Source organism: Paroedura picta, chromosome 11 (assembly GCF_049243985.1).
Source record: "Paroedura picta isolate Pp20150507F chromosome 11, Ppicta_v3.0, whole genome shotgun sequence".
In the NCBI taxonomy this organism is placed as follows: domain Eukaryota; kingdom Metazoa; phylum Chordata; class Lepidosauria; order Squamata; family Gekkonidae; genus Paroedura; species Paroedura picta.
In genome coordinates this window covers 14,080,804-14,151,701 of record NC_135379.1, presented here as the reverse complement: position 1 = coordinate 14,151,701, position 70,898 = coordinate 14,080,804, and the positions used below count along the sequence as shown (strand labels likewise).

The 70,898-nt window shown below is 45.9% G+C and overlaps 3 protein-coding genes across 5 annotated transcripts; 1 reads left to right on the top strand and 2 right to left on the bottom strand.

The window, feature by feature from the left end:
- The first annotated feature begins 14,063 nt into the window (after positions 1 to 14,063).
- LOC143820423 (mycolipanoate synthase-like) lies at positions 14,064 to 29,641 on the top strand. 3 transcript variants are annotated; one of them, XM_077303243.1, is made up of 7 exons: positions 14,064 to 14,758; positions 16,930 to 17,138; positions 17,637 to 17,790; positions 19,851 to 20,011; positions 21,112 to 21,315; positions 22,681 to 22,862; positions 23,473 to 29,641. In XM_077303243.1, the coding sequence occupies exons 2-7, from the start codon at positions 17,072 to 17,074 to the stop codon at positions 29,050 to 29,052; spliced, it is 6,348 nt and encodes a 2,115-aa protein (XP_077159358.1). In that variant the 5' UTR covers positions 14,064 to 14,758; positions 16,930 to 17,071; the 3' UTR covers positions 29,053 to 29,641. The 3 variants fall into 3 exon arrangements, with proteins under 3 accessions (XP_077159358.1, XP_077159356.1, XP_077159357.1); XM_077303241.1 differs by having other exon boundaries at positions 16,840 to 17,138; XM_077303242.1 differs by having other exon boundaries at positions 15,466 to 17,138.
- A 2,314-nt stretch (positions 29,642 to 31,955) lies between these two features.
- LOC143820424 (patched domain-containing protein 3-like) lies at positions 31,956 to 43,751 on the bottom strand. The gene is made up of 4 exons (XM_077303244.1): positions 42,583 to 43,751; positions 39,076 to 39,197; positions 37,637 to 37,782; positions 31,956 to 35,959 (listed from the first exon to the last, which is right to left on the bottom strand). The coding sequence occupies exons 1-4, from the start codon at positions 43,333 to 43,335 to the stop codon at positions 34,431 to 34,433; spliced, it is 2,550 nt and encodes an 849-aa protein (XP_077159359.1). The 5' UTR covers positions 43,336 to 43,751; the 3' UTR covers positions 31,956 to 34,430.
- Positions 43,752 to 55,628: 11,877 nt separating this feature from the next.
- Positions 55,629 to 62,274, bottom strand: LOC143820699 (patched domain-containing protein 3-like). Its single transcript, XM_077303826.1, has 4 exons — positions 61,499 to 62,274; positions 60,378 to 60,499; positions 58,793 to 58,938; positions 55,629 to 57,659 (listed from the first exon to the last, which is right to left on the bottom strand). Exons 1-4 carry the CDS (start codon positions 62,255 to 62,257, stop codon positions 56,047 to 56,049), a joined length of 2,640 nt encoding a protein of 879 aa, XP_077159941.1. The 5' UTR covers positions 62,258 to 62,274; the 3' UTR covers positions 55,629 to 56,046.
- Positions 62,275 to 70,898: the final 8,624 nt, after the last annotated feature.

Genomic DNA, 70,898 nt, shown 5'->3' with positions numbered 1-70,898 from the left:
AATGGCTAGCTCTTTGGCTTCCCCAGGCTATTAACCCAGCAGGCAGCTTTTGCCCTATGGCTAGGTGACAGCACCTGTGAAAATGCACACATCGTACATCCTGCCTGGGAACTTGGCTATGAGTACCATGAAGATGCTTTAGGATGCTTTAGGATGCTTAGGGCTGATCCTGTGTTGAGCAGGGGGTTGGACTAGATGGCCTGTATGGCCCCTTCCAACTCTATGATTCTATGATTCTAAGATAGTCTGGACATTCAGGCTGTGGAAGTAATGCCAGGTAGATGTGTGGCTCCCGCTGGGGGGCGTGATGAGGGCAATGTATATACAGCCCACTGCCCCCCCTGACCTTGGGGAAGCTCTTGAAGGAGGCACACACAGCCCAGATGGGTTCCCACTCGGCCTCTGTCGTAGGGAAGCACATATGGTCCTGCAGGTGCCCCACAATGGCAATCAAGCAGCTGTGTAGGCAATGGCTTGCTGATGACTCCAGGACACTGGCCACGACCCCTTCAAAGGACCCCAGTCTGGGAACTGGAGGCACTGCAATGGTCTTCTGCAGGATGGGGCAGGTGCCTGGACCTGCCATGCTGGCTTGAGTTCCCCACACATTGATTGGCAGATACAGATAGATGCTGTCCTAGAGTTGCAGTTGTGTCCAATCTGTGTCTGGTTTTCTGCAGCATCTTCCTGCTGGCGGGTGTCCATTCTGTGTGTATGTGTGGGGCAGGGTGCATTCCATGTCTTAGGATTCCTGTAGTCTCTGGCTCTTCTTCCTTATCCCCCTGGGTGGGGGTGGCACGCCTGCAGCAGGATCTGGCAGAAGCAATATCCGCTGACAGTTCTACTGAAAGGAGGCCCTTACCACCAGCAGAGGTAGTTTGCGTATTGTCTGCTGCTGTGCCTTCTGGTGCATGGAAGGCCATTCCTCCCTGCACATTCTAAACTACATTGTGCTTTCTGGTGCGTGGCAGCCGTTCCTTCCCACACACTTGAAACTCCATTGTGTCTTCTGGTGCGTGGGAGCTGTGCCTCCCTGCACACTCTAAACTACATTGTCCAGACTTGCCCTTGACTGACATCCATTTTATGCCACTTTGGATCAGGCAGTGCGTTGCTTTTAGCGCATAAACTTTGGTGTCATAATGGAATTTGAACTGTACTGTATTTTAACTGTTTTAAATTGTTTTTGTTTTAATGTTTGTATGTATTGAGTAATGTTGTAAACCACCCCAAGATGCCTTTCCAAGAGGGGCGGTCAGACAAATCCAATCTTAAATAAATCACATTAAATCTCAGCCGCTGCTCTTTTTGTCCTTTGCATGACATAGTCAGCCAGTGTTGAGCATCTTAAAAAAAAATAATTCTTTCGATTTTTATCCTGCCACTCCCAACAACGCCAGCCTGTGGCAGTTTATAACAGATTAAATTACAAGGTTAAAAACACTATTAAAATCTTTAAAATAACCCAACCCTCTAAAACACATCCTAGCAGCATTAATAACAATCCACAGGGAACTTGGTGTTCTTACTAACAGCAGAGGGTATTTTGATTGATTGATTGATTGATTGATTGATTGATTTATAGATTTCTATACCACTGTCCTCCAACGCGGCGGTTTCCAACATCAGTAAATGCAATAAACCCATAAAACATCCAATTAAAACAATTACAAATTATCACAATTAGACAGATGGTGAATTAATCTTATAGGTGCCCTAACCCTCACTCCCGCCCTGTTCAGCCCAAGGGGCTGTTCTCTTATAGTAGGAGCGAGGGCCATTTACTAGTTTTGAGGAGAGGCCCAAGATGACACTGAGTCACTCTCCTGGCAGGTAGGACCAGGTGTATGGAATGGGCAGTATCCAGTACCCAAATTCCTTTATTATTTAAATCAATACTTCTTCTTCTTCTTCTTCTTCTTCTTCTTCTTCTTCTTCTTCTTCTTCTTCTTCTTCTTCTTCTTCTTCTTCTTCTTCTTCTTCTTCTTCTTCTTTTGCTGACTCTTCAGGATTTGAAAGGCAGTTTCTAAATACAACCCACCAAGGATCTCTGCCCTCTTCAGAGCTATCTCCTGTTTTAGCTCTCTCTCACTAAAACATCTGTTTCATTTTCTTGGCCCCAATGGAAGTCTTTCACCTGAGAAACAGAACTGGGGGTTCCGTATAACACAGTGCAGGTGATACAGAAAACAGAGAACCAGGAAAATAAAAGGGAAAAAAAATAACTTCCTGCCCAAGTTCCATAGAACTGTTTACTTTAGCATTCTGGATAATTAGAAGTGAAAAAATATCCCTGCCTTAATTCCTTTGAACTAGTTATCTTGCTTTTCCTCTCTAAGAAATGAAAACAAACCAGCAATGACTATACAAGAAAAGATTGTCTTGGCATCCAGGCAGAATACCCTTTGTTCTTCCGCTGAATTTGACTGATTCACCCTAAGTGGCTCAAGCTTTTAACCCATTCCTTCTCAGTGAGCAGGGCTTCTGTGTGGCCAGTCTGGTATGAAGGGGCTGAGTTACCCATCCCTGCCTTGGCTGGCTTGACCAATCAGACCAAGCCATGCACTGCTGATATTTTTTTGGGGAGGGGGAGAGGGCTCCATCCCAACATACATATTTTCCTAAGCCGCCCCAGCTATGGATACTCTCCTGAGGTCCCCAGGGGTCCCCAGGGTCTGCCTCACAGGAATCACACCTCCATAGAAGAATCAGACAATAAAGTATTCCTGAGAGGAAGCAGCCCCATTGATGGTGATAGATGAAGAGAAGAATGAGGGATCACTCCCCACATTGACAGGCAGAGCCAAGAGAGATTATCTTTAATGTCCTGGACTGCATATACGGGAGTTTCTCTGGCCATTTGATTGGAATAGCACCCCCAGATATTTGTAATATTGCCCCTATTGCCAACTATTCTGGAGCAGTTGATATTACTAGCATTCCCATATTGAAAAGCCAAAGGCTGATATATATATTATTCAATAGAGGTGGAATTTCACAATTTAGGCATTCATAACATTCACATTCAAAAGACAACCATTGAGGAAGATTATTATTTGAAAACGGGACATATCTGGTTGGATCCTATACAGGAATAAACAAGAACGAAGAACCTTTTATTTCATGTATTCTGTATAATTTTACTACATCTATAGTAGCTGTCAGGATTGTAGAATCTCTGTCATAAATTAGCCTGAGTTCCTCCATGTCAGTTATATTGCTTTATTGGGCCTGGCGCCTTCTTGCCCCAGGCCTTGTAGTTTTTCTAGCTATAAAAATGAATAGTGATGTTATGCTAACCTTATCTTGTTGTGGGCTCACGGGGTTGTTGTCACCTCCTCAAGGTTGTGAGAATGAAATCCTGTTTATGTTACACATATGTCTTTTCTCTTCGGCCCCCTCCCTTGGGAACTGTCAAGTTTTGGGCGGGAGAAATGTATTGATAAGCTGGGGCAAATCTGGCCTCTGGTCAGATTTGACTTTTCAGTCTCTAGCGTATGGTACTAATCAATAAAACCCTTTATTATTAAGAAGTTTGTTGTGAGTTTCCTGTACGTTTGACATTAAGTCAAATCTCACAACTCCTTTCACCTGCCAACATGCAGGGCGAAGGAAATACTTTCACAGAACAAGGAGAGGGCCTGGATTGGGACCTCTCCCAGGGCAACGGTGCCGGTGTGGGGCCGTACAGCTCGGGCATGCTCAGGGCCGTGGAGGGAGCAACTCCTGGTCCTGAAGATTTTTTGGAAAGGCACGTCACCGAACGCAGGCGTTTATCGAAGTATGACCGACCAACAGGGGACGAGCAGTGGCCGGATCAACTTGGAATGCCTAGCTACGGGCTGGAGCCCGCCGGTGAGATGCAGGACCTGCAGTACAAGTTGGGCCGAGTGACCAATTCGCTGCAGGACCTCTCGGGTCGGTTAGATCCAGAGGAGCAACGCCAGACACAACGCCTACTGCGAGAGGTGCACGGCGGCGGTGCTCGCGAACCCAGTGGACGGAGATCGGGAGGTCTGCCCACCCTGCGGGAACGCGAGGCAGCAGCGATGCAAGCGGCTGCGGAGGCCGAGGCGGCGGCTCTGGCAAGAGCGCAGAGAGAGGGCGAAGGCGAGGATCGCGAGGGCGCCGGGGGCGGCAGAGCGGCGGACGGAGCCGGGGCGGCCGACGGCGCGGGAGCAGCGGACGGAGCAGCGGCGGCGGCAGCGGACGTTGCGGGAGCTGAAGCAGCGGCGGCGGCGGCGGCACGAGAGGCGGCGGCGGCGGCCGCGCGGGCCGCGGAAGCGGCAAGGGCTGCAGCGGAGGCGAGAGCGGCGGCAGGATGGGGGCGAGGCATCGGCCGTGGCGCGAGAATCCCGGCCCCGGCAGATTGGGGCCAGGGACGCCTGCCTCCTCACCTCCGGGGAGTGGAAATGCGGAGCACCTACAAATTCAAGGCTAAATTTTCGGGGGATCCCGCAACTTTTCCCTCGTTTTTGGTGCATCTCCAAGCCTACATGATGGACATGGGGTTCACTTTTCATGATGACGCCGAGCGCGTGCGGTTTGTGGGGGAAGCCCTGGAGGGCAAGGCAGCAAAATGGTTCCTGGACTTGTACCGTTACAACCCACGAGCCATCCGCAATTATAACCATTTTCTGCGTTCCATGCGCCAGATGTACGTGGAACCGTTTGAGAGGGAGACAGCAGAGAAAAAGCTCAAAGCTCTGAAGCAAGGAAAATTGTCGGTGGTCGAGTACGCCAGAGAATTCAAAGAGCTTTCCTCCTCGGTGCCGGACTGGACCGAGCCCCAACGCGTGCTCGCGTTCGTGGGAGGTCTCTCAGGGGACTTGTCCAGCAAATGCCTCTTTTTAGACGACCCCCTCACGGTCGACGGATGGGTCCAGCTGGCCGGAGAGATGGAGAATCGTCTGGAGAGGGCCGCAGTGTTCCAGGGCCTTGCAGGGAAGGCAGGAGCGAAAACCTCTACACCCGTGAAAGTCAAGCCGAAAGCAAAGTTGGAGCCGACTGAGCGCACTCGGTGCATGGAGAAGGGGCTGTGCCTGGGCTGTGGCCAAGCTGGTCATTTCCTCGCGCAATGCCCCTCAAAGACGGTGACCGGGGCGAGAGCGACTGGCAGCACCCCGGCGAAAGCTCAACCCACCAAGAAAGCCGTCCCGAAGAAAAGTGCCAAGTCTCTGCTGGTGCCGGCGGGCGCAGCGGCTGCCTTGGAAGACTCGGAGGAGGGCAGTGGCCCAGATGGCGAGGATCAGGCAGGGGAGCAGTCGGGAAACGAAGACGGTCTGCTGTAAAGGCGCCCCGCCAGCAGGCCGCCAACAGGGGCAAACGCGTGGTGAGTGATTCCCCCTTGATACTACTACCTGCCACCCTCTCCAATCCCAAGTCCGGGAAGACGGTGGGAGTCCGGTGCATTGTGGACTCAGGGTGCACCCAATCTCTAGTGAGCCCAGCACTGGCCGAGACTCTGGGGGTGGGCAAGGTGCCTTTGGGGGAACCCCTACCGATCACCCAACTGGATGGGAAGTGTGCTCCTGGGGGGGAAGCCACAGTAAAGACGCGCCCTATGGACTTGGACGTTAAGAAACATTGGGAGCAGATCCAACCCCTGGTAGCACCCCACTCAGCATTCCCATGTGTCTTGGGGCTGGATTGGTTGAGGGAGCATGATCCCACGGTAAAGTGGAAAGAGGGGACCGTGGAATTTACCTCCCCTGGTTGCAAGCAACACGCTCGGCCTCAACCCTCCCTAGACCATGGGGTCGTGGCAGCGTTGGGATCCGCGGGGGATGGGACTCTCCCTCCGGAGTACCGGGACTTTGCAGACGTGTTTGCAGAATCTGAGTGCAACCAGCTTCCCCCTCACCGTAAGACTGACTGTGCCATCGAATTAAAGAAGGGGGAGTCCCTCCCAAAAGCCAAGCTTTACTCGATGAGCGCGAGGGAGATGGCTGAGCTCAGGGAGTTCTTGGATAAAAACCTTGCCAGGGGGTTCATCAGACCCGCTACATCACCCCTGGCGGCCCCGGTTCTTTTCGTGAAAAAGAAAGACGGGTCGTTACACCTCTGCACGGACTACCGTGGTCTGAATGCTGTTTCTACGTGTAATGCCTATCCACTGCCTTTGATAAAAGACTTGCTTGGTCACTTGGGGAAGGCGCGGATTTTCACAAAACTTGACTTGAGGGAAGCCTACTACCGGGTCCGGATAAAAAAGGGGCATGAATATTTGACTGCCTTTAACACACCCCTGGGTCAATTTGAATACACGGTAATGCCGTTCGGCCTCGCCGGCGCTCCGGGCGTGTTCATGAATATGATTAATGAAATTATGCACGATTTATTGTATCAGGGGGTGTTGGTGTACATTGATGATATTTTGGTGTATTCTGAGAATGTTGAGAAGCATGCTGAATTGGTCCGCGAAGTGCTCCACCGCCTGCGGAAGCACCAATTGTTTGCCAAACCTTCAAAGTGTGAGTTCCACCGAGATGCGGTGGAGTTTCTGGGCTTCCGGGTTTCCCAAGCAGGGATTGAGATGGACCCAGGCAAAGTGCGGGATTTGTTGGCTTGGGAACCTCCTTGCACAAGGAGGCAGTTGCAAAGTTTCTTAGGATTTGCAAACTTTTACAGAACGTTCATCCCCAGTTTCGCCAAGGTGGCATTGCCTCTCACTGACTTGTTAAAGACAAAACAGGGAGGGAAGGCAGCAAGCCGCCCTGGGGCGCCGCTCCAGTGGACCTCCCAATGTCAGGTCGCTTTTGAGAGGCTGAAACTATTGTTTACCTCTGAACCGGTGCTGGCCCATGCCGACCCCACTAAGCAATTCACCGTGCAAGTAGATTCTTCGGATGTGGCAATGGGGGCCGTGATCCTACAAGAGGGGGAGGATGGGAGGTTGCACCCGCTGGCCTATTTGTCTAAAAAATTTTCCGGGGCCGAAAGAAACTGGGCGATTTGGGAAAAAGAGGCGGCTGCAGTGAAATTAGCTTTATCTACCTGGAGGCATTGGTTGGAAGGGTCCGCAGTCCCCTTCATAGTATGGACAGACCATAAAAACCTCCAGGCGCTCAAGCAGCCCCGCTCGCTCTCAGCGAAGCAGATGAGGTGGGCGGAGTTTTTCGCTCGGTTCAACTTCTCCCTCAAGCATCTGCCGGGCAAAATGAACTTTTTGGCGGACGCCCTGTCGCGCTTGCCCCAGTACAATAGCAAGCGCGACCCATTGGTGGATACAGTTTTTACCCCCGCCCAGCTGGGGATGGCCGCAGTGACGCGCAGCCAAACGAAGCAAGGAGCGTCCATCCCGGGGGGCTGGGTTCAGAAGGAGATGTCACAGGACTCTGAATTCCACTCCCTCCGCCCAGACCTAACTGAGAAAGGGGGGTTGTTTTTCAAAGGCGAGCGGCTCTATGTCCCAGGAGCGGCGCGCGGAGACGTTTTGAAACTCTGTCACGATGCAAAAACCGCTGGACATTTTGGGTTTGTGAAAACTCTGCACCTGATCAGGAGACATTACTGGTGGCCAACTCTGCGTAAGGACGTGGAAAAATACGTGCAGGGGTGCCCTACTTGCATCGTCTCGAAACCAGCTGGTGGGAAGAAAAAGGGGTTGTTGCAGCCCCAGCCCACTCCCTCCCGTCCGTGGTCTGATGTCACAATGGACTTTATCACTGACCTGCCTCCCAGCCAGGGGAAAACCGTCATTTGGGTGGTAGTGGACGCATTTTCCAAGCAAGCCCATTTTATCCCTTGTGCTGGCCTGCCTTCGGCGGCCAAATTGGCCTCGATGTTCGTGACCCACATAATACGCCTGCATGGGATCCCGGGGCGTCTGCTTACGGATCGGGGCCCCCAGTTCGTTGCCAAGTTCTGGCGGGAGCTCTTGAGACTGTTGGGTGTGGAGCAAGCCCTAACTTCGGGCTATCACCCGGAGTCGAATGGCCAGACTGAAAGGGTGAATCAAATTCTTGAACAATACTTGCGCTGCTTTATCAACCACCAGCAGGATGACTGGGTTGCCCTGTTGCCACTGGCTGAGTTTGCCTACAATAATGGGGCCCATGCCTCCACGGGTGTGTCCCCCTTTAAGGTAGTGTACGGTACTGATTTAGTGGCTGCTCCCACCTGGGAGCTGAATTCCTCCGAAGCTCCTGAGGTCAATAAGTGGGCAGAGACTATTAGTGCAGGGTGGCCAGCAATAGTTACAAGCCTCAAAGATGCAAAACAGGCTTACAAAACCCAGGCAGACAAGAAACGGGCACCTGCGCCCGCATGGAAAGTGGGAGACTTGGCCTATTTGTCCACAAAGAACTTGCGTTGCCAACAAAAATCAAAGAAACTTGGTCCCAAATATGTGGGGCCCTTCAAGGTTGTGAAACTGATTAATGCTGTAACTGTGGAACTAGCTTTGCCAAAAACTTACAGGAATGTGCATCCGGTTTTTCATTCCAGCCTGCTGCGGAGAGCCCCTACCCCGGATGGGTGGCACCCCCCTCCAGCTACACCGGTGCCAATTTACATCGATAAAGACACCCACTATGAGGTCAACCGGATTTTGGACTCTCGTGTGCACAAGGGTCGTCTCCAATACTTGGTTGATTGGAAGGATTTCCCCTCAGGAGATAAGGAGTGGGTTGAGGCTGTGAACGTGAAGGCGCCCCGCCTTCTCTGGGCTTTCCATCGGGCTTTCCCCGACTGTCCTCGCCCTGTCGATGCGGGCTAGGAGAGGGAGGGGAGTTTGTTTTAGTGCGGAGGGATGTCAGGATTGTAGAATCTCTGTCATAAATTAGCCTGAGTTCCTCCATGTCAGTTATATTGCTTTATTGGGCCTGGCGCCTTCTTGCCCCAGGCCTTGTAGTTTTTCTAGCTATAAAAATGAATAGTGATGTTATGCTAACCTTATCTTGTTGTGGGCTCACGGGGTTGTTGTCACCTCCTCAAGGTTGTGAGAATGAAATCCTGTTTATGTTACACATATGTCTTTTCTCTTCGGCCCCCTCCCTTGGGAACTGTCAAGTTTTGGGAGGGAGAAATGTATTGATAAGCTGGGGCAAATCTGGCCTCTGGTCAGATTTGACTTTTCAGTCTCTAGCGTATGGTACTAATCAATAAAACCCTTTATTATTAAGAAGTTTGTTGTGAGTTTCCTGTACGTTTGACAGTAGCCTTGGGATAGGTTTTTTCTCTTGTATTGCCTTTTATGTATGAGGCAATAATTTCCACCTCTAAACCCCTAAGAATTCTGCCCATTTGATCTATTATTGTGAATCAATTGGCCAATACTGGAGCCCAGTATTCCATATTTTTCTTAATTAGATTTGAGGGGAATCAAATCAAACCTGCTGCCCTTCCATACTTCAATGTACCTATAAAGATTTTAATCTTTGAAAGTTGAACAGGACACCATAAGAGAAAAATATCCAGACGTTCCGAGTTTCCCTGTGACGCTTCAGAAATGTCCAGGGCCACATAATGTCGGGAAGCAATGAGGAAGAATGACACGGAGAAGGATTTCCTGCGAAAGACCTCTCGAACAGAGGGGAATCCTTTATTTATACATACACGTAAATCATTTCAAATAATCCCGCGAGGTAGCGTGGAGCAAACTGATAGGCTTCAAGTAATCCTGCGAGGTAGCGTGGAGCAAACTGATAGGCTTCAAGTAATCCTTTTTACATATAAGGCAATTGTTGTGCTGTAGTATCCTGATTGGTCTAGGTTAGATGCAGAGGTGCAGCCTCAGAGAGCGTGGTTTGCCAACGCCCTCAGGCCGGATCTCTACAACATAAAGTTCTGAGAAATGTTTTCCTCAAATCTCTGGCAATATAGCTGAACTCGAATGAGACTTACTTGTACAGCCAGAGACCAGTCTCCAAAACTGGGGTAAGTTATTTAGCTAGACTGCTTGCCTTAGTTGGTCCCAGGCCCTGTAAGTATTATCCAGCATTTGCATTTGATTAAAGCTTTATAATGAGATTTCTTTGTAATGAGATTTGCTTTTTCTTTTCCATGAGCTTTGAGTTGGATTGCATCTAGGTTCTCTGTATCTGGCTCTTCGAATTCTCTTCCACTACCTACATTCCCTGTCATACCAAGGTTTGGTTAGATTACTTGCTACCTGCTTCTGGTTTGCATTCACTCTTTTAAGGCCAGCTGCACTTCTCCTACCCACTGTTCAAAAACGTTTATGCTGGTGTCTAGCTGTTCACAGTTTAAGAATCTTTGTGATGCATCACTAAAAACATGAGACTTAAGCAAATGTGCCATGGTCTTATTTATACTGGCATTCCAGCTGACTGGGCCTAGCTTGATTTTAGGTCTGTGGGTCTGCTGATCCTTTACTTTAACCATGGGCTGACTGAAGGAGGACCGAATACCATAATTAAAAACAAATGGACATTATCATTAAAAAGACGATATCTTAAATGATCTAATAAGCAGTACATTTTTTTCAATGCAATAATATAATCTATTACAATTCTTCTGTCCCTGACCCAATAAGTTAATTCAGCCAGATAATCCCCTTTTACTGATCCATTTGGATCAGCATTTGAGTCAAAGGAAAACTTGCATGATTATATTTAAGATCCTTGGAATGTCTTGTTTAAGGCAACACCATATATTCATGGTCAGGTTTGTGGACTTTATAATTAGCCTGTAACTTGTTACCATCTGGACTAGTTGACCAATTAAATGCACTCACCTTGGATGGGTATACTACATATGCACTCGTAGCTTTGCCTCCACTTATGGCAGAGCAAAAGAGGGGGGGAAGGTTTGGGTATTTTGGTTGCCACAACATTGAATGTAGACGTTTATTGAACTTCCCTCCTATTCTCATTTGGCTATGGCAATTGACTTTTATTTGCCAGCAAATCTCGATTCTGGTTGTAAACGTTTATATGCCTCCTGAAAAAATAATGCTCAGTTGGGTATATAAATATATCTGCAGACCCTCCCAGTCTTTATCCAATTGATCATTCGTTCCAGACCCTCCCAGTCCTTATCGAATTGAGCATTCATTTTTCCGGGAGGCATATAAACATTTACAACCAGAATTGAGATTTGCCGGCAATAAATGTCAATTGTAGTAGCCAAATGAGAATAGGAGTGAAGTTCAATTGCTTCTACATTCAGTGTTGTGGCTACCCAGATATCCAACCATCCCTTTCCTTCATCATGCGTTGATTGGAATAGCACTCCCAGATGTATTTGTAATATTGCACCTGTTCTATGCGTGATAAATTGAGGTGCCATACGTATGCTTTAGAATAATAGAATCATAGAATCATAGAGTTAGAAGGGGCCATACAGGCCACCAATAGCTTTACTAAAATCCAAGTAAACGACATCAACCAAATTTCCACGATCCAGCAAACCTGTCATTTGGTCAAAAAAGGAAACCAAGTTGGTCTGACAGGACCTGTTGGAGACAAGTCCATGCTGACTTCCTTGGATCACCAAATTGTCCTCCAGATGTTTGCAGATTGCTCCCTTTAATAGCTGCTCCATTATCTTACCCACAACAGAGGTCAGACTCACTGGTCTATAGTTTCCGGGTCATCCTTCCTCCCTTTTTTGAAGATCGGAATAACGTTTGCTCTCTTCCAGGAAAGACCATTATCTTTGTTTCTGAATGGTTGACCTCTAACTGGCCCTTTCGGCAGTACGTGGCCAGTGAAAGGAAGGTCCTCTGCATTCTGTTAGGGGTTCTTGATAATAGAATAGCATCATCTGCATGTAGCAGTAATGAAATATACTTATTAGCTAATATGAGAGTCTGTAAATCCATATTCAGATGGTTGTCTTTTGAATGTGAATGTTATGAATGCCCAAATTGGAAAATTCAACCTCTATTGAATAATATATATATCAGCCTTTGGCTCTTCAATATGGGGATGCTAGTAATACCAACTATTCTGGAGCAGTTGATATTACTAGCATTCCCATATTGAAAAGCCAAAGGCTGATATATATATTATTCAATAGAGGTGGAATTTCACAATTTAGGCATTCATAACATTCACATTCAAAAGACAACCATTGAGGAAGATTATTATTTGAAAACGGGACATATCTAGATACCGTTCTGGTTGGATCCTATACAGGAATAAACAAGAACGAAGAACCTTTTATTTCATGTATTCTGTATAATTTTACTACATCTATAGTAGCCTTGGGATAGGTTTTTTCTCTTGTATTGCCTTTTATGTATGAGGCAATAATTTCCACCTCTCAACCCCTAAGAATTCTGCCCATTTGATCTATTATTGTGAATCAATTGGCCAATACTGGAGCCCAGTATTCCATATTTTTCTTAATTAGATTTGAGGGGAATCAAATCAAACCTGCTGCCCTTCCATACTTCAATGTACCTATAAAGATTTTAATCTTTGAAAGTTGAACAGGACACCATAAGAGAAAAATATCCAGACGTTCCGAGTTTCCCTGTGACGCTTCAGAAATGTCCAGGGCCACATAATGTCGGGAAGCAATGAGGAAGAATGACACGGAGAAGGATTTCCTGCGAAAGACCTCTCGAACAGAGGGGAATCCTTTATTTATACATACACGTAAATCATTTCAAATAATCCCGCGAGGTAGCGTGGAGCAAACTGATAGGCTTCAAGTAATCCTGCGAGGTAGCGTGGAGCAAACTGATAGGCTTCAAGTAATCCTTTTTACATATAAGGCAATTGTTGTGCTGTAGAATCCTGATTGGTCTAGGTTAGATGCAGAGGTGCAGCCTCAGAGAGCGTGGTTTGCCAACGCCCTCAGGCCGAATCTCTACAACATAATGTTCTGAGAAATGTTTTCCTCAAATCTCTGGCAATATAGCTGAACTCGAATGAGACTTACTTGTACAGCCAGAGACCAGTCTCCAAAACTGGGGTAAGTTATTTAGCTAGACTGCTTGCCTTAGTTGGTCCCAGGCCCTGTAAGTATTATCCAGCATTTGCATTTGATTAAAGCTTTATAATGAGATTTCTTTGTAATGAGATTTGCTTTTTCTTTTCCATGAGCTTTGAGTTGGATTGCATCTAGGTTCTCTGTATCTGGCTCTTCGAATTCTCTTCCACTACCTACATTCCCTGTCATACCAAGGTTTGGTTAGATTACTTGCTACCTGCTTCTGGTTTGCATTCACTCTTTTAAGGACAGCTGCACTTCTCCTAACCACTGTTCAAAAACGTTTATGCTGGTGTCTAGCTGTTCACAGTTTAAGAATCTTTGTGATGCATCACTAAAAACATGAGACTTAAGCAAATGTGCCATGGTCTTATTTATACTGGCATTCCAGCTGACTGGGCCTAGCTTGATTTTAGGTCTGTGGGTCTGCTGATCCTTTACTTTAACCATGGGTTGACTGAAGGAGGACCGAATACCATAATTAAAAACAAATGGACATTATCATTAAAAAGACGATATCTTAAATGATCTAATAAGCAGTACATTTTTTTCAATGCAATAATATAATCTATTACAATTCTTCTGTCCCTGACCCAATAAGTTAATTCAGCCAGATAATCCCCTTTTACTGATCCATTTGGATCAGCATTTGAGTCAAAGGAAAACTTGCATGATTATATTTAAGATCCTTGGAATGTCTTGTATAAGGCAACACCATATATTCATGGTCAGGTTTGTGGACCATGCATGGTGGAGGAAAGGGAGGGTTGGATATTTGGGTAGCCACAACACTGAATGTAGAAGTAATTCAACTTCACTCCTATTCTCATTTGGCTACTACAATTGACTTTTATTTGCCAGCAAATCTCGATTCTGGTTGTAAATGTTTATATGCCTCCTGAAAAAAATAATGCTCAGTTGGGTATATAAATATATCTGCAGACCCTCCCAGTCTTTATCCAATTGATCATTCGTTCCAGACCCTCCCAGTCCTTATCGAATTGAGCATTCATTTTTCCGGGAGGCATATAAACATTTACAACCAGAATTGAGATTTGCCGGCAATAAATGTCAATTGTAGTAGCCAAATGAGAATAGGAGTGAAGTTGAATTACTTCTACATTCAGTGTTGTGGCTACCCAAATATCCAACCCTCCCTTTCCTCCACCATGCATGGAGGCCAAAGCCACCAGTGCATACGTAGCATGACCATCCAAGGTGAACGCATTTAATAGCCAGGACTTCAGTACCATCATTATGTCGAGGCTGGAAAGGTATTTATAAGCGGTTCAGTCCAGCACAAAAAGAGGAGATTGTTCAGTAAGAAGCTGCGATTCCCTCGCCAACCTCACCCATGATTTTTTTTGGTTTATTGCCCACTCCGCTATGGTTGCACCTTTCTTCTTCTGTAGAGGGGATTATTTCCTTTGATACACTGGGCAGTGTAGAGACAGCAGCAGTGACCAATGACTGAATAGGATCTGTTGGCACTGAGAGGTCCACTCATTTGTGCTTAAGAGCTTGTTCCTAAGGATTTCCAATTTGTCTGCGATAGCCTTTTGCTCCTCCATAGGGAATGATGCAAAGGACTGGATCAAGTCCTCCTCAATTGAGTTATCCAGATTGTTGTATTTCATCGGGAATGTTAGAGGCTGTTCAGCCCACTTTATTAAATCATCATTGACCTTTATTATTGTTTCCTTTTCATCTGTTGTTTTCCTTTTTTCCACCGCCCATTTCTTTGAGGGAATACATATGAACAGTGGCTGAATCGTGGTGTTATGTAAAACCTTTCGGGGCCGGTCTCTGTTTTTGACTTGCAAGCAAAGATGGGATCTTATTGGTCTTAAAAGTAAGCACCTTCTTTTGAATCTGATTGGGGGTGTTAAGTTGTTCTATAAGCTGTGAGATCTACGAAGATATTACTTCTCCCAAACGGGTTCCTCGGATATTTTATAACCTCCTTCTTGAGTATTCCAAAGGGACGTCTGGCCTCTAAACAAACTGTCAAGCTGAACTTATTAGCTTTTGACTCAGACCGTTTATGCACTGGGAACTTCACTGCCCCAGCTGCCGTGCAGGAGCGCAAATCAGGGGGGGGGGATAAGGTGCACCGGTGCAAATGCTCCCCTGCATGCGTACAGGAAGAAGTGGGGCAACCTGCCGCGAGTAAAATTCCAGCCTGCAGCCCGGCATGAAACCTCCAGTGCATAAACGGTCTTAGGGGCTTCTTCACAGCTTCCACAAGAGATTCCTTTAGAGAAACATGATCCGACACTGAGGCAAAACATGTGTCCGTGAGAGAGTTACAGTTAACAGTTCTTAGCTGTTTGCCTTCTCCCAAATGCAGCACCGTCTGAGTCAATCTACCCATCTCCTAATCTAATCCTTTTAAAGTAGAGAATATTAAGGAGACCATTCGGGCAGTCAGTTCTGTAAGTTCTATCGCAGCATCTTGGTTACTCTTCGCTTTGTTATGTTTCATGTTCAGGATTTTTTTACCCATTTCCTGACGTCCCCTTCATCTCTCTTCTTCCTTTTCTGTCCCTGTTTCCGCAGCATAATTTTCAGGTAAAGAGACCAGCGGGGCATAGCGGTTGGAAATCAGGACAGCATACTCCCCTTGGCTATGTGAGCTGGAATAGTCAACAGTTCTTGATTGCTTACTAGCTGACAAACAACGGCTAGCTAAAAAACTATTCAATCTTTCCCACCTCTGATAAATGATAAGTGAGCTTAGAGGCGGGATTAAAAGAAATAAATTTGTGGAGTGTCATCGTGTTCTTGTGCAGCCGCAGTCCACCACATAACCAGAACAAGAACCAGCTAGGCCAGTCTGGTCAGATCTCAGAAGCGCAGTATGGTTGTCCTGGGCTAGTATTTTGATGGGAGACCTCCAAGGAATAATCTAGGGCAGGGGTAGTCAAACTGCGGCCCTCCAGATGTCCATGGACTACAATCCCCAGGAGCCCCTGTCAGGAGCCCCTTGGGTCTTTGATGCAGAGGCAGGCAATGATAAACGACCTCTGAACCTGTCTTGCATGCCAAACTCTATGGGGGTCACCATCAGTCAGCTGTGACTTGACAGCAAAGAAAGAAAAATGAAAAAGCTTTTTAACTAGAGCCTGTTTTAAGCAATAAGGCACAGCTCCATGGTCTAATGAATAAAGTCAGCATAAGTGTGCACTGCCTAAAGACGCTGCTTTTATATACGACTAGAGCACCTCTTGTGCCTCTTAAGAGCCTCTTGTGGCGCAGAGTGGTAAGGCAGCAGACATGCAGTCTGAAGCTCTGCCCATGAGGCTGGGAGTTCAATCCCAGCAGCTGGCTCAAGATTGACTCAGCCTTCTATCCTTCTGAGGTCGGTAAAATAGTACCCAGCTTGCTGGGGGGTAAAACGGTAATGACTGGGGAAGGCACTGGCAAACCACCCCGTATTGAGTCTGCCATGAAAACGCTGGAGGGCGTCACCCCAAGGGTCAGACATGACTCGGTGCTTGCACAGGGGATACCTTTACCTTTTTTTTTAGAGCACCTCCGAAATGGACTAGTGTGAAAACCATATATTTAATATTTAGAACAGCATCATCCAGCCACAGGTGTTTTTCTAAGGTCATTGACATCATTGAATACTGCTTAGGGTTGCCTTGCAAATCGCAAACAATACAATAACATTTAAGTAAAACAAACCATAACCAGCTATATTTTGGACCTTGTGATTCCAACAAGGCAGCCGGTTGAAGGCCACAAACTATAGGCCACGAGTCCTTTGGCTCTTGGTGTCCAGCTCTTGCCCAAGGGCATGCACCTTTCGTCACTACTTTTTACCTGGACCCAAGAGGAGGAAATAAAAATCCAGTTTAAATGTCACACCTTCCAGCAATGTCCCTCCCAAATTGCTTATAACTTAGTATTCTTCCTGTATCACTCAAGGCTGAAAGAACTATAAAAGCAAAAAGTCAAAGTCCAGGGTAGCTGGATTCCAGTCACTTGAGGCTGAACTCCTGGCATCTCCATTTAAAGATTTCGTGCAGCAAGAATCGGGAAATCTCCTGCCAGTCAGAGGAGAAGATACTGAGCTAGAGGGACCAGTCATCTGACAGTATAAGAGAGCTTCTTATGCTGCCCTGCAATTCAGTGGAAATCTTTTTTGAGTTCACAATAGATGAGTGAAATGATGGAGACTACAGATGAAATTGCCATTGTGGGCATTGGGTGCAATTTTCCTGGAGGTAAGCACCATGCACTTATATAACTAAAATATTGCAGACTACAAATTTAGGGGTGTTTTTTTAATTTAAAAAGAATATCTGTTATATAATGATCAGGAACTAATCATTTTTGTCAAGTGTATATAGAAGGAAGAAATTGTGCTCTCGGGATATCTCCAGAAAACTCTGACTCCTAAACATATCATGATCCAGAAACAGCAAACTTGAAAGAATATGCACAATTCTTTCTCTAAAAACAGATGAGACTATGGGGTTGGAAGGTATAGAAAGGAAAACATGGTGCTGACTGGGGGGGGGGCAGGGGGGGTTGGAATGAAGCCCAGAGCATTATGAACCGAAAGGATTTGAAAGGACGCCCATTATAGAATGATTTTTCTTTTATTAGAACTGTTACTTATTGTAAGTACTAAATTAATTGCATCATAATAAGCTAGATTTCTGCTTCAGTTAAGAAATCTGTTTTGTTAAAAATCATATTTTAACAACTTTTAACTACAGGTGAAGGAACAGAGAATTTCTGGCAAGTGCTAGTAGAAGGTAGAAATTGTACAGTAGAAATACCTCCAGAGAGATTTGATTCCGTGGACTGGTACGATCCAGACAGCAGCAAACCAGGAAAAACAAGCACAAAGCATGCAGCCTTAATTGACGAGTAAGTCAAACATTATTTATGCTGCTGGAGCAAACGATAACACTTCTATAATGTTGTCCAGTGAGCAGAAAATCAACTTGTTTATTAGTATTTATTGCTTTCTAATTTTATATATATATATATGCTTAGTGTGCATAAAATTTAGCCAAACAGTGTTGTGGTATTATGTGGCCTCAGACTGCAGTAGCCTCCCAAGTATACTTCAGCAGGATATCACTTTTCTAGGATCCTCCTTGGCCACCATACCCTTCTATGAACCTAATGCAGCTAAAGACTCTAGCACTGTGGCACAACTTGAACACAACCTGTGCTCACCCCATTATGAGCTCCTTAATATCCAGCCAGCATCCATTGCAGTAGATGCCTGCTAGGCAGGCTCTTCCAGGATCTCCCAGGGCCACGCTTCCTCATCTCCCCCCCTCCCGTAGGTGAGTCTCTCCTTTAAAGACCCTAGCCCATAATCAAAGTCCATCTTTTCAACACCATTATGTCACCTCTTCCAACTTGGCCATGATCTCTTCTGGTTGGGCCATCAGAGGGTCCTGCCCACTGCCTAGGCCTTGTGGGCCCCTGGTCCTGGCTGTTAGTGTATAACATTCAGTACACAATACAATAGCTCTCCAGAACTCTTCCTCAAGCCAGATGTAAGGGGGGAAATTAATTGAGGGAAAAAGCTTTTAAGACCATGTCAATATTTGAGCATGTCAATGTTTTTTCATATGTGATGACATTGTTTGTTCCTTCTTCCGAGAATCAACGTTCTGTAATTGGACACCAGTAGTAATGGTGTCACGAGCCTAGCAACACCTAAAACAAATTATAATTTCCCAAAACCCAGAATTGTCAGGATCACTGGGACTTTGCCAGACTCTATTTTTTATATGAAAGAACTCTATTGTTAGCTCTTTTCCCCACAATCAAAGTTCCATAATTGTCCACCAGCAGTACTAAAATCACATGCCTGGCAACATCTAACAACAAATGATATATAGCACTACATTTAACCTTATGCATCGTGTTGTTTTCACCCCATATTCAATTAGTTTAAACTGTTATGATCTTTCCCACATTTGAATTAAATTAGAAACACTAGAACTTAAATAGAACCCTACTGGATCAGTCCAATGGTCCATCTAGTCCAGCATCTTGTCACATACAGTGGACAACCAGTTCATTTGGAAGGCCAACAACAAGGCATAGAGGCTGAGGCCTTCATAGAAACATAAGAAGAGCCTGTTGGATCAGGGCAATGGTCCATCTAGTCCAGGATCCTGTCTTGCAGAATGGCAAACCAACGTCTCTGGAGGGTCATCAACAGGACGTAGAGGTAGAGGCCTTCATAGGAACATAAGAAGAGCCTGTTGGATCAAGGCAATGGTCAACAACAGCATAGAGGCTGAGGCCTTCCTCTGATGTTGCCTTCTGGCTCTGGGATTCAGATATTGATTCCTTAGTCACAGTGGCTAGTAGCCACTGATAAGTATAACTTCACACATCTTTTAAGCATCTTTTAGCATAATTTCACACACCCTTCCCCCATGAATATTTCTATTTTATTGTATTCTCATGTCTGTGGTTTTAAGAGGAATTTTATTGGGGGTTTTATACAGACTTTGTAACCCGCCACGAGCCTTTGGGAGTGGCAGGTAAGAAATCTAAATAATAATAATAATAATAATAATAATAATAATAATAATAATAATAATAATAATAATAATGAATCTATCTATTAAACCTGTTTATTCCTGTGGCTATTACTATGTCATCTGGCAGTGAATCCTACATTTAATCACTCTCGGTGTATTTTTGAGCAATTGTTCACATTTCTGAATGGGTTGACATTGACTTCTGTTAGGCAGAAGGGATGTTAGGCATCCTTTACAGATGAGACTTAAATTTCCTAGCTAATTTTGCCTTCTTGTCAGCACTAAAAACATGGGTAAATATCTTTACTTAAAATTATTACCCAGGGTACTTTTTAATCCAAAACTTTTGATTGCAATAACAAATGAATGTGCATTTTCTTTCCATTTTTACAATCATTTTATCTCTTTTGCCAGGTTTAACACATTTGATCATTTGCTTTTTGGCATTAACGGAATGGAAGCAGGGCGCATGGATCCCCAGCAGAAGCTGCTTTTAGAATGCACATACAGAGCACTGGAAGATGCAGGACTTACTCGAGAAAACATTAGCAACACGAAAACAGGAGTTTTTGTTGGTGAGGCCAGTAGCCGATGCTAAAAACAATCTAACTTTGAAGGGCCTTGACTAGAGAACAAAGGGCTGAGTCAGACAAGTTTTTTTTGGACTTTATTCAAGTAATTAAGAATTCTTTTTTCCAATTATTTGTCTGTCTGTTAAACGGTCCAGAGGCCATCTAAAAGACTCACCTGGCCCTGCCCACTTTCCAAAAACACTTGGCAGGGGCCAAAATAAAAGATGGCAGCACTGTGGCACTACACTGGGGAGTCCTGAAGTAGAGGTTCCCCTCCCCCCCCCCCCCCCGCTCTTAGGCATGCAGAGTATTTGAATGACTAACTCCAAATTAATGACTTCCCCATTGCTGCTGCATTTGTGGCAAACATAACTTCTCAGTCCACTTGTCCAAGTCTTATCATCTACGGATTCAGATGGGCTTTAAAGGAACAAAAATGTTAAAATATTTGAGCAATGTTTCCTAATGAAGTCAACTCCAGTTTGGTGTAGCCAATTTGGTGTAGTGGTTAGGAGTGCGGACTTCTAATCTGGCATGCCGGGTTCGATTCTGCGCTCCCCCACATGCAACCAGCTGGGTGACCTTGGGCTCGCCACAGCACTGATAAAGCTGTTCTGACCGAGCAGCGATATCAGGGCTCTCTCAGCCTCACCCACCCCACAGGGTGTCTGTTGTGGGGAGAGGAATGGGAAGGCGAATGTAAGCCCCTTTGAGCCTCCTTTGGGTAGGGAAAAGCGGCATATAAGAACCAACTCTTCTTCTTCTTCTTCTTCTTCTTCTTCTTCTTCTTCTTCTTCTTCCATGAAGGCCCTCAACTTAATCTTTATAACAATAGCTGCCCTGATTGGAGGAGGGGCAACATTACAGCAGCAATCACCATCAGGTTTCTCTAGGGCAGGGGTAGTCAAACTGCGGCCCTCCAGATGTCCATGGACTACAATTCCCAGAAGCCCCTGCCAGCATTCGCTGGCAGGGGCTCCTGGGAACTGTAGTCCATGGACATCTGGAGGGCCGCAGTTTGACTACCCCTGCTCTAGAGGAATATTTTACATGCTCTCCTATGTAATAGGTTACTAATTGAAGGCTATTTCCTTTTCTTACAGGCGTGATGAACCGAGACTATGAGCTGGTAAGCAGGAAGGCCACGACTGAAATAAACCATTATGATGGGACAGGGGCAGCAATGAGCATAACTGCGAATCGGATTTCATACACTTTTAATCTGACTGGGCCATCCATTGCTATCGACACCGCCTGTTCCTCCTTCCACCATGCGTTGCATTTTGCCACCCATGCCATTAAGCAAGGTATAGAGATGGCGTCTTACAATGTTTGCTGTTTAGCAGGATAAATTGCTGCTTAGGGAATGTCTTGGAATATGTTTCTGGCATGGCCCAAAGAAGCCATGTAGCCCAGGTCTCTGGGCAATATTACACATGGTAATTTTCAGCTGCCAGGGATTTGGGGGGTGACCCTGGATGCTTCACTTTCTGTGTAGGCCAAGGTCACTAGAGTAGCCCAGCTGGCATTTTTCCATCTTCGCCAGGCAAGGCTACTAGCAGCCTACCTGTCCCAGGAGCACCTAGTCATAATGATCCATGCAATGGTCATCTCCAAGCTACATTTCTGTAACGTGCTCGATGCGGGCCTTCCCTTGTCCTTGACCCGGAAATTACAGCTGGTCCAAAATGCAGCTGCTAGGGCTCTCGCTAGGACACCTTGGAGAGCCCATATCCAGCCAGTGTTGAGGCAGATGCATTGGCTGTCAGTTGAATACCAGATCAAGTTCAAGGTTTTGGCCTTTAGTGCCATTTGCAGTCTGGGCCCAGTGTACTTGAAAAACTGCCTAACTCCCTGTGCCCCACACAAGGCCTTGTACTCTGCGACTGCTAAAAGGTTGGAAATCCATGGTCCATGAGACATTAGCCTGGTCTCGACCACAGCCTGGTGGCCTGAGCTCCCAGGAGAGCTGAGTGCTCTGATGGAGCTAGTAAAGTCCCACGGGGCCTGAAAGACAGAGTTCTTCCTCCAGGTGTTTGGTTCAGGCCAGGCAGAAGAAGGAAGATCTTGCTTCTCCTCTGAGTGCCCAACTGGAACATCACCTCTGGAGAGATGGGAATCAGGGGGTTGGGGTTGGGGTTTTTGTTGTTATAAAGCCCCCGTGAGCTGGCAGACCTGGGAGCGGCAGGCTAGAAATCAAACAACAACAAAAGTAAATGTATTGTGTCTGGTATCCCCGGTCTGACTGGTCTCTGTCAGTCACAGGAGAAAATAGGAGAAAATATTGGTGCTTGTAGGGAAAGAATCTTTAATATTTGTGAAACCTTGAAGCGTTCTGCTTCAAGCTTCTTCAGGGGAAATTCACTGTAATGATATATGAATAAAAACAGTATTCAGTATATAATTGTATAAAATCAAAAGACATTTTAACTTCATACACTATATAAAATTATATATATTCTGATATATAAATTCTGTGTTCGTGCATTAGTTGAAAGGATATATATATATATATATACAGAGAGAGAGAGATACATATGAATATACATATGTATATATATTAGTTTATACTAGAAGTGACTGTGAAGCTGTTAAATAAGAGTGGAATTCTCACTGTTTTAAATGTATTTTGGAAAAGCTAAACCAAACTACTTTTTTTTTTAATGACACAGGGGACTGTGAAGTGGCTCTCTGTGCAGGAGTCAACTGCATCATAGATCCTCGGACTTTTATATCTCTTACCAAAGCAAAAATGATCTCCTGTGATGGAATCAGCAAGCCCTTTTCAACAAAGGCAGATGGCTATGGAAGAGGAGAAGGCTGTGGTGTTCTTTTGCTCAAATCATTGCAGAAGGTACTGCCACTGGTTTACCATATCAAAATGCCATAGTCTTAAACATTGTTCCAGTCTTGGGTTTACATGACACGCCAATGCCCAATTTTATCCCAGTTGAAACTAGGCTTGACTGCTTCAGCGTACTTCAGCTGCTTTGGTAGCCATTCCAGCCCGAAGCGGCTAGCACCATGCCATGAGGAGGAGGGAGAAGCCGGCACACCAGTTGGCGCATGCATGCAGGCGCAGAGCTCTCCTCCCCGCGGTGCTAGCCGCTTCAGGCTGGAATAGCCGCCAAGACATGCCAAAATGCTCAAGCCTAGTTGCAACCATCGTATTTATTTATTTATTGAATTTCTAGACCAGGCCAGAACAGCTTGTGGAGGTTTACAATAATAGAAATATAAAAACCATTAAAACCCCCAATGCAGTTGGGGGCAATACAATTCAGTACAGTCCAAGGCGAGTGGTATGAATTAAACTCTTGGGAATAAAATATGGAAAATACAAAAACTTTGTAACTTCAGTTGCAGTTAGGCTCACAGATTCATAGAGTTGGAAGGAACTGGGCATTCGATCTCTACCTTTTCAGCTAGAAGGAACACTATGTATTTTTTTCTTTCTTCAACAGGCACAAAAAGATTTCAGCAAAATATGGGGCGTCATCAGCATCAGCGCGGTCAACCAGAACGGAAGGTCTGTCACTCCAATCACCAGACCATCTCAGCAGGAACAGGAAAACTTGCTAGGCAGCATTTATCCGTCTCGCGTCGACCCATCCCTGCTGCAGTACATTGAGGCCCACGGCACAGGAACCCCTGCGGGAGATCCCACCGAGGCGGAGAGCATAGGCAACGTCATTGGTAAGAAGAGGTCTCCTCACCTGCCCGCCCTCAAGATGGGCTCTGTCAAAGGGAACATTGGCCACACAGAGTCGGCTGCCGGGGCTGCAGGCCTAATCAAGGTCCTGCTCATGATGCACCATGGAAAGATCGTTCCCTCCTTGCACTTTTCCGAGAGCACGAGCAGCATCGATACACGGAAGTTAAATCTCTCCATTCCAACCCGTGTGGAGAACTGGGAGGAGTCCAGTGAATTTGGCAGGGTGGCTGCGGTCAACTGTTTTGGATTTGGGGGCACGAATGCCCATGTTGTTGTCAGGCAGGTCAAAGAAACCCAAATTCTTTCCCCAGTCAAACGGCCTGTTGAACTGTTTGTAATTTCTGCAGCTTCGGGCCACTCTCTCAAGCTGTCCCTGGAAGACACCGCTAGACATGTCAACACAAGTGGACTGATAAGGCTCCCAAATCTGGCCTATACATCTGCATGCCGAAGAAGCCACCTAAACTTCAAGTACAGGAAAGCATTTGTGGTGTCTTCCCTGCAGGACTTGGAGAAGCAGCTTCTGTCTGCAGCTGAAATGGAATTGGTCCCATCCAAGAAAGCTCCACAAGTGATCTTTGTCTTCTCTGGTAACGGCCTGAATTTGAAAGGAATATTCAAGACTCTGTTGAGATCAGAACCTGTGTTCCGAGACAAATGTCAAGAAATCGAGGGATTATTTCAGCAGTGGATATCCCTGAGTATCCTGGAATTGACGGAAAATGGCCATGGTGATTTGACGAGGCCCGAAATAGCCCAGCCCGTGCTCTTCATCCTGCAGGTGGCCTTGGTCGCGCTCCTGCAGCACTGGGGGCTGAAGCCAAGTGCTGTGCTTGGCCACTCAGTTGGCGAGGTTGCTGCTGCCCATTGTGCCGGCTTCATTTCCCTGGAAGATGCTGTCAAGGTCATCTATCACAGGAGCAGGTTACAGGCGAAGGTCACGGGAGGCAGGATGCTGGTGGTTGGTAACATCCCCGTCCAAGAGGTGTCGGAAGCCATTGGCCTATATTCTGGGAAGGTGTGCATTGCGGCATTTAACAGCCCTCAGTCTTGTACCTTGTCAGGAGATGCAGATTCCATCCATGCTGTTCAGAAACATCTGGCGGGATGCTTTGGTGGAAGAGATGCATTCCTTCACCTTTTAAACATACCAGCTGCATATCACAGCCACATGATGGATCCAGTTCTGGAAGAGATCGCCGGAAGCCTTTCCAAGTTAGGGAAACAGAAGCCTGAACTGGAGGTGATCTCCACAGTGACTGGGAAAGCTGCCTCAGAAGATGACATTGTGTCAGGCAAGTACTGGGCCAGGCAAGTTCGGGACCCCGTTGTGTTTGCCCAGGCCCTTATGACTTCGGTGAAAGAGAAGCAGAATGTCGTATTTGTTGAAATCGGTCCCCACAGAGCCCTGCAGAGGAACATTACTGAAACATTAGGGAAGCAAACTCAAGTTTTTCCCTCCTTGCAAGCTGGCAAAGAATATGAGGTACTTTTTACACTCCTAAAAGGCCTGTTCGAACTGGGGTTCAATCCAGATTGGCCACAAATCTATGATGGATATCAAAGTGTCCCAGCAACATATCCCAGGTACCAATTTGATCATAAGAAGCTGAACTCCCAAATAAATGTGCTGCAACAACCAATTCACCAAGCTTCAAACTTAAACCACCCTTTAATCCACAGTTTCAGCAATGACAATACAGAATTCAAATGTTCCATCTCTCAAGCGCAGACACCATACATCTATGAGCACAAACACAATGGAGTCACTCTAGTTCCCGGTGCCTTTTTTGTCGAACTTGCTTTAGCAGCTGGGATGACAAGCGCAAGGCCTAAAGTTCCGTTACATTTCTGTCAGGTGATGATAAGGTTTACATCACCATGCGTTTTAGGTGAAGGCTCCTATGATCTGAAGGTAAAAATGGAACAGCAAAAAACAGTGAAAGAATTCAGAATAGTGTCTTCATCAGACACAAGTTATGCATCAGGACAAGTCACACACAATCCAGAGATATCCGTTCAAGAAAAGAACATTTCATACCCTGATGTTTTCCAACGGTGTAAATCTTTTGTAAGCACAGATGAGATATATGAAGCCTTATCTTCATTTGGATTTCAATATGGTTCAGTATTTAAGCAGCTAAGTAATGTATTTTATTGTAACGAACTGAAGGAAGGTATAGCCATCCTTAAGGTTAACCAAGAGACTGTCGAAGAGATGCATGATTATTTTATCCATCCGGTACTCTTGGACTGTTTTCTACAAATGACAGGAGTGATGATTATGAAAAGTTTCGGAAATTATATTGCATTTCCTTCTGCTATAGGCAGCCTTGTAATTACTAGACCTTTGGAAGAGGAAATGATGATATATATGAAAATGAGCAATTCTATGGAGAACTACGTAGATTTTTGTGGATGCTTCACAGATAAACATGGATGTGTTTTGGCAGAGATGAAACATGTCAGAATCACTCTTATGAAGGAAACTTTAAGAAATGAAACTGATTTTTTGTACGAAAATAAATGGAAGGAAATAACTCATTCTCAAATAATCCCAAACATGGGGAAAACCTTCAGAGTGGCAGTGTTTGCTGACAAGATGGGGATAGCTCAGCAGCTCAAAAAATTCTTACATAAAGATTCTAAGTTTTTGATGTACGATGACTGGGAAAAATGGCTGGAAGTCAGAAGCTTCCAATCGCTTGCACAGGAAAAAATTAACCTGGAGTTGCGGAATTACAGCGATGTTTGGTTTATGTGGGGAATCCAACGATTAAACGAAGAAAATCCAGACTCGGTAGTTGCAAATTTATCGAAATGTTGTGCGGTTTTCCAGCAAATTATCGTTGCACTGAGAGCAAAAGATATTCCTTGTTCCATCAAGACCATCACATTTAGGGCTACAGAGAAGTCTGTTGATCACATGAATCCTGGCTTTGCTTTGTATGGCATGGTGAGAAGCTGTATGGTGGAAGTTCCTGAAATGACATTTCAGATGATTGATATGAGCTCCACAAGCACAATGGACATCTCAGTCTTAGCAGACGTTTTACTGGCCTATGAAGCACAGAATTATCCTGAAGTTTGGATTAACCAGGGAAGAGTTTACAGTTCTGAAATCAGACGGAGTCAAGTTCATGAGACAGCATACCACCTTCCTTCCCAGTCTCTAAAAAATGCTGACAGTTTCACCCTTTTCACTTGTGACCCTTATGAAGTGAGGGACTTATGTGCTAAACTGGAGGATACCACGGATCTCCCTCTTGATGATCACTGCGTGGAAGTTCAGATTGAAAGAATAAGTCTCCATTCTGAGGACTACTTCCCTGTGAGCGTTTCCAGTAGTCATTTTGGAAACACACTCTACTGGCATGCACAGACAGTGGAGAAACACAAGCTCTTGGCTTTGGACTGCCGTGGGAAAGTGGTTGCAATCGGCAGCAAAACGAAAAAAATCAGAGTAGGAGACCACATTGTTTCCTGTTACCCCGTTATGGCATCTTCCAGGATCAGGATCCCGGAGGTGGTTTGCTTGAATACTCAGAAATTCCCATGCTTTGAAACCGTGCCCTGTGTATCCTTCTTTAGAATCGCATGGGAAGTTTTGCATCAGACATTGCCAGCCATGAAGCAGAAGGGATCCTTAGGCATTGTTTCTACTGAACCAGAGTCAGTTTTGTGCAGAGTGCTGCATCTGTCGGCTCAGGAAGCAGGATGGAAAACCATCTGCACAAGACCTGACAGCAACCTGGAGTTCCGCGTCAGTCAATGCAATGCCCTTGTTTTCCTCACTCCTCTAGAAAGGCTGCCCAAAGATCTTTTAGCTCATCTTTCATGCCTACGTCATGTGGTTGTAGTGTGCGGCAACCTCCCATCAGACAGTCTGAGATCTCTCATTGGAAGCAGTCACGGGGACTTTCAAGTTCATGTTCTCATTCTGGCTAGCATTTTCCAGAAAGCATCTCTGAAGCAATCTCAGAAAAGTTTCACCAGCTGGATGAAATCCATGCAACTGAAACAATTTAAGGACTTACCGTGTTCCGTTTTTCAACATGCAAACAATTATGAGACGGTAGAGTCCGCATTGTCGTATTTTGCAAGCAAATCTATCCATCTTGCTGTCCTGAAAAGTGGTGTGCATAACAGCCTTGTTTCAGACATACCTGTGTATGAAGCCAAGGAGAAAATATTTAAGCTGGATGCCGTTTACATTGTCATAGGGGGACTCACTGGGCTTGGCTTTGAAACAGTGAGATTCATTGCTGAAAACGGAGGAGGGGGCATTGTGATTCTTTCGCGGAGAAACCCAAGTGTTGAGAAGCAGAAAGAAATAAGTGACATGCAGCAGCAGAATAAAAGGAGCAGAATAATCACTCTGCAATGCAATGTGGTCCTCAGGTCTGATGTTGAGAAAGCTATCGGTTCAATTAGCAAAATCTTTCCCAAGTGCCCGATCAAAGGGGTATTTCACAGTGCTGTGGTTTTACATGATGGATCCATTGAAACGTTGACCATATCTGACTTTGAGGAAGTCTTGAGTCCTAAGGTTGCAGGAGCCATGAATCTTCACCATGCAACTCAAGGGCAGGAACTTGACTATTTTGTGTGTTATTCTTCAGTTGCTTCATTTCTTGGGAATTCATTGCAAGTAAACTATGCTGCGGCCAATTCCTTCCTGGACCTTTTCTGCCATTACAGGAGAAACTGTGGACTTGCAGGCCAGTCCATTAACTGGGGTGCCTTGAATCTTGGGTTACTGCAAAATCAAAACGAAATTCAAAATTTATTGGAATCCAAAGGTATAGAGATTCTGCAAGTGAACGAGTTTTACGATTATCTTAAAAGAAGCTTAATTCTGAACAATCCTCAGCAAGCTGTTCTAAAGATGAACTTCAAAACTTTGTACAATCATTTTACTGCCCGAAATCCAGCATTCAGAAGTCGCATGCATACACTGATTACAGAAAGACTCAATACTTCTGAGCTTTCGGAAGAAACAACATCCAAAACTGTAGCTCCGGTAAAATCAGAAGATTATATAATGTCATTGTTAAATCAGGTCACTAGTGCCGATCTAAGTGACATCACCATGGATACATCGCTGTTATCCCTTGGCATAGATTCTATGTTAGCCATGACTCTGCAGAATCGCATTTTCCAGGAACAACAAGTAGATATAACACTTGTAAAATTACTTGATCCCAATGCAACAGTTCGCTCTTTAGCGCTGATGTTGGAAGAAAAAATTGAGGAAAGCAAAAAACGCGGGACACAGCTCCACGTGGAACAGGATCCTAAAGAAGAAAGCTGGACGACTTCTTTGTAACTACAGTGTTAGTACTCTTGTGATTCTCACAACTCTGAAACTAATTACTCGTCTTCAACAATGCAATAATACGTACACTTAGAAAACCGAAATTGTTATGTTTGAATTCTTTATTCATCAAAACTGGTTTGTCACAAGGAACTTTAATGGAAAACTGTGTTTATTTAACTCTGTTGATAATCATAACTTTGTGATGCTGAAATCTGTTTGTACACTAGGCTTAGCGTTTCTATTTATGGATGTTTCTGGAAAGCTTATTTTCACTATTACCCAAATGCTTGTTGTTTGTTATAGTGGAAACATTTTGTCTTAAATATTTTTACATTATGTTATGTAGCAATGGAACTTCAATCTACACAGTTTTGGTACCGACATGCTTTGCTGTTATTACTGCATGCCTAAAACAGAAAGGTTGGCTTGCTAATTCAATGACATGTTTGTACAGGGTCACGTTTGTACAGGGTCGGTGTTTACCAAACAAAATCTGAGTCTTTTGATCAACTGAGAGAAGGTGGTTAAATATATATGAGCAGTATTGTATTCCGTCAATCTGTTATTCACATAAACGTGCTGAAATTAAAAACCATGCACCGCACTTTTGTTTCCTTTGTCAATGCATTACACAAGAATGTACTACAGGTAGTTACAGACAATGCTATCTCCCTGTATTATCTCAATGTGGGAGGAATGATATCCCTTCAATTTCACAAAGTAGGGAATATAGATATGGGACTGGCTCACTCACAGATCTATAAAAATTGAAGCCATTCATATCACAGGAATAAGAATGTATTAGCAGACCACTGAGCAGGACACCTGTAGGGTGTCAACATCGTCTTATTCCAAGCAACCAGTACATCTATTTGCAATGGGACTCAATAACAACTGCAATAACTGTTTTTGAGAGGAACAGCATTCAAACTGTTCATTTGCCAAAAAACCTGAAGTTCCTACTGGACTCCTTGACTAACTTACCCGAATATCTCCTAATTTCTCTCCCCCCAACACCTTCCACCCATGAGGTTAAACCTTGAACTGTTTGTTTTCTCCTCTTTTAACATTCAAATCTTGCGCCTTCTCCTTTTAAAGTGGATTAGCTGTAGCCAGTGAAGGTACACTCTCTTTGATCATCACACACTCTGGTTCAGCCGTAGGCTCTGGGGTGGAGGATTTATTTTATTTATAGTTTAGATTTTTACACCACCCACCCCAACAAGGTGGTCTCAGGGCAGCTTACAAAGTATTAAAACCCATATTCAAACCATAAATACAATACATACAATCAAAAGGACCACCTGTTGCCCTATGTGCCCCGCAGGGCTCTACGCTCTGCGGGAGAAAACCTACTGATCGTTCCCGGCCCCAGAGAAGCACGCCTAGCCTCAACCAGGGCCAGGGCTTTCTCTGTCCTGGCCCCCACCTGGTGGAATGAGCTCCCGGGTGAGTTGCGGGCCCTGCGGGAGCTGTCAGCATAAAGGTCAAAAACAAAACGAACATACTCCAGACCTACACTGGTAACCAGTGTAACCGACAGAGCACTGGTTGGATGTGTGTGCGGCAAGCTGCCCTGGTCACTTATCTGGAGTGTGAGATATTTGAGTCGCCAAGAAGATTGGGAACTGGGCTGGATGGCCCTTTGTGGTCTCTCCCAGCTCTGTGTGATTCTGATTCAGAATCAGGGTTTTGGGGCTTGCACATCAAAGAAGGCTCTTGGAAATGTCTTAACTGCATGGCCAAGTGGGAGGCTAAAGCAGAGAAGGGAAAATATATGATCAGAGGCTGGAGCCTCCTTCAGGTTCCCAGCTGGAAGTGGGATTTGGGCCTCCAGATTCCTTAGGCTGCAGATGTGATGGGGTGGGAGGTGGTCCTCACCTAATCTTCCTCCTCATCCTGCTGATGCTAGGGTGCTCCGGGCATGTCTCTTTTGACCAACTCTGACACAGAAGCAGTCCCAACCACCTCCTCCTTGGCATGAGCCTGAAGGGGTTTAAATAAGCTCTTACAGCCTCTATATCAGGGGTAGTCAAACTGCGGCCTTCCAGATGTCCATGGACTACAATTCCCAGGAGCCCCCTGCCAGCGAACGCATCAACCAGCTACTAGTCATGGTGCACAAAGGGAAATTCCATATACAGTGAACCTCTGAACCCACAGAAGTTATAACCAGTGTCCTGCCTTCTATGCTACTCATTGGCTGCAGTGAGAAACCCAGATGCTTGACTAGGGCAGAGTCTGCACTTACTTTCTTTATTCCATTGTCAATCCTGTTGAATTCAGTTTGCTTTGAACTCGGGTCTTCCTCTCCCCCTCCCTCCCCATTGAAACAGGAAAGTCTTCTGCATGTGGTTATGGTAGTTCAGAAGAGGGGGGGGGGGAGCCAAGCCTCTTTCTTTCTTTTCTTGAGGGGGGGGGAGAGGAGCCAGGCAGGGAGCCTCTTTCTTTTCTTGGAGGGGGGGGGGAGAGAAGATCAAAACAGGCAGAGGAGGAAAGAAAAATCCAGGACCGACAGAAGTTGAGAGAAATTAGGGGCTTCTCCTTTAAGGCAAGCGTGTCACATGACCAGGTGTGGCCTATCAGAGGTTCTCTACCACGGAGCTTGGTTTCCCAATCCAGATTTTAAACTATATTGAGCATTAAAAGCACTCCAAGATATTGCACAATAAAGGTAGGGTCACTCCGGATCAATCCTTCTTGCTGCAGAAGGAAAATTTAAATCGCCCCAAATCCAAATGGAAATTGTATTCTGTGTAGAGGGCAGGGACTGAATCGACCTGGGGTTGGAATAAAAGCTCCGTGCAGTTTACACCTAGATAGACCATTGGTCTGATCCAGGTGGGCTCGTATTATATTTTGTTTGACAAAAAATAACTGTTTCGTAAAAGAAAACCACCAGAACACCATAATTTATGAAAATAAAGCATTTGCATTTTTATTTTTTTGAAGAAATTTAAACGCATTTTGGTGTGATCAATACAACTCAGTTTATCTAATAAGGCATTAATTTACGTAACAATCATATTCAACAATTTTACAGCCTTGTGTATATGGTAAAGAAGTATAATAACAGTAACTGATACATTTACAAATGTTAAAAATCAGTGATGGAAATGAAAGAACAAAACAATTATTTAAGAGTAAAGTTTTCTTAGATGCGGCACTGATTTTCCTACCATCAAGAGCTAAAATAATAATTTTCTTCCGTCTCCTACTCTTGAGCACCCCACATAACTATGTGCAAAGCCCATGTGCAAAGCAAGACTTTCCCAGATCAATGACTGTCCTTGAGCTTGATTTTTTGCTCACTGCAAAACTCAGTTGAATGAGAAGGCTGCCTGTATTACAGGAACTCTTGCAATAAATTCATCCTGGTGGGCTGCATGGCCTGTAAGGTTGATAAAGTAGTTTAAAAGCAGCTTCACCACCATTCTGCTTTCACTGCATAGTCTTGATGCATCCAGATTTCACAAACATACAATGGGCACACTCATTTTCAGCTTCTATATATGTTGTGGTATTCCTGTTGGTTTCAAAGAGTTCAAACATGCAGTTGGATACAGTCTGGTTATCATCCATCATTATATCCACCAACTTGTATTCTTTTGCCATTCCTGATCTTTTTTTTTCCTGAGAGCTCTCTATTAATCATATGCACAGCATCATTTCTAGCTGATAAAATGACCTTTTCATATAGCTTCATTGGGTTCATATAGTGCTATGTCACATTTAGAGGTGAGGGGTAGATAAATAAAGGGAACTGGGCAACTCTGTGTGGAGACATCTCTGGAAAAGAGGAGGGAGAAGGCCCAAAGTCTGGAAAGAAGTCAGGGGTATCTATTAAAGCCTGATATGGTAACAAAACTGTGGATCAACTGGTGCTGATGAAGAAGATCTGGTTTTTATACTCCACTTGAGACTACTTCAGGTAGTGAAGTCTCAAGGCAGCTTACAATCACTTTCCCTTCCTCTCCCCACAACAGACAAACTGTGAGGTGGCTGAGGCTGAGAAAGCTCTCACAGAACTACTCTACAAGAACAGTTCTAAAAGAACTGTGACTATCCCAAGGTCACCCAGCTGGCTGCATGTGGAAGAATAGGGAATCATACCCAGTTCTCCAGACTAGAGGCCCCTGTTCTTAACCATGACACCAAACTGGAGACATTGAGGAGAGTGCCATGAAGAAAAAAATATCTCCTCAGAAAAAGTACACTAAATAAAGTGAACAACATAAAGAAACTAGTCTTACAAAACACTGTTTTGGTAAGCATTACAATTAATAACAAGACAACATGTAAGTCTAGTCTGTAGGATCCTTTTGGCCTTTAGACTACATCTATAGGAAAATGTCTATGCTAGGCTGAGTTCCTTCTTTCCCGCCATTTTCTCCGTCTGTGTAGCTGCAGCTGAGGCTTCTATTCAGCTTGCAGGGACATTTCAGTCACAGCAGACGTCTGTGGAAACAGATGCCTCAAAGAACATTAGTGCTTGTCAGGACATGATTAAGAACATACACCGTTATAGAGAAAGGATAGGTTTTTGAAGCATAACTCAGCAAAGTTGTTGAGCTCTCTTTGTTTAGTAAAGGAAAGGATATTCCTCACCATCCCTGGCTCTGCTACCTTCACCTTCTTGGCTTCTAATGACTAAACGATCACTTCCATTGCAAATAGCACCGGGATGTTTTGGAGAAAATCTGATCTACAATGTTCAGATTCACCTCCCTTTTTTTGGCACTGCAACTCCCATGATCCTGCAGAAGCTGGTGGCCAACTTTTAAGCTCTGAGATTTATTTTATCATGAGTTATGCTTGCCACAACCAAACAGTCATATAACCTTTTACTTTTGCAAATTCCAACTGATCATCTGTATTCTTTCCACTTTTACAATCCTGCACATCATCACCTGTGAAATTGGACACTCCAGGGGAAACTATTTGTATCCTTACCTAAGTAATCTGTAAGTTAGTTATTGCTAGCAAGGTCATCGCAAAACTTATTGAAAGAGGAATGTTTCATCAGGAAAGGAAGGGTGATTTTTTTTTAAAGCAGGAAAATATGTAACTGATCATAAAGACTAGCTATTTGATCTTCATTCAGCATATAAGCATCTCATTCTAGCTGAACTAGACTAAGACACCATTTCTAGCAGAACAGAATATTTGCGCAAATTGTTAAGAACTTTGTTTTCATTGGTTGATGATCAGTGCCGCCAAATGTAAAAACCTCAGCAATCTAATGTTGCTTGCTATATAATGCTCAAAGATGCTTGGTAAACCTAGCTGGATTGTCTTTAAATAAAGTTGCTTATAGTAGGCATTTTTATAGCATCTGCAACACGAGCAGAATTTTTATACTGTTGCCCACTAATTTGCCGCTGCCTTTAAAGTTTTCCACAAAAGCCAAAGAAGGTTAGAAACACAGGGATAAAAATGAGACCGTGAGCAGCTCCAAACAAAATAACCAAGAACATAATCTTGAAAAATGTTCTAAAAATGTAAGTCGCTGCCCCAGACAGCACCACAACTCCCACAATAGTGGAAACGGCTCCCTGGACCACAGGGAAGCCAAGGTGGTACAGAGCATCCACGGCCTTGTCATTCATGCTGAGTTTGTCGCTGCTAACAAAGGCATACGAAATGTGAGCCGAAAAGTCCACAGAAAACCCTATGCAAATTACAAGGTTGATCATGGAAATGGAGTCAAGGTTGACATCCCAAAAGGCCATGAAGCCAGTCACGCCGACAATAACCGACGCAATAGTGAAAGTTACCCACAGAGAGCACAAAGGATTGGGGATCAGCAGCAAGGAAATAAGCAACATGGCTCCAGTAGCAATCACAATGTTTTGAATGGTGTTCTGAGCAATCACAAGGTACTGATCAAAGTATATAAAAGCTGGATGATAAACTATTAGTGGTATTTTACAGTCTGCTGCAAGGCCTCTCAGCTGTTCTAGAAGTTTCCGCTCATCGATTGCACTGGTGACATTGACTGTCTGGATGAAAAATCGTGAAGCTGAAATGTTCCGATCAATTAAATTAACATTCCACTGAAACTCTGGATACATCTGGTATAGGGTAGTTAAATTACCAATGAAAGAGTTTTGATCATCTATATTGAGAGACATGTTTTTAGCAATCGTTACATATGTTCTCAACCACGACTCTGATAAATACTTATCTACATAGGTTGAATTTTCTAGAACCTTCATACAGTGGTCAAGTTCTGCACGAACCGTTGAATTCCAATAAGGTATGCTTTTAGTAACAATTACCATAACCCTTGGACCATACTCTTTAAAATACTCATCTTCCCAGTTATAATATTGAACAACATAAGAATGATCACTGGCTAGATTTCGAAGATCTATACCTTCTTTGACCTGAAAGCACCCATATATACTACTACCTAGATACACAAGATACAGGACTACCACAAACACCTTGGTCCAGGAATATACCAGAAAAGGACCAAAATGCTTTCTGAAAAAGTCATTCATGGGATGCTCAAACTCTGCCCCAGTGGTCTCATCGTAAGATCCTCCTACACAGCATGTGTTGTATGCAGAACCACAAGAATCCTGAATTTCACTTGGCACTTTCATGAATGTGAGCCAATGTCTGTTGCTTTCTTCTCTTCTACCATTTAGCGCAAGGACTGCTCCAAAGAAGGTCAAATTGTAAATGTAGCAGAAGACGAAGGCTGTTCCTGTGTAGATGCAAAAGGACTGAATCGATGGGAAGGACGTCGCAATGCCAATGTAGAAGGCCAAAACATCGGTAAGCGTTGTGATGGTAACAGACACAGCTGCCTCTGCATAGGTGTCCGCCATCCGATCCCTGACTCTGTCCTTGACCTGAGTCTTTTGCCAGCAGGACACCATGATGAACATGTCATCCACTCCGACCCCTGAAGAAAGACAAATATTCTTATAATCTCCCACATACTGTCCAAAGAGATGATCTATACATGAGAGGAATGCCTTGTAGTAAATATTGTCATATGGATAATGAAAATGCATACAAAATTTTGCATAATTTTTTTTCTTCCAAATTCTTCACTGAGCCATAGGGACAAAATCAACAGAGGCTCTGATCATGCTTGTCACCATTATTGCATTAAAACAAACAACACCAATTTTAGCTAGGCATAGGGATGAATGGTTGAAAGAGGAAGAAAGGCGCACTGAGCTAGCACAAATACTAATTAATAGTAGAAACTTTCATGCTTGCTGGGATTTCAGCTTCACTCTATGTCTTGTTTCACATCACTCCATCAAAATGTTCAATGTCACATCTGTAAGAAGGCTGCACGCACCCATATACCACCAAATTCTGTCATCATGTATTTTGAGGGAGTGTGGTGAAAAATGTATGTTTTCTTTCTATAACACAGTGAGTTTGTGTGTATTTTATGATTGACTTATATGGACTTGTGTAAAAGAGGACAAGTGAAAAGTCAGCCTTAGGAGTAGTTTGGTGTATGAACTAATTTCAGTGTAATCTGTCACAAGGACCCCAAAATTTCAGTGTGATCTGTTACAGGGACCACCATTCTGGACCACAAAATGCTGTACAATGAGAAAGCATCCAGTTTGACTGAAAAAAACAACGGAAAGAAATTTAAAACAGAAATTTAAAGAAATTTAAAACAGCTGATCCTGTGAAGTTTCAAAGGGGTGGCAGGTTACAGTAGATGAGTGATAGGGTTCTGAGTGTCTAGCACAGTGCAGGAGGGTGGACTAGATCAGTGGTCCCCAACCTTTTTATCACCGGGGACCACTCACCGGGGACCACTCAACGCTTTTTACTGAGGCCCGGGGGGGGGGTAGTTTACAACTCTACTCTCAACCACTGCCCTAACACTCTCTGATCACTATGGTAATGTTTAAACATCCCTTCAAAATAAGATGAAGACACGCCACAACAATGAACATAAGGAACATTTTATTTTCATGGAAATTTTAACTCATGACAATGACAAATCAATGGGAACCCTGAGCTTGTTTCTCTGCAATGAGATAGTCCCATCTGGGAGTGATGGGGGACAATGACACCGGAAGTGTGTTGTAAAGGGCCGGGGGGTGATGAAGTAAAGGGCTGGGGGGGGGGAGAGAAGGCGTCCTTCACGGCCCACCTCCAATTAGTCGAAGGACCACATGTGGTCTATGGCCCACAGGTTGGGGATCGCTAGACTAGATGACCCAGCAGGCCTCTTCCAACACTATGATTCTATGAAATTTAAGGTGACAGGGGAATTAAAAGAGTTGCGGGCTAAAATTAGAACCAAGGAACACCGGAAAAGTCATCTTTTCAGCAGACTGCTGATAAACAGGGTGCGGGGAAGAAATCATTCTGATTTGTGATCCATGTTCATGTTTGGAGGAGAAGTAACACTACGAAGGCAAAGTAACACCAAGGAGGCAAAATGTGATTCTGTGGTTCTGTAAAGTTACCTAGCAAAGCAAAAATCTCATATATTTGTCAGGATGAAGGAGACCAATGTACATAAATGTTCTCTAATATCAGATACAACCGTCCAAAGCCACAGTGATATAGGCAGTGCTGGAAACAGAGTTTCGCTTACCGAGTATAAGAAATGGGGCATTTGCAGCTGTAACGACAAAGGGCACCCCGCAGAAGAGCAACAATCCAAAGCTGCTGAGAACAGCCAGACCCGAAGACAGAACCCCAAATGCTGCAGCCCACACTTTTGTTCGTACACAGTCGAGCCTGTAAAACAGGTAAACACACTGACTGCCTTTTTGAACAAGGCTAGAGTAAGGCAGTTGTAGAGCAAAGACACTCCACAACCACAAGAAATTGAAATTGTATTAATCTTATTGATTGATGGAACCTCATAGTTGAATAAAGTGATGAGGTTGCTTTAGATCGCAAAAACATGGCCTCTTGAGACATGTGTTGGTTTTTAATCATTTAATATTATTTCTGGGTTTGTTATTATTATGAATTTCAAGCATATATACATACTAACAAAAGTATTCCCATATCCTCTATGATTGCTTAGCTACTTAACTATTCTGCAGCCCTACTTCAACTCCATCTAATGAGTTATGCTTATTCGAATATTGAACAGGGAGTAATTCTTAGTAAATGGTAGCAAATTAATTTTCTTCCTTTCTCACATGTACTTTACAGTGGGTTTTTAACCATTAAGATCGTATTCTCTGTAACCATTCCTGATATAACGTTTTGTTTCGAGATCTGTGTTATTTTCTTTCTTGCTGCAATTATTAAATACTTTACCAAACGTTTATAATCCTTTTTATTACGGTATTTCCAAAAGATCATCTAATAAATAAATCATCAGGGAATAGTTACATTTCTGATTTATAATTTCTTCAGTGTTTCTATGTGGAATACACCATAATTTCCTCACCATAGCTTATCTATTGCTTTCCACCTGTTTAGCTATCATCAAGGCTCGTAAAGATCCAGAGAAAGAATGTGCCCCAATATTGCAGTAGGCTGGTTAAAACCCCAGTGGATATTTTACTGTAAAAATAATTTGTCTTTTGACTTCCAACTAAAGTGTCATGATAATCAGGCATATCCCTAATTAATTTGCCATTTTACAGTACTTCTGGCCATATTGTATTCTAAATTTGCTTACTGTTACATATTGTAATTCTGGCTTGAGAGGGAAATAACGTATCCTAATTGTAAAGCTCTACAAATCTAAATAACATCATAGTTTAACAGCTGTGTAAATGAAATGATATCAAATTTGCCCTTTATCAGCCATGTGTAAGAACTGCCTGTGATTTTGATATAATAGCTGCTCCTAAGTGTCAACTGTATTTGTGTACAATTAACTTTGCCGTCTTCAATGAATATTTTAGCCAATTTCTTTATTTTGTCTCTGTGCACTGCATGCATAACTGATTTTAAGAGATATACACTTGTGAGATTTTTATAAGTTTAGTGAATGAACGAAAACGAGACGGAATCGTACTATTACTAGAATCTTTCACTTTCCCTATCCCTGCTAGAAAAAGAAATTACCTTGTGCATGATATAACGGAAAAGAATATTGTTAAAAAATACGTGATAGAAAACAGAGGGATCACATCCAAGGCATTCTTTTCAAATTCTTCCTGTCTGGATATGGAGGTAAAATAGGCCACCTGCCGTGAAGGTAAAAAAGAAGGACGATCACTAGTTAAATATTGTTTCTCTTTAAATAGATCTCCGAGAAAGTAACAGCAATTATAATGAAATCAAATATCAGTTATTTGTTAACTTGCTTTGGGGGAAAGGCATGAGAGAGCGGTTAATAATCTTTAAGATTCTGAATCATCTGGCCTCGATCCCTACAGTCAGGGCACAGAATCACTCAATCTTCGGGACAAACCACATGATATACGAGTGGTGGGAAATGACTGAAACACCAGATCCCTTTTTTTTTTTGATAGCTCTCTTTGAGGACTTGACAATGTCAGGAGTTTCTATCACATAGGTTGGCCCTCAGAATCAGGAGAAAATGGATCCATAAATCGAAGAAATTATCCCAGAGATCTAAGTTTTTCATAAATTTTGAAACCATGGGGGAAAAATTGAGGAAGAATTTTTAAAAATACACCCATTCTTCTAAAACATAAACTTATTGGACAACATAAAACACAACATTCATAGTTTACTTAGCACAAAAATTTGTAAAATTTGGCATATTTATGAAATGCTGTAGATTTTTACAGGCAAAATTTTAAGCATACCAGATACTAAAGAGAGAGACAACACTGTGTCTTCAGAATTATTATTCAGAAAATGAAGGAAGAGTTACCACAGGGAAGAATGTTTCAAAATTAATTGTTTTAACACCCATGGACCCATTACTAAATTAAACGATAAATTCAAATGGGTAGCTGTGTTGGTCTGAAGTAGCACAATAAACTCAGAGTCCAGTGGCACCTTTAAGACCAAAAAAGATTTATTCAGGGCGTGAGCTTTCGAGTGCAAGCACTCTTCCTCAGACTATGAATTCTTTACATGACAGGGAATATATAGCGAAAATTAATTCACCAGCGAGACAAGAACAGTTTTTGGAGCCATATTTATTTATTTTCTCCCCACAGGATCAGCTGCTTGGTGGGCTCTGTTGGGCAGTCCGGTTTAAATGGGCTGCCCAGGAGAGCCCCAGCCTGGCCTGTGGGAAGAGTCTCCCCATGGGATCAACTGCTTGGCAAGCTCTTTTGGGCAGTCCACTTTAAAAGCACTGCCCAAGAGAGCCCCAGCTGAACTGCCTTTCTGCAGCTTTGCTGCTCCCCTCCCCCCTCAATGTTTTTCAGTTCAGGTCTATTGGACTTGAACAAATTTGAGATTTCTGAAAAATCCAGGATCTGAATACTTTCTTGGTACTGGGATCCAGGGTTTTGTTGAGAATTCCATTTTTTCCAGCTCTAATGGGTCCAAACTGAAAAATGCTGAGCAAACGCCCTCCCCACACACACCCCTAATGAGGAACTGTGCTTCAGAACTATGGTTTTGTATCATCACAGCCCATGAAGTGACAGGCATGGTTTTTGATGCTGCTTTTAGATGAGCAAAGGGGGTGCTTTTGCCCCCTGGGGGGGGCAGGTGGAATTATTGAGGGGAGTGCTAAGAAGCAAAGGTGTGGCAGGGGGCATTTGAGATGAGCTCCTTGAATCATGTTGTTCTCGTATTTACAATTGACCAGGCTAGAGCCTAGATAGCGATAGCATTGAAATCGGTTTTTTCCAGTAAATATGCCAGCAGAGTCATACCAGTGCCTCACATTTTGAAAAACTGTCATCACCATGTGTGCTTTCTCTCTTCATTATTTTTAAAGCTTTTGCTGGTAAGATTTAACTTAATCGTTTTGAGCAGGGGTAGTCAAACTGCGGCCCTCCAGATGTCCATGGACTACAATTCCCAGAAGCCCCTGCCAGCGAATGCTGGCAGGGGCTCCTGGGAATTGTAGTCCATGGACATCTGGAGGGCCGCAGTTTGACTACCCCTGGTTTTGAGTATGGCATTTAATAAAATTAAAGCCCATAGTCTCAATGACTGACTATTCTGGGAGCTCGTTGGTGAGAACGGTGAAGATTTTGAACATTTGCTGCCTCCTATGGAAGTTTGTGAGAAATCAAATGACCACTGAATTAGATGTTTTTGTTACCTGTCTTTGAAGACAGGCATGATGAACTCAAATAGATCAGGAAAGACTCCGCTTATTTATTTACCAGAACTATTTCCAAAGTTCAGTGAACGGAATTTGCAGTTCCAAGGAAATGAGGTTAATCTTATGAAAGCCCAATTTGTCACACTGTACATTTATTTCAAAGTATTCAAAAACCAAACAGACCTTTGCAATACCAGTTTCTGGACCTTTCTGTGCTAACAGACAAAGGTGCAGTACAAGATCCTGATCTACCCAGATTCCCACCACTTCCTGGGAGCCTGACCCCGAAGAGGGGGCAGAGAGGGAAACTGGGGTCAGCTCATCCCCAGGAAATTCTTTATCAGACCAGCCAGGGTGGATGAGAGCAATCCCAAAAAGCCACAGGAGAGGCAACTGGTAGGAGAAACAGTGGGATCAGGGTGAAGGCAATGGGTACTGTTATTTATTTACCAGAACTATAACCTGACGTTACTTGTCAGGTTAGCTGGAAGCATACTGATTCCCCGGGTCATGTCTGACCCTTGGGGTGATGCCCCCCAGCGTTTTCATGGCAGACTCAATACGGGGTGGTTTGCCAGTGCCTTCCCCAGTCATTACCGTTTACCCCCCAGCAAGCTGGGTGCTCATTTTACCGACCTCGGAAGGATGGAAGGCTGAGTCGACTTTGAGCCGGCTGCTGGGATCGAACTCCCAGCCTCATGGGCAGAGCTTTCAGACTGCATGTCTGCTGCCTTACCACTCTGCGCCACACTGAGGCCATGGTGATGTCTAAAATAGATTACTATAACGTGCTCTATGGGAGGCCACAAGAGGCTAAAGCACATCCCTAAATACTGAAATAAACGTGATATGATATTGCACAGTTTGGTACTAGTTGTGTTGCGCCTCACCTAATTATTATTGCAACAGTTAGTTCGTGTTGCTAGCAAGAAGAGCTACATTGGCATTTCACAGGGGCTTATTTTTCTTTCTTAATTACATACATGTTATTTTTATTCAGTTTATGTCCTATGTGAACCTCCCTGAGCCGTGGGGGAGGGTGGTATACAAATGAGATAGATAGATAGATAGATAGATAGATAGATAGATAGATAGATAGATAGATAGATAGATAGATAGATAGATAGATAGATAGATAGATAGATAGATAGATAGATAGATAGATAGATAGATAGATAGATAGACTTTTAATCCAGTACATGTGTGGGGAGGAGAAACATTGGGAAAGGACAGTACAGGAAGCAAACCTGCTTATCCAAGCAAATCCTCAAACTGTCTAGTCACACGTAAGTCTCATGCAGTCACTGGACTTACTCCCCTAAAAGTGTCCTGCGGCCTCAGTCTGTAACCTGTGAAATGGTCAAGCTTACCTGCAAGGAAGTGAGTTTCAAGGCGGCCAGCTCGTCGGGGATCCGCTCCAGGAAGGTCTTCAGCCAGGCCACGCTGGCCTCTCGCTGCTTCGGATCGTCTTCTTGCAAGTAATAGAAGAGGCGCAGCGCCCTGGCGGCCCGGACTCTGATCGTCCCCGGGTCCACCGTGACGCCCCCCAAAAAGACTCCCAGGAAGACATGCGTCTGCCAGACCGGAAAGGTGAGGTTGGGCAGCAGCGCCTCGATGCGCGCCGGGTCGCCGCCGACGGCGCTGAGCAGCGGGTTGGGGCTGCTGCAGTTGTTTTCGCTGCGGGCGCACAGCTGCTCGTAGGATCGCCCGTTCTCCCGGAGCCCCCGCACGGCGGCGTCCAGCGCCAGCAGCTCGGCGAAGGCGGCCCGCGTGAGCAGCGTGTGGTCGGGCTGGGCGGCCACCACCACGAAGGAGGCGAAGGTGCCCTCGGTGCTCAGCCTGGCCGCCGAGAAGCGCTCCGAGTCGCGCGTGGCGAAGCGCTCCTGCACCAGTTCGCGCTCGGCCTTGGCCGGCCCGCCGCGGGGCGTGAACTGCTCCTCGATGTCGTTCGCCTTGCGGCTCTCCAGTGTGCTGAAGCCGGCGCCCAGCGCGGCCGAGAGCGCCATGGGCAGCAGCAGGAAGGGCCACGGGTGGGCGCCCACCAGGCCCCCCAGGCTCCGCAGCGCGCGGGACAGCGGCCGCTCCACGCAGTCCGTCCGGCAGCCTCGGCCCCCGGCGCCCATGGCGAGACGGCTCCCCTTGTCGCGCTCGAGTCCCGCGTAGAGGCGCGCTGCGTCCTCTGGAGGAAGCGCCCGGAGAGTCTCGCTGCGGCTCAGGGGAGGCTCCCGGTCCTCCCTGCTGCGCGGCTGGGCGATGCCTCCGGCCTGTGGCGTCGTCACCTGTTATATCCCCAGCAGGAGAAGTCCCGATCCAGGAAGCGCTCTGAATTCCTCTTGCCAACCCGCTGCGCCGTGACTATTATGGAATGGTCTCCCGGTGAGAACCCCCAGTGTTTGTTCCTGCGCAGTTTTGGAAGATGGATGCACTCTCACTCCCCAGTGCTGCTTGTTGACCGGTTGGTTGAAAACCACCCCAGGTTTACTCAGCAAGGGTCTTTTGGCATCCCTCCTGCCATTATAGGATTCGGTGGCCTCCTCACTTCCTCTAACTCTTCAATGGCCACTCCCAGTGCTAGCACTGAAGTCACCTAACGATATTAATTAGGCTTTGGGATAGTTAACCTCCGGTTTATAGTTGCAGTTTCCCAGATCTGACCAACAATGCTGGGGATGAAAGGCCAAGGAGAGTCAGGAGGGATATATACAATGGCAGCCAACCTTAAAAGGTAAAAGGTATAGGTATCCCCTGTGCAAGCACCAGGTCATGTCTGACCCTTGGGATGATGCCCTTTAGCGTTTTCATGGCAGACTCAATACAGGGGTGGGTTGCCAGTGCCTTCCCCAGTCATTACCGTTTTACCCCCCAGCAAGCTGGGTACTATTTTACCGACCTCGGAAGGATGGAAGGCTGAGTCAACCTTGAGCCGGCTGCTGGGATTGAACTCCCAGCCTCATGGGCAGAGCTTTCAGACTGCATGTCTGCTGCCTTACCACTCTGCGCCACAAGAGGCTCATCAGCCAACCTTACCTCATCTTTAAAAGTCAGGACAGGAGACAGGCCCTGGCTGAAGTTATCAAAGGAGGAAGCCTTGCTATAACCCAGGGGTAGTCAACCAGTGGTCCTCGAGATGTTCATGGACTACAATTCCCATGAGCCCCTGCCAGCATTTGCTGGCAGGGGCTCATGGGAATTATAGTCCATGAACATCTCGAGGACCACAGATTGACTACCCCTGATGAAGTAGAAATCAAACCTGACAGCTCCCTGTTAGAGTGTCCTTTGGTAGTTGGGGGAGATATCATTGAGTGTGGAAGTGAGGAATCTTTTTAATATCAAGTCTAGGTTTTATTGAACCAGCCCTCCGCATTCCATGAGCTCCCTCTCAGATAATTCTCACTCTGTGTGAGATTCTTCAAGAGACAAGAGAAAAGCAAACTTTCTTTGAGATAAATTTCAACTCTTTAGCTAGCAAGTATATTCAATGCAGTCATTGATAGAACTAAGGTTTGATCGACAAGGCAAAGCATATAATCCCCTTGGTGATGCCCCCCCCATGGGGCCCTTTACCTTATGACAGGCATTTTTACAGCCATAACAATAAGCTATAACACCAGGAAGTAAAAAACCAGGGAGGACTAGATGGTGGAAAAAGGGAGGAGAAAGGTTTGGAAGGGTTGGAATGTGGAGGAAGAGATATTACAAGAAACCAATCTAGTATGCTGATTACAACAAGGTCAGGCTAAACCTACAGCTTCAAACAGTTGCATCAATCTTGGCAGAAACAAGGGGAGGGATGTTCTGACATTCTGGATCTCTGGATGCCAATTTAGTTTCTTGGCTTTGTTGGAGTTCCCATTAGGATTTGCCAAAATGGATCCATTTTTTGAGATGACCTGTGGAACCAAATTAGAAGATTCCCTTTTTGGGTCCTACTGAGTGAAGTTCCACTGGATTAGCTTCGTGGACCTCTAAATAGCAATTGGACAATCCATCCATAGAGGGACCAGAGTTTAGTTTTGTGTTTTGGTTTTTTGAGGTTGAACGCTAGCATTTCCCAATTTTTTAGATTTGAGGTGGGTTTTTAGAAATTCTCATGATTATAAGACATTCTGGGGGGGGGGTTCCGTTCTGGGGGGATATACTGATTCTCAGCAACATCAACTAATGGAAGGATCTGGAACCTCTGAGACGGATAGTCAAACTGTGGCCCTCCAATGTCCATGGACTACAATTCTCATGAGCCCCGCTGACAGGGGCTCATGAGAATTATAGTCCATGGACATCTGGAGGGCTGCAGTTTGACTACCCCTGCTCTGAGAGAAGGGGGAGGAAAGGAATTTCGGAAGCAGAAAAAGGCTGGCAGCCCCTCAGGTCGGACTCGGGAAGAGAAGAGATGAAGAAGATCTCTACGAAGCTAGGAAAGGGTAGGTTAAAGTATCCTGAATCAGGGAAGGTAGGCTGTCCCAGGGAGCTAAGCTTTAGGGATTCAATCAGGGAAGTCCTCTGGTAAATAGGAATGGAGAAGGGTGAGGACTACACAGGTAAAGTCCACACTTCTGACGTTCATCTTAAGGGTTAAAGTCAACAGGAAAAGGAACAGATATTATTGAGCTTTAAGAGCAACCTCCTGTCTCACCAGGGCAAGGTGACCAGCCCTTTGAGAGAGTGTCCAGGAATACCGTTTGTCAGTCTATAAAGCTCTGAACGAAACTGCCATCCACTTTAAGTTGTAAATATTTGAGGCGTATTTGAGTTATAATATCTACCAACAAAAATAAGCTCATTGTTGTGTTAAATGAAAAGGGCCTATGTGAGTCACCAGGAGGAAGGAAGAATAATTTAATTTGCCTCAAGAACCAGCTGTTGCTCTTCCTTGATAAACAATTTACCTCAGCACACCGCATAATCCTCATAATCCTCATCATCAGTAGATATAATTGACCATTTTTGTTTTAAATGTACTAACATTTGGGGGTAGAAAGACTCTTGTAAGACTCTTGGAAAGTCCCCACTAAGAGACCTTTCATGGGGTGGTTGTTGGTTTGATGTTTGTGTGTACTTGTGAGCAACAAGTTTAGTTTAGCTTCATGGAGGAGCCCTGAGATAGGGAAAGAGCAAGAGTAATTGGTTGGGGGGAATAGGAGGGCTACACTATTCCCCCAGGCTATCAGAATCACATAGAAGAAGAAGAAGAAGAAGAAGAAGAAGAAGAAGAAGAAGAAGAAGAAGAAGAAGAAGAAGAAGAAGAAGAAGAAGAAGAAGAAGAAGAAGAAGAAGAAGAAGAAGAAGAAGAAGAAGAAGAAGAAGAAGAAGAAGAAGAAGAAGGAGTTGGTTCTTATATGCCGCTTTTCTCTACCCGAAGGAGGCTCAAAGCGGCTTACAGTCGCCTTCCCATTCCTCTCCCCACAACAGACACCCTGTGGGGTAGGTGAGGCTGAGAGAGCCCTGATATCACTGCTCGATCAGAACAGTTTTATCAGTGCCGTGGTGAGCCCAAGGTCACCCAGCTGGTTGCATGTGGGGGAGTGCAGAATCGAACCTGGCATGCCAGATTAGAAGTCCGCACTCCTAACCACTACACCAAACTGGCTCTCTGCTGTTGAGCCTGCTGTTGAGGTGTGAGTTTGATTTTTTTTTCCTCAGCAGCAACAAGATCAGGGGTGAAATTTGGGGAAGAGACTCACTGAGACGGCTGCAGGAATTCTAGGTGTGTCTGACACTGGCTCCTCTTCACTGTTTCCTAGGCAGTCTGGAAGTCCTTATTTATTTATGTATTTATTGATTGATTTTTATACCGCCGCTCTCGTAAAGTCTCACGGCGTTTTACAGGAGAAACAGGTGTCTGAGAAAGTGACTGAGCAGCAGCTGCCATCCATTCCCAATGCCTTCTCCCTCAAGCATCTTTCCCTGCTGTTTCTCCCCCAGTTTCTGTCCTTCCACAAAAGAAGATCTTGAACCCGTGGCTTTCAGTCTATGGGAGCTCCATGCACTCCATTGTCGGGAAATATTGCCAGATGATGGGAGATCCCTAGTATATCTAGTTCCAGTTGTGTAGCACAAAGGGTTAATCATGGGAGAGACCTTGCTTATCTTACTATATCCACACTCAGGAGCCATTAGAAGATATCTCATCAAGGTGTGCTTTTTCAGGGGGAGATGTGCTGCTGAAATGGTCATGCAGCTAGCAGTGATGGCCCGGTGGTAAAGAAAATGACTGCAACTTTCTGATTGATCATACAGTTATTAGGGATTGACTATACTGCTACAGAAGAGCCTCTTGTGGCGCAGAGTAGTAAGTGGCAGAAATGCTGTCTGAAGCTGTCTGCCCATGAGGCTGGGAGTTCGATCCCAGCAGCCGGCTCAAGGTTGACTCAGCTTTCCATCCTTCCGAGGTTGGTAAAATGAGTACCCAGCTTGCTGGGGGGTAAACAGTAATGACTGGGGAAGGCACTGGCAAACCACCCCGTATTGAGTCTGCCATGAAAACGCTGGAGGGCGTCACCTCAAGGGTCAGACATGACTCCGTGCTTGCACAGGGGATACCTTTACCTTTTACCTATACTTCTACATCCTGGACTGTCCTGGTTCAAGTCTTTGGTTCTTACCAGGCAGAGAAAATGGCCTGCAAGCAGCCTTTGGGACCTGTCAGCAGTTCCTGGAAGACTTGCGTAAGGGCAGGAGCGTGATCCTGGGAGGTAGAGACCCCAGGCCCTGCAAGGGCATCATCTTTCACTGTAGCTGGCAATGAATTGATTATCTCCATGTTCTTTGTCTTAGTCTGAATTAGTTCAGTCTCTTTTTAAATCTGTTCCTCATAAACATTACTTTTCTCTACCATTGATAACCCGCCTGGATGAGAAGTTGTAAGTGGTCCCACAAACGGAGTACGAGGCCAGATTCAGAACGTCCTTTAATGCGGGTTCAAAATAACATAAGAGTGCAGCCAAGGTCTGACTATGTGGTTGATGTTTTATAAGTGGCCAGCTTGATCGTGGAGCCCCATCTAGTGTTAAAACTGGGAGAGGACTTAAAATGTAGAAGCAGAAGCCCCTTTCAGGTTTGTTCAGGAAACAGATGTCCTTAGTATTATAGATGCAAAACTTCAGGAAATTTTAAAGCTATGGTGCAAAATATGGAGGGGAGTGGAAATATTGGGTAAACTGGAATATAGACAATAATTTCCCCCCTATCAAATCAAAGGCTTGTTTTTATTGCTTTAACATATATGTACAATTTAACTTAGTTCACATATAAAATTGAATTAATTGACCTATGTATGGAATTTAAAATTACAGATGCCTTCGTTTTCTAAACATAAAACTCTAAATATACCCAATACTGCCCACGAAGGTGGAGGTTTCCTTTAATCACCATGACTCGTAGCTACTTATAGACCTGACCTCCATAAATCTAATTCCCTTTTAGAGCTTTCTGTACTTCCGTGACCACCAAGATGAAGAAGAGGAGTTGGTTCTTATATTCCGCTTTTCCCTACCCAAAGGAGTCTCAAAGCGGCTTACAGTCACCTTCCCTTTCTTCTCCCCACAACAGAAACCCTGTGGGGTGGGTGAGGCTGAGAGAGCCCTGATATTACTACTCGGTCACAGCAGCTTTATTAGTGCTGTGGCGAGCCCAAGGTCACCCAGCATGTGGAGGAGCGCAGAATCGAACCCAGCTCGCCAGATTAGAAGTCCGCACTCCTAACCACTGCATCAAACTGGCTCTCTGGCATTGCAGTCCGCATTTTAATCACTCCTGGTGTAAACTTCTTTGGTCCATTCTGAACTGACTGCCCATCTCGAGGAAGCCATAGATACAGTGGCTTGTCCATTGAACAGGACCAGGGCTGAGAAGCTGCCCTGAGGTTAGAAGTCTTTGCTCGTCCCTGTTGCCATGCGCATGTTGGCAGCACCAAACAAAATAACAAGGTGATGTCACTATAGTTTCAACTATAACTTCTGTTTAACTTTCCTTAAACATGAAGGGTAGCGCCTCATTTCTTCTGAATAAGGCAGAAACATTTGCCTAAGAATTTCAGATGACTTTTGGTTCCTCGGAACGGGTTGCAGAAACATTGCTGTGTGGCATCACTACAGAGAAATCACTAAAGTTGGTTAATATAAAACCTTTGGCTAGGAATAAGATGAGAAAGCATTCTTGCAGAAACTCCTGGAGTGGGAATGGAGAATGAGTCACATGAAGACAGCTATTACAAAGAAGTGGTGGAACATGATCTAGGGAAACCAACTTCAGGAAGCCTAAATAAGTAAACGAATTGGCATCTTAAACAGGAGAGCAGATAAGCCTCTATGTTCTTTAGAAATGTTGTGGTTTTAAAGCTCTAAAACTCGTTTTAAAGTTAATACAAGTCTGAATCTGGATTATTATTCATTTGAGAAACACTGAATCATACCCTAATACTATAAGTCACTGAAACGCGCTGAAGGAAGAAAGCTAGCTGTTATATGTTAATATTTTTGGCAGGTGTATATTAACAATGCAACAAGAACAAGGAAGCATTTAACAACACAGAGAAACTGCCCTGGGAAAAACAAACCACATACAGAAAGCTATTTCAAAGAAGATTAATGTTTTAAAGCTTCTCTATTCCTTTATCAGGTGATTGCCCTGCTCAGCTGTTAGGTTTCAACGGCACAAGGCCCCGAAATGGACAAAAGTCTGGGAAACGTTTGGGGAAGGTGTCTTTGCCAAACATGAGTTCAGGGGGCACAAACTGGGCGAAATTAATGACAGATTTTGGCTCATGACAGATTTTGGCCCATCCCTACTCAGAGTAACACCTAATACAAGAGGAATTATCATATGCTTTTGATACAATTATGGATGTAATTAAGAAAGGCCCTGCTCCGGCCTGTATGACTGAGACCAGCCAAATCCTGTCAGCTCTTGGAAGCTAAGCCAGGTCAACCTTGGTTAATATTTAGATAGATCACCAAGAAGAGGAAGAAGAGTTGGTTCTTATATGCCGCTTTTCTCTACCCAAAGGAGACTCAAAGCGGCTTACATTCACCTTCCCTTTCCTCTCCCCACAACAGACACCCTGTGAGATGGGTGAGGCTGAGAGAGCCCTGATATTACTGAAGAAAAATAAGAGTTGGTTCTTATATGCCGCTTTTCTCTACCCGAAGGAGACTCAAAGCGGCTTACAGTCACCTTCCCTTTCCTCTCCCCACAACAGACACCCTGTGAGGGAGGTGAGGCTGAGAGAGCCCTGATATTACTGTACAGTTAGAGCAGATTTATCAGTGCTGTGGCAAGCCCAAGGTCACCCAGCTGGCTGCATGTGGGGGAGCACAGAATTGAACCCGGCCTGCCAGATTAGAAGTCCACACTCCTAAGTCCTAACTATTACACCAAACTGGCAAGGATTGCTATGTAAAGGCAGACAACGGCAAACCACCTTGTCTTGTCTCTTGACCCTGGGGTCAGTTGTGATTTGATGAATCTTTCCACCACCAAGAATGTCCCTTGGCACCAATAGCTGTTATGAGGCATTGCTGAGTCCAAGTACAAAATAAAAGACGCTGGGAGCAACAATGAGCAGATGAAAGGGGTCCTGTGACACCTGGCTTTTGTCTAGAATTGCCACAAGGATCCTAAGTCTTCCACCAACGGCCGCTTTTTATTAAAGGACCTTGAAGGCTTTCAGTTCAATAGTGACAAGAAAGGCTAACAAATACACTACTGAGCTTGTTTCTATTTTGCAAAATCTCTTGCTCCTGGAGAATCAGTCACAAGAAGTTCACACACTGAAGAAGGAATGTAATGTCACTTTGGCCTACATCCTTTAGTGCAGGTGTCTCCAGCCCTTTTGAGGCTATGAGTATCTTTGGAATTCTGATATGGTGTGGTGAGCAGAACCACAAAATGGCCGCCATAAGATGGCTGACACAGGAGGCAGATTCAGCTATTAAGTGGCTGTTTATTTAAATAAATCAAGGAGGATTACATAATAACACTCCATAAAATCCCCTTTAAAACCTTGAAACTATAAAAGTTTTTTAAAAATATGCACTGCCAATCACATTTCAAATGGCCAATCAGAATTCTAGCTGGGAAAAAGCCTAGCACCCTGGTGGGGACCCGGGTTTCAATGAAAAGGAGTGTGGCACAAATAGTTCTCAATTAGATTTTCCTCAGCTTAAAATGGGATGTGTAAGCAGTGCAGAGAATGGCAGTAAGGCTGAAGGTGCCATGATTATTCCACCGAAAGAAGTTAAGCACTGCCAGTTTCCTAAAAATAATGTATCCAGTGGTCATTTTCAGCATCCATTCTTTCCCCTTAAATGTAAACGAAAGGGAAGTATATGCTATTGGCTTTACATTTTATGAAAAATAATTTCCACATAAATCTTCTACTGTAACTGGATGTAAACTCTATAGTGTGCTTAATTTGATTTTCCCAATCAAATATTTCAATTCAAGTACTTTGTGACTATAGGGAAAACGTTGGATATCGCATATCCAATTGATGTGGGTTGTGACTTTAGTCCTGCTTACTAAATATGAGATATTTTGTGTGCCTGTTGAGGGAGAATGTGCATTGGGGAGTACATAAATAAGTCAAAGAAATCTGCCAAATCAAATTGTACGACTTAGACCTCCAGAAAGTTTTCCGGTTCAAATTTCTCTAGAAAACCAACATCAGTGAACAGAATCCGAACAGGCGGAAATGGGCAGCTAAAGCTTTCCATGGTCAATGGCATCTCACAAAGCCTTTACAAAAGGGACAAGATGTTCTTCAGGCAGCTGACAAACCTAGGAGTGCATGACTGGAACTTGCTGTAGCATTTACTTTTTATTCTGTGTTTGCTGAGAGCATTCAGACTGCCACTAGACCAGTGGTTCTCAACCTTCCTAATGGCGTGACCCTTTAATACAGTTCCTCATGTTGTGGTGCCCCCAACCATAAAATTATGCAAGTGTTCATTCCCAGAAATTAAACCGAAACTGACCAATGGCGCGAAGATCCATTGTTCATAAAGGTAAAGGTATCCCCTGTGCAAGCACTGAGTCATGTCTGACCCTCTAGCATTTTCATGGCAGACTCAATATGGGGTGGTTTGCCAGTGCCTTCCCCAGTCATTACCGTTTACCCCCCAGCAAGCTGGGTACTCATTTTACCGTCCTCGGAAGGATGGAAGGCTGAGTCGACCTTGAGCCGGCTGCTGGGATCGAACTCCCAGCCTCATGGGCAGAGCTTTCAGACTGCATGTCTGCTGCCTTACCACTCTGCGCCACAAGAGGCTCCATTGTTCATGATTGTATATTATTATTATTATTATTATTTATTTGATTTGTATGACCGCCGCTCTCGGAAACCGGCTCGCGGCGGTTCACAACATTTTGATACAAATACAATATATTAACCATTAAAATTCCCCATTAAAACCCCATTAAAACCCCATTAAAACAATGACTAAGTCACAATGATGGCGATTAAAACTATTCCCGTACAGGCCCACTGGATGAGCAGAAGGGAACGGAGGATAATTGGGCATAGGATTGAACACTCTGGGGAACCAGGTCAGTTTAGTACTGGCCTCCCCCCTCCGGGGAGAGGGGTCCGATCTTAGCCCCGGGCCATCACCCGGCCTTAGACAAACGCCTGGCGGAAGAGCTCCGTTTTGCAGGCTCTGCGGAACTCAGAGAGCTCCGACAGGGCCCGCAGCTCTTCAGGGAGCTCATTCCACCAGGTAGGGGCCAGGACCGAAAAGGCCCTGGCCCTTGTCGAGGCCAGGCGTGCCTCCCGGGGTCCTGGGATCATCAGCAGATTCTTACCCGCAGAGCGAAGTGCCCTGCGGGGGGCATAAGGAGATAGGCGGTCCCTCAAGTATGCAGGACCCAAGCCGCGTATAGTCTTAAAGGTTAGTACCAAAACCTTGAACCTGATCCGGAAACAAACTGGCAACCAGTGCAGCTGCTTCAGCAGAGGCTGAACATGGGACCTCCAAGATGATTTAGTGAGGACCCGTGCAGCTGCATTCTGTACCAGCTGTAACTTCCGGGTTAGAGACAAGGGTAGGCCCGCGTAGAGCGAGTTACAGAAGTCTAATCTAGAAGTAACCGTTGCATGGATCACAGTGGCCAGGTGTTCCGGGGGCAGGTAGGGCGCTAGTAGCCGAGCTTGGCGTAGATGGAGAAACGCCGTCCGGGCTACCTTAGTGACCTGGGCCTCCATGGAAAGTGAGGCATCCAGAATCACTCCCAAATTCCTGGCTTGGGGCACAGATGACAATTGTACCCCGTCCAGGCAGGGAAGACGCGCTTCCTGTTCCTGCTCCCTTCGGCCTAGCCAAAGGACCTCCGTCTTAGAGGGGTTGAGTCTCAGGCGGCTCTTCCTGATCCATCCAGCCACTGCTTCCAAACAACTGGCGAATTTTTCTGGGGGGAGATCTGGCCGGCCATCCATCAAGAGATAGAGCTGGGTATCATCAGCGTACTGGTGACACCCAAGCCCATAACTCCGTACCAGCTGAGCCAGGGGACGCATATAGATGTTAAATAACGTGGGGGAGAGCACCGCTCCCTGTGGCACCCCACATGGGAGTGCAAAGGAGTCGGATAACTCCTCCCCCACAGCGACCCTCTGTGATCTGTTCTCTAGAAAGGAGGATAGCCATTTAAGAGCCACCCTTCCAATCCCAGTATCAGCGAGGCGGTGAACCAAGAGCTCGTGGTCAACCACATCAAATGCGGCTGACAGGTCTAATAGCACGAGAATGGCCGACCCGCCCCGGTCCAGCTGGCGCCGGAGATCATCTGTCAGGGCGACCAGCACAGTCTCCACCCCATGGCCAGGACGGAAGCCAGACTGGTATGGATCAAGGGCCGAAGTTTCCTCCAAAAATGCTAGGAGCTGGTCCGCGGCGGCCCTCTCAACCACCTTGCCCAGGAATGCAAGATGCGATACCGGGCGGTAGCTGGCGGGGTCCCGCGGATTCAGCGATGGTTTTTTCAGAAGAGGGCGAACCACTGCCTCCTTGAGCCGCTGAGGGAATTCTCCCGATGTAAGGGAGAGGTTTATAATCTCCCTCAGGGGAACACCTATCCGTGGGTCGCTGATCTTAAGCAACCACGACGGACAGGGATCAAGGGGGCAAGTGGTCGCCCTCACCGACCCTAGCAATTTGTCCACTTCGGATAAAGAGAGCCGCCTGAAGCCATCAAACCTGATCCCCCGTAACGGCCACGGAGCTTCTAGTTCACGAACTGTATCAACTGTGGCAGTAAGGTCACGACGGAGCGACAAGATCTTATCCGCAAAATAGCTCGCAAAAGCCTCGCAGCCTAGTTCCAATTGACTACTATTTTGATGCCCTCCTTCGAGGGCAGTAAGGGTCCGAACTATCCTAAATAATTGGGCTGGGCGAGAGCTAGCGGACGCGATTTCCGCAGCAAAGTAGTCACACTTTGCCGCTTTCACCGCCATCTCATACGCCCTCATAAGCGTGCGATGAGATGTTCTTGTAGCTTCGTCGCGGGTCTTCCGCCACACTCGCTCTAGCCGTCTCACCTCCCTCTTATCGTATATGATCGTATATAAATTGTTCCCCCTCCAGACAAATGTTCTATCTCAATCCACTCTGGCCAAGCTGCTCGCCCTGCCCTGACCCCTGTGAAAGGGTCATTCGCCCCCCCAAAGGGGTCCTGACCCCCAGGTTGAGAACCACTGCACTAGACTGACCACCATTGCTAACATTATACTGGAGTTGCCATGGTTGGGAAGACTCAGGGCACCGACTGAGCTCTGCTCCTCCCTGACAGTGCCCATTTCTATCTGGCCTCAGTGTGACATCATTGTCAGCATAATGCCAAAACATGCTTTTCCTTACATGGGTCCATCTAGCCATTATCCCAAGATTTTCAGAAGGTCAGCACACCAATATGCCTACCAGGAAATAAGTACAAAATTCCTGTCCCTTTAATATTGGAGAGCCAGCGTGGTATAGTGGTTAAGAGCAGGGGCTTCTAATTTGGCGAGCCGGGTTTGATTCCCCACTCCTCCACGTGTAGCCTTGGGCTCATCAGAGCCTTGATAGTGCCGTTCTCAAAAAGCAGTCTTATTAGAGCTCTCTCAGCCTCCCCTATCTCACCGAGTGTCTGTTGTGGGGAGAGGAAGGGAAGGCAATTGGAAGCCATTTTAAGATTCCTTTGGGCAGTGAAAAGCGGGGGTATAAAAGCCAACTCTTCTTCTTAATAGAGGTTTGACCTTTGGAAATAGGTAGCTGAAGCTTTTCAGGGCCAGGATGTAAATAACACCTGGGAAATAGGAATCTGTTAAAGGCGCAGGACGTTTTGTTTCCTCCAGCCACCTGGCAACCCCATCAGAGGGGCGGAGGTTAGGATGGGCCCTTAATAATAAAGGAACATCTTCATTGTAAAAAAGGCACGATAATTTATTTGATCGTATAAAATAATCATTAAGACCCATTCCACCTTAAAGCAACTGGTTCCAACTAAATATGAGTCAGCCAAGGAGACAGGACACAAAAAGATTTTGTCCTACTATCACCATCAGGAACTCTGCTCTGATCGGTTGATGATCCCTGCAGCTATAAGAAGGCTTCTAAAAGACCTTAAACAGCTTATTACAAATACTGCGTATCGAACCACTTTCCCACATTGTAGAATGAATCATGGCCAGTTGGCTCGCAGCACAATCCAACGCAAGTTCACAGCGTCCTGTGTCCATCGGGGCTTACCTCTACGGCAAGCATGTCTAGGACTGCAACATAAGGCACATCAGGTGGCCAATGCACATAATCCTTCTGGATGGCTTGCCAAATGATGCATCAGCATGCCCGTAAAGCCTAGGTGTTTATAACAGGCAGTTGCGTAATGCTACATTCGATGCTGGCGGCTTTTTCGGTGAACTGGCAGTCAATCCGGTGCTGCGTGGGTGACATCCTCCCAAAAAAGCCGAAGAAGGTTAAAAACACAGGAATGAAAAAGAGACCGTGAGAGGTTCCAAACGAAATAACCAGAAATATAATCTTAAAAAATGCTCTGAAGACATAGGTATCCGTCATGGAGAGCGCCAACACCCCCACAATGGTGGAAACACCTCCCTGGACCATGGGGTAGCCAAGGCGGTAGAGAGCATCCACGGCCTTGTCATTCAGGCTGGCTTTCTTGCTGCTAACAAAGGCATACGAAACGTGAGCAGAGCAGTCAACGGAAAACCCTATGCACATGATCAGATTGATCATGGATATGGAGTCAAGATTGACATTCCAGTAGGCCATGTAGCCCGTCACGCCGATGATAACAGACGAGATAGCAAAGGTTACCCACAGAGAGCACAGAGGATTGGGAATCAGCAGCAAGGAGATAATTAACATGGCCCCAGAAGCTATCACAACGTTTTGAATGGTGTTCTGAGCAATCACGATTAAGTGATCATAGAATATAAAAGCTGGGTGATACACTATGAGCGGTAACTCACAGTCTGCTGCACGCGCTCTCATCTGATGTAAAAGTTTCTGCTCGTCCAATGAAGTAGTAACATTGACGGTCTGTATGAAAAAACGTGAAGCCGATATTTCCAGATCAGTAAAATTAACATCCCAACGAGACTGCGAATGTTCTCTGAACACGATGGGTAAATTGCCAATGAACGAACTACGGTCGCCTATATTTAGAGACATTCTTTCGGCTGCCACTTCATAGATTCTCAGCCATGACTCTGACAATTTCTTGTCCACGTAGGTTGAGTTTTCTAGCACTTGCATGCAGTGCTCCAGCTCGGCACGAATAGTTGAATTCCAATACGGTAGGCTTTCGGTGATAACGGCCATAACTCTTGGACCGTACTCTTTAAAATACTGTTCTTCGAAATCATAATAATTAACGACGTAAGAATGGTCTTGGACCAGGTTTCGAAGATCTATACCCTCATTAACCTGGGTGCAGCCATAGATACTACTACATATGTATATGAGATACAGGATTACGACAGCCACTTTGGTCCCGTTACGCATAAGAAAAGGACCAAAATAATTTTTGAAAAACCCATTCATGGGATGCTCAATCTCACTTCCGGTGGCCGTATCATAAAATCCTCCCACACAGCACCAGTTGTACCAAAAGCTATGCTGAGCTTCGTTGGTCACTTTCATGAACGTGAGCCAATGTCTGTTGCTTTCTTCTCTTCTTCCGTTTAGAGCGAGGACTGCTCCAAGGAAGGTCAAGTTGTAAATGTAGCAGAAGACGAAGGCCGTTCCCGTGTAGATGCAAAAGGACTGAACCGATGGGAAGGACGTCGCAATGCCAATGTAGAAGGCCAAAACATCGGTGAGCGTTGTGATGGTAACAGACACAGCTGCCTCTTCGTAGGTGTCCGCCATCCGATCCCTGACTCTGTCCTTGACCTGAGTCTTTTGCCAGCAGGACACCATGATGAACATGTCATCAACACCGACACCTGAAGAAAGACGAAGGATATTATTAGTCTCCATATAGGCTGGTACGCAAGACGCAAAATTTACAAAAAACGAGTGTGCCTAGCTAATCTGAACATATTTTTCTTCCAGATAGTCTACAGAGTCATAGAGACTAATGATTCTGAACCTTTATATTTGAAAGAAACAAAAGTAGTGGACAAATATGAGCACCAAGCTTATTTTGGGGCTGTGGCCCATGCCTGTTACTGTGGAGAATAACACACAATTGATTTTTGGGAGGTGGGAAATTGCATCTCCTGCAGCAAAAATCAATGTCGAGAGAGGCAAGCTAACACTTTGACCAATCTCCTGTGAAGCGTAGACCGCCTACATGAATGGAAACTTTGATTTTGAACCCAGAGTCATTTCATAGAGAGGAAAATCCCACATTCTTTAGGAGCACCATGATTCAAACAAGGGTAGATGCTTGTCATTTCTACTTTGCTGCATTCCGAATTCACATGTGAAGGGTGCATAAAAGCACTTTTCTCCATGTTCTGCTTTAAAATTCAGAGAAACAGCTATCTCAAGACTGAAGAATGGTAAAAAATGGTAAATGGTAAAAAAATGGTTAAAAAGTTGAGAAAGGCTACTCTAGAGCAGTGGTCCCCAACCTTTTTATCACTGGGAACCGGACAACACTTGACAATTTTACTGAGGCCCGGGAGGGGGGTAGTCTTTTGCCGAGGGATGTCGCCACCACCACCTGAGCCCCTGCTCCGCTTGCTTTCCCGCTGGTGCCCCTGACTTCCTGCCACCCACTGGGGGGCGCTACCAGCAGCAGCTGCGCAGTGCCACGCCGAGGGGGAGCCCCAGCCATGGTGGCCGTCAGAGAGCACCAAAGGTGAGCCGGCGGCCGAGTGGCAGGGCAGCCCCCGAGGCAGCAGCCAGGAAGGAGTACAAGGAGGAGCTGCGGCCTGGTATCGACTGATCTACGGACCGGGACCAGTCACCGGACCGGGGGTTAGGGACAGCTGCTCTAGAGCATGATTATGTGTTTATGTGTGCGTATAAATTCCCTCCAACTCTTGTTCAGATATATCCATCTGAAGCCTTGGTGAGACTTATAGGAAGCATCTCTCACTTACCAAGACTTATAGCATCTCTCACTTACCAAGTGTAAGAAATGGTCCACTTGCGGCTGTGATAACAAAAGGCACCCCACAAAAGAGCAATAATCCAAAACTACTGATAACTGCTAAACCGGACGACAACACTCCAAATGCTGCAACCCACACTTTTGTTCGTACACAGTCGAGCCTGCAAAACATCAAATACATCTTACGATTGGACTCAAAGTTTCATGTTACACATGCAGATTCAATGCTTTCTTAAACAAAACTAATGCGGGCAGCTGTTGCATTTAAGAACTTTGTAGAGCCACAAGAATGAGAAACAGTTCCCATTTCTTTTGAAAATATGACAATATTATAATAAGGAGGGCTTGAGGGAGGATAGATGAATTTAGAGGAGTAACATTTTTAGAAGTTTGGAAGCAATTGGGGAAAGGGGATCTTTTTGAAAAACAAAGACATTTTTTGGGGAAGATATGAAATATAGGGAACACTTTTCTATCAAACTTAAAATTATTTTGCTATTATATCAACATAAGATTGTACTAACAGTGTATTCATGGAATTAGAAGGATGAATGGCTCACAGTGCAGATGTACTCAGAAGTCTATTCAGTGGAGCTTACTCCCAGGAAAGTGTTTTTAGGATTGCGCTATTAGTTTTCTAGAAGCAGAACTGCAGCTATGCCCCAGTGAGACAGCAGGCTTTCTCAACCCGGGTTCTGTGAAACCCTGGAGCAAAGGTAGTCAAACTGCGACCCTCTAGATGTCCATGGACATCTGGAGGGCTGCAGTTTGACTACCCCTGCCCTGGAGTTTCTTGACAGCCCTGGAAGGGTTTCCTAAATGGGTGGGAGTTAATTTATTATATATATTTGAAATTTGTTAAACATTTATTGGGTGATATGACCAAACTGACCTCCCTGAAGGTGATAGGAAGGGAAGGGACTCCAGGTGGGCATGTACACAGCTATGCTTCCCAATCATATTCTGAGCGATTGTGCCATTACTGGGATTTCTCAGAACCTCAAGAATGTTTCAGGAGTTTCTCAACAGTAAAAGGGCCGCAGTTTGACTACCCTGAATGTTTCAGGAGGGCATTTCTACAGGATTGGAGACTGTTCCACTGGTCAAAGTATTTATTAACTTACTGCTTTGTCTTCCATTCCTGGAATCCACTTTTTTTTTTTTGGCCAATGTTTATAAGACTAATTTTTGATGGCACTGTTTTCCAATTTTGTAATTCTAGTTCTGTTGCATAGTTTATTGGGTGTCCCTGTCTGACTCTGTGTTAGTATATTTTGTAATCTGCCCTGAGATGCCTCTAAATAAACAGAATAACTAAAATAAGGGATCAAGCAATTAAATTAACTTCTCATGTCTCAAAACTTTCCCTTATTAGTTACTTCCTTGCACTACCAATAAATGGGTACTATTTGCCAGTTTCTTAGACCTTTTTTGAATGAATTTTAAAGCTCATTGAGCATATACTAATTCTTATTGACAAAACTGTACTTGTGGACTTTCTTACTTTATTTAACTAAGAACAGATAATGACACAATGAGACAACACTGCTTCCTCTCTCCTGCCCAAACCAAGAACTGAGGTGGGGTGGGGGAATGTTACCTTAAACATGATAAAATCGTAAAGCATATTGTTAAGAAATAGGTGACAATAAACAAAGGAATCACTCTCTCATTGTTTTTTTCTAATTCTTCCTGTCTGGATACTGAGGAAAAATAGGCCACCTGCAAGGATGAAAAAGAGAGAGAGAGAGGTTTCTCTATTAAATGTTATTTCACTTATTCTGCAAAGACACTACAATGTCACCCATCTTATTTGGTTACAAAAAGCGCTTTGTGTAAAAGGTGAGTCAGGGCTACAACACCAGAAAAGGGGGGACAATTTCCTTAACTGAAAATGCTCTCCCTAGGCACAAAGGAACCGTTTCCGCACAAGAGCAACCCCCTGCACTGGTGTTCTTAAAATATCGAGCAATGCAAAAACGTCTCACAAAATTTGCCTCCCCAGCAGTAGATCTGAATTTTGCATCTTCTTTTTTTGCATTTCAAGATCCTCCCTTACAGTGATCTTCCTCCCTTTGGATCTTGACCATCTTGACCATGCTAGAAGCTCTCTCAGCCTCACCTACCTCTCAGGGTGTCTGTTGTGGGGAGAGGAAGGGAGGGCAACTGTAAGCTGCTTTGAGACTCCTTTGGGCACTGAAAAGAAGGGTACAAAAAACAACTCTTCTTCTTCTTATAGTGACCCTGTGAGATTTTCAAGGCAAGAGACATTCAGCACAGGTATGCCACGGTCTGCTTCCCCACCCTGACCAAGGTATTCCTTGGGATGCTCTTCCAAATACAGTGCAGGGCTGACCCTGCTTAGATCACCTAGCTTGAGTCAAGGCGCAAGTGTGTGTACACAGGTCAACACATGTTTACCGTGTGTCTCCGGTAGTTTTTGTGGGAACCACCTGGCAACTGCACATAACACCATGACCACCTGGGGCAGGGGGAGTCAAACCGCGGCCCTCCAGATCTCCATGGACTACAATTTCCATGAGCCCCTGCTGGCAGGGGCTCATGGGAATTGTAGTCCATGGAGATCTGGAGGACCGCAGTTTGACTACCCCTGAGTGTACCTGGCAGGCATCCTGCCGCAAAAGTCGTGCTGGAAGCGGGGCTCCCCAGCCAAGGCAGGCGGGTGCCGGAAAGACCCAAGGCCTGGCCTGCCGCGCTCACCCGCACCGAAGCCAGGTTCAGCTTGCTCAGCACGCCGCGCATCTTCTGCAGGAAGGTCTTGAGCCAGCGCAGGCTGGCCTCTCGCTGCGCCGGATCGTCCTCCCGCAGGTGGTAGAAGAGGCGCAGCGCCCTGGCGGCCCGGACGGGGCGGCTGCGGCCTTCCTCGGGCCCGGGCCCCACGGAGACGCCGCCCAAGTAGAAGCCCAGGATGACGCCCCCTCGCCAGAGCGGGAAGGTGAGGTTGGGCAGCAGCGCCTCGATGCGCGCCGGGTCGCCGCCGACGGCGCTGAGCAGCGGGTTGGGGCTCCGGCAGGCGCCTTCGCGGCGGGCGCACAGCTGCTCGTAGGATCGCCCGTTCTCCCGGAGCCCCCGCACGGCGGCGTCCAGCGCCAGCAGCTCGGCGAAGGCGGCCCGCGTGAGCAGCGTGTGGTCGGGCTGGGCGGCCACCGCCACGAAGGAGGCGAAGGTGCCCTCGGTGGTCATGCGCTGCGCCGAGAAGCGCTCCGAGTCGCGCGTGGGGAAGCGCTCCTGCACCACTCGCCGCTCGGCCTTGGCCGGCCCGTTGCGCGGCGTGAACTGCGACTCGATGTCGTTCGACTGGCGGCTGGGCAGCCGTATGAAGCCGGCGCCCAGCGCGGCCGAGAGCGCCATGGGCAGCAGCAGGAAGGGCCACGGGTGGGCGCCCACCAGGCCCCCCAGGCTCCGCAGCGCACGGGACAGCGGCCGCTCCACGCAGTCCGTCCGGCACAGGCCGCGCATCCCGCATTCCCGAGCCGCCGCCGAGGCCCCCCCCCGCCCCCGACGGGCCCCGCGGGCGTTCTGGGCACGTTGGACGGAACCGGCGCGCCCGGCCGCTCGGGGGCCGCTGCTAGGCGATGCCATTGTGGCGCAGGCGGCGGGATCGCGCGCGGGAATGCGCTCCTGGTCATAAACCGCCGGCGCGAAAGTGTTGCTCGTCTCGGGATCAAGGGCTAAGCCAGGGGTAGTCAAACTGGGGCCCTCCAGATGTCCACGGACTACAATTCCTATGAGCCCCTGCCAGCGGCTGGGGCTCATGGGAATTGTAGTCCGTGGACATCTGGAGGGCCCCAGTTTGAGTACCCCTGGGCTAAGCGGATCCGTTTCTCACAACCGGAAACCGCCGACTTGTTTGAAATCTGTCCCTGGGCCCTGATGTTTGGACGGTCACGATCTGTTCATTCCAAGGCGGCGGGAGGTCGTGGGCGAATCCGTGGAAAGGGCTTCCGATTTGAAAAGGGAATGATTTGGTTTCAACGGATGTCCTTAGAAAAGTGTGGGTGGCTAAGGAACGAGGAGATAAATCTATGCGTGGCTGGGGTCTCGCTCTTGCGGGGTCTGCTTAAACCAACAGGGACTTTCCCTTTCCAACAGGGACTTGGTGAGCCAGAAACTGGTGTGACAGGATGAGCGAAGCCTCTTGATGTTGCAATGACACTCTGCAATCCTATGCAGAGTTAACCCAACCCATTCAAATGGGTGGAAGTAGATTGGGCATACCTTGTATAGGGTTGTGTTGCGCAGGGATTGGCATGTAAAGTTAGGATGCAGCCTAACACATCCCTTGTAGGTAGAGGTAAAACGTTTGTTGTTGTTGTTAGGTGCAAAGTCGTGTCCGACCCATCGTGACCCCATGGACAATGATTCTCCAGGCCAAGGGTAGTCCAACTGTGGCCCTCCAGATGTCCATGGACTACAATTCCCATGAGCCCCTGCCAGCAAATGCTGGCAGGGGCTCATGGGAATTGTAGTCCATGGACATCTGGAGGGCCGCAGTTGGACTTCCCCCTGCTCCCGGCCGTCCTGTCGTCTACCATTCCCCTGAGTCCAATTAAGCTTGCACTGACTGCTTCAGTGACTCCATCCAGCCACCTCATTCTCTGTCGTCCCCTTCTTCTGTTGCCCTCAATCGCTCCCACCAATAGGTTCTTTTCCAGGGAGTCCTTCCTTCTTCTGAGGTGGCCAAAGTATACAAATCCTCATTGATCCCCTTTTCGGTGATAGAGAGGACCCAGATAACAGACCATCAGATTGCAGGTCAACTCCAAGTTGTGACACCAAACCCTGAATTCTTCTGAGTGTGTGTTGTGGCAATGAAGTAATGACCACCAAAAAAGCCTATTGCTAACAACTATTCTTGGATCTTGGAAACGGAAGGCCACAGTTTCCTTTATAGAGTCAGTACCTCTCATGTTGTGACTTCCTTTTTCCCTACTGCCTTCAATTTTTCCTAGATTATTGTCTTTTCCAGTGAATCTTGTCTTCTCATAATTTGACCCAAGAGTGATAGCCTGAAACTCTGCCTCAAAAGCATTTCACTGGTTTCGAAAGAAAAAATAAAATCTAAGGAGGTTTTTTCCCCCAGTGTTTGTCAACATTTCTTACATTTTTTATGTTGCAATTGATAGGTGGTGTTGTCCATTTATTTCCTTTGGTTTTTTCGCCTTCTTATTGCCAGACTGTAGGGTTTTTTTTTTTTACTATTATGAATTTGGAGGCTGCCTTAGTTGAAGTCAAAGGGTAAAATTCTGCTTAGAAGGACTGCAGTATAAAATATTCAGAAAGCAGTCCTAAATGGGTAGACTCACAATTATTTATTTACTTTATCTATACCTCCTCTCCTTTTTTATCCTCACAACAATCTTGTGGACTAGCCTGAGAGATTGGGGCTGGCCCAAAGTCACCCAGCAAACATCCAGGGCAGAGTGGGGATTCGAACCTGGGTCTCTCAGAGCCTAGTCCACACACGTTAATCACTACACCCCCATTGGCTCCCACTCAGTTCTCTTTAATAAGACTCCCTCCCAGGAAAGTGTTCTTAGGATTGCGTGGGCAGGGGGTAAATGCTTTGACCAAACAAACACATAAATTCCAATGGATTTAAATGGAAACAAAGCCTTTGGATACACTCACTTTAGTAGTGGGATGTACAACCACTCTGGCTGATCTATAAAATTAAACTGACCACACGATGGCACCAAATGTTCAGCAGTAAAAAAACACATGTTATTCAGGATGGTCTCTAAATTGTGCTCTGTCACTTCTGTGGAAATGTGACAGATCTCATAAACACCAACCCTAAGAACTCCTCCCCCCCATGCTTGAAGAACTGGAAGCGTTATTTGTATACTCCACTTTACCAGGAGGAGTCTCAAAGCAGCTTACAATCACCTCCCCTTTCTCTTTCCTGGGCTTTTCCACAGTTGTCTGTATTCTCTGACTTTCCTTTGTATTAATCTCTGGAAGTTTTCTCTCTCTCTCTCTCTCCCCCCCTACCTACCTACCTACCTACCTGCCTGCCTGCCTGCCTGCCTACCTACCTACCTACCTACCTACCTACCTACCTACCTACCTACCTACCTACCTACCTACCTATCTATCTATCTATCTATCTATCTATCTATCTATCTATCTATCTATCTATCTATCGCTCTTCCCAGAGTTGACATTGGATTTGCACATGGCTCTCTGCACTTGTTGTCTCCAAACGACAGTACTGAGAATTGATTTTGCACCGTACTGTTTACATTTCTTTTGGAGGTGCCGGTGGCCAGTCCTGCCTCCCATGCTTTTCTCGGAGGCCCAGGAAGCCGGTCCCACCCATTCCCTTTTTTACGTTTGGTGTATGCACAATAACACTAGTTTGATGCAATGCCCTTGCCAAATGTTGGAAATGATTGGTCCAACGAATCCCCCCCCCCACACTTGTTCTCCTATTTTGCTCCCCTCACCAGTCTTCCTCCCCCCTCCCTTCCTCCCCCTTTCATGGGAAAAGTGCCCATGCGCTCCCCTTTTACATGTGCTGTGCAGCTCTTCCCCATCACCCACAGCCTTCTCCAGAGCAATGCAAATTAAAAGACAGTTTGGGGGAAATGGTGCCTGCTTGCTCCTTTAAGGCAAAGTACTACTATTATTGCAAAGAAACCACTTCAGGCAAACATCCTGGGTCATCAATTCCCCCCCCCATATAGTGCATGTTATTTTCCTTTTTAAAAAGGTAATTGTGTTGGGTTGCACCTATGTTGTAAAACAAAGAAGCTATCAGGACTGTGACGAGCCCAAGGTCACCCAGCTGGCTGCGTGTGAAGGAGCAGGGAATCAAACCTGGCTCGGCAGTTTAGAAGATACCGCTCTTAACCACTACAACACACTGGGTTTAGGTAAAGGCTTACTGCTATAGGGGCACATGGGGGTAATCCGCTGCCTGAGACCTTTTATTAATGCCATTTCTTTCCAATGAAAGGATCTTACATCATTCACCCCTCCATTTTATCCTCACAACATCCTTGTGAGGTAGGTTAGGCTGGGTATGTGCGATTGGCCCAACGGCACCGAGTAAACTTCCGTGACCTGGTGGGAATTTGACCCCCCCCCCAATTCCAGCCCTCTATTCCAACCACTACACCACACTGTCTCTCACCTAGTGATGCTCTCACTTAGTGATGCGTGAATAGTACTGCTACTATTGCAAATAAATGTGACATCAGGCCCCATCTTATATTGGAGCCCCTCTCACAGTATCAGGTCCTGCCTTATGAATCTCAAAATTCAGGATGTTAAAGACCTGGCCAACATAGCCCCCCAGTGTATTCATTTCCCCCTCACCACCACCACCACCAATGATAATATCAATATTATTAATAACTAGTAATTAAGCCCGCTGTATGCCGAATACAGCGGGCGCTAGAAACTGACCTTGGGGACCGCCGTCAGTCTGCTGGGGACCGCCGTCAGTCTGCTGGGGACCGGCTCGGGCTGCGGCCGGGCCGCGGCCGCGGGCCGCGCCCGCGAGCCGCGCCCGGGCCGCGCCCGCGAGCCGCGCCCGCGAGCCGCGGCCGCGCGCCGCGCCCGGGCCGCGCCCGCGAGCCGCGCCCGCGCGCCGCGCCCGGGCCGCGCCCGCGCGCCGCGCCCGGGCCGCGCCCGCGAGCCGCGCCCGGGCCGCGCCCGCGAGCCGCGCCCGGGCCGCGCCCGCGAGCCGCGCCCGGGCCGCGCCCGCGAGCCGCGCCCGGGCCGCGCCCGCGAGCCGCGCCCGCACATCGGGCCGCTTGCTGGCAGGGCCGCTGGTGGACTGTTTCTTCCTGGAACCTTGTTGGCCGGGAGCGGCTGCGAGGACGGCGGAGACCATTGTAAGTTGGGGGCGAGGGGGTGGTGCGCGGGGGCTGCGGCCTGCGTGGGTTCCCTCGGGCGTCAGGCCAGGAGCAACTGCAAGCCGCGCTGCGCGCGGCTCGCAGTTGCTGGGGCTGGGAATCAGAGGGAGCAATCGGCAGGCGCTTCGCGCCTGCCGATTGTTCCCTCCGATTGTCTGTCATGAGGAAGGGTCCAATCCGGACCCTTCCTCATCCCGGACACATCCCGCCCCAGAACGCCTTACTCTTTTATTTAGTCCGTGGCGCCCGTGGCTCCGTGGCGCCCGTGGCGCCACGGGCGGTGTTCAGATATTATTATTAATATTATTATTAATATTAATATTAATATTAATAATAATATGAATAACAACAACAACAACAATAATATTTTAATTATTTCTATACTACCCTCCCGGAACCAGGTTAGGGTGGCAGCCCGGAATAGCAGCATGCATCACTGAATAGGCTACAGTGACTTTAAATAAACACAAACAAAATTACTGCAGAATGGATATGTTGCAGTGAGAGCCAGCGTGGTGTAGCGGTTAAGGAGCAGCAGACTGTAATCTGGAGAACTGGGTTTGGTCCCCTGCTGCTCTTCCACATGCAGCCAAGGTGACCTTGACCACAGTTCTCTTAGAGCTGTTCTTGCAGAACAGTTCTCTTAGCGCTTTCTCAGCCTAACCTAAAGGTGTCTGTTGTGAGGAGAGGAAGAGAAAACTGTTTGTAAGCCACTTTGGGAATCCATTGGGTAGTGAAAAGCGGAGTATATGTTTTAAAAGCTCACCTTCTCTTCTGCATTGCAGTGGAAATAATATTCACGTGAATCCATCCCTAATGTGTGGAGCTTTATCTGCGATGTCTCGATCTCTTATTAAGGAAGGTAAGGAGCTCCTCGTCCAGCGAAGTCTATTTAGGGTAAACCTCTGTGAGCTATTTTTGTCTTCCCCTTCCTTTGTCCTTAGGCACTTTCTGTCTATGAACACTGCCTTCCTAATCTTCAGAAATTAATGCAGACTGCCAGAATTTAGTGCTGTGGGCCCATTTCATCTGGTATGCATCCCACAATACCGTTCCGCACCGACCTATTGTGTCCTGATTGTAAAAGTTGCAGAGAAGGGAAGGGGGGCTGTGTTCTTTAAATCTGTCTTCAATCTTAGTTAAATTAGATTTTCTGCAGACATTTTGGCAAGGCCGGACTTTAGAAATAATTAGCCCTGTTTTCCATGAGCAATTTTCTTTGATTTTGTTTGCTGTAAGTGGACTAGTATTCCAACACTGTTGAAAACACAGCATCTCATGGAGGTGCCCTAATCCGAACCCTTGGGCCATCAAGGTAGCACTGTCTAGCCATCCTGATAGCAGCTCTCTCCAGTGTCTCAGGTAGAGGGTCTTTCTCATCACTTACCCGCTCTTTTAACTGAAGATGCCAGGGACGGGACCCTCTGTATGCTCTAGCACTGAGCCATGGCCCCTCTCCCCATCCTGTTTTCCACATCTAACTCAAGAAATTGGAAAGGAGGAATTGTTTGTTCCCGAACACCTGTGTCCAGGAACATTACTGGCAGCAGATCCAGCTGGTGCTGCCAATCTTCAGGTTGGGCCTAGATTGTTGTTGTTAGGTGCGAAGTCGTGTCCGACCCATCGCGACCCCATGGACAATGATCCTCCAGGCCTTCCTGTCCTCTATCATTCCCCAGAGTCCATTTAAGTTTGCACCGACAGCTTCAGTGAATCCATCCAGCCACCTCATTCTCTGTCGTCCCCTTCTTCTTTTGCCCTCGATCGCTCCCAGCATTAGGCTCTAGCATTAGGCTCTAGCATTAGGGCCTAGATATCTCCTGGAATTACAACAGGCTACAGGGACCAGGTCTCTCCCCTGGAGAAAAGAGCCCCAATGTCATGAAATCCCACAGAAGTCCCTCTCTTTGTCAAACTCTGCCCTCCTTAGGCCCTGCCCCCAAATCCTCCAGGACTTTCACAACCCAGAGTTGGCAACCCTAGGTCCACAATGAGTATTCTGCATGCTTAGGGAAGAAGAGCCGCTGTTCATCCTTATCCGGGTTTTTTAAAGAAAACGCTAGTCCCTAACACTGCAGCAAACACTATTGCCAGATTGGGGCTAGCGGACTTACGGAACCTTTGATTGTATATGCGACCTCGCTTTAGGCAATAATTATGTAACTCTCACAATGTCCCTCCCCTTCTTGAATGTGAGGCCTGATTTGAATGCGGAGCTGGCTGAGACGCTGTCCCGGGGACTTTGCACTAGTCTGCGCCACGTAGCTGCTTGGACGGCAGTCCAGTTTTCAACAAGACAGTGCAAGTGCAAAAATCCCCTCCGGGAAAGCTTTTGGTTCAGCTAGCCCTGCATTTAAGTCAGAACAGCAGAACCGAAATAGAAAAGATACGGGAAGATCTCTTTCTTTCTTTCTTTCTTTCTTTCTTTCTTTCTTTCTTTCTTTCTTTCTTTCTTTCTTTCTTTCTTTCTTTCTTTCTTTCTTTCTTTCTTTCTTTCTTTCTTTCCCTCTTTCTTTCTTTCTTTCTTTCCCTCCCCCCTCCCTCCCTCCCTCCCTCTCTCTCTCTCTCTCTCTCTCTCTCTCTCTCTCTCTCTCTCTCTCTCTCTCTTTCTTTCTTTCTTTCTTTCTTTCTTTCTTTCTTTCTTTTTTCTTTCCCTCCCTCCCTCCCTCTTTCTTTCTTTCCCCCCCTCCCTCTTTCTTTCTTTCTTTCTTTCTTTCTTTCTTTCTTTCTTTCTTTCTTTCTTTCTTTCTTTCTTTCGAGTGGCTCGAAAAAATGAAAATGGCTTCTCCAGATCTTTTCAAAATTCTTAGCATGGGTCCCAAACTTGGATGGCTTACTGCATTGAATAGTATTTTAGAAGTGAATCCAGAGTGTGGCACTGGAAGCAAAAGGGGGGGGGGAGGGTTCAGCTGAAAACATGTTGGCTACTTGAGCAAGAAATTAGGCTGTCAGGCGACTGCTAAATTATCAGATTGCTGAAGGATCCCATTGAAAGGGTCAGTGGCAGAGATGGATTGCACCACTTAGCTGCATCTTAGCAGGGCCATTGGTTAAGACTATATTTTATCAGATTCTTTTTTTATTTGTAATTATTAATTGGCAGGAGGCCAGCAACAATAAAGGGCATTGTGGAGCCAAACAATATAATCCCCGAACAAAAAAAGAGTTAATATGCTCATTCGGTTAGGAAACTATGTTTTTAATTTTAGATGATATTAGTCGCTTTAAAGAACAGAGGATTGAATTTTTCTGAGATCAGAGCTGGTATGCGTTTCTTGCGTAACTTCGCAATACACGTTGTTTTTGTTTAATAACTTTTCTCAGATATTACATTAAAATTAGACAAGTAATCTCGAGAGCTCTGAAAACCTGGAACGCTGATTAGAGTCAGTGGGAATTGCTTGTGCAGTCCTGAGAACAGTTTCCTAGAAGTAAGTCTCGGTGTCTAGAATAGGACTTACCTCTCCATAGACCTGCTAGGAGAGCTTCTGTGGGAATGTGTTTTGCAGTGTTTGTCTTGCTTAAGTTCCAAGCAAAAATCTCTGTTAAAGAAGAACAGTTAAGGAAGGAGAAGAAGAGTTGGTTCTTATATGCCGTGAAAAGCGGCATATAAGAACCAACTCTTCTTCTTCTTCTTCTTCTTCTTCTTCTTCTTCTTCTTCTTCTTCTTCTTCTTCTTCTTCTTCTTTTCTCCACCCAAAGAAGTCTCATAGCGGCTTTCAGTCGCCCTCCCTTTCCTCTCCCCACAACAGACACCCTGTAAGGTGGGTGAGGCTGAGAGAGCCCTGATATTCCTGCTCGGTCAGAACAGCTTTATCAGTGCCGTGGCGAGCCCAAGGTCACCCAGCTGGCTGCATGTGGGGGAGCGCAGAATCGAACCCAGCATGCCAGATTAGAAGTCTGCATTCCTAACCACTACATCAAACTGGAACTGATTTGGAAGAATGAAAACTAAGCCAAGAGTCTTCTAGCACTATCCTAAGCATAGGTACTCAGAAGTAAACCCATTTAGTTAAGTAGGACGTACTCCCTAATAAGGGTGTTTAGGATTGCAGCTCCTATCACCATGTTAAGTTCAAGCCTATTTGTCAAAATACAGTAATTAAAAATCACATGTCTGATGGCTAAAAAGTGAAGGGGAAATTTCAGTGACCCTTGTGCTAAACTGTGATTCATTCAGATTAATTGGTCCACATAGTGATTTCTCTTCTACTAAGTTACTGAGTCCCTGTACT

Coding starts and splice junctions, on each gene's coding strand:
- LOC143820424 (XM_077303244.1), bottom strand. CDS start 43,335: ATGGGCGCCGGGGGCCGAGGCTGCCGGACGGACTGCGTGGAGCGGCCG. Junction 39,198..42,582: donor TGAAACTCACTTCCTTGCAG/GTAAGCTTGACC, acceptor CCTTCACGGCAG/GTGGCCTATTTTACCTCCAT. Junction 35,960..37,636: donor TGCCCCATTTCTTATACTCG/GTAAGCGAAACT, acceptor GTCTTTCTTCAG/GGGTCGGAGTGGATGACATG.
- LOC143820699 (XM_077303826.1), bottom strand. CDS start 62,257: ATGCGCGGCCTGTGCCGGACGGACTGCGTGGAGCGGCCGCTGTCCCGT. Junction 58,939..60,377: donor ACGATTTTATCATGTTTAAG/GTAACATTCCCC, acceptor GATGTTTTGCAG/GCTCGACTGTGTACGAACAA. Junction 57,660..58,792: donor TGGACCATTTCTTACACTTG/GTAAGTGAGAGA, acceptor GTCTTTCTTCAG/GTGTCGGTGTTGATGACATG.
- LOC143820423 (XM_077303243.1), top strand. CDS start 17,072: ATGAGTGAAATGATGGAGACTACAGATGAAATTGCCATTGTGGGCATT. Junction 17,139..17,636: donor TGGGTGCAATTTTCCTGGAG/GTAAGCACCATG, acceptor TTTTAACTACAG/GTGAAGGAACAGAGAATTTC. Junction 17,791..19,850: donor CATGCAGCCTTAATTGACGA/GTAAGTCAAACA, acceptor CTCTTTTGCCAG/GTTTAACACATTTGATCATT.